The 57525-nt window shown below is 37.2% G+C and overlaps 1 non-coding gene across 1 annotated transcript; it reads left to right on the top strand.

Moving 5' to 3' along the window:
• The first annotated feature begins 22912 nt into the window (after positions 1-22912).
• Positions 22913-23019, top strand: LOC141670180 (small nucleolar RNA R71). Its single transcript, XR_012554422.1, has one exon. It is a non-coding gene; the product is annotated as a small nucleolar RNA R71 (small nucleolar RNA).
• Positions 23020-57525: the final 34506 nt, after the last annotated feature.

Below are 57525 nucleotides of genomic sequence, written 5' to 3'. Positions count from 1 at the left end.
TTAGAATCAGGATTCTGTAATCCCGACCCGGCGCGGCCGCGATGGTAATTTGGGCGCGGGCTCGCGCTATCAGAGCGCGGGCGTGCTGACCTCCTGTATAAAAATCTGACTTCTTCTTTTTCCTTGCTGCTTTTAGCCGACTTTCCACATGCTTTTATTCCAACAACACCTTAACACCAAATTAGCACCAAAATGATGCTAATTCACCTGATTACCTAAATAACGGCTGAAATGCAAAAATACTAGAAAACACATTAAAACACCAACAACTTGAGTACAAATGCATCAATTCAAAGCTTAATAGAGCATTATAAAGTGTCATAAATGCCACTCAATAGATATGATTGAGCACCTTCAAAGGATGTTTGAAGGATAGGCTTTTCAGAAAGATTTGACAATAAGAAGGCACCATACTTTTGCATTAATGGGAGAATGATATCCGGTTGGACCACATTTTCTAAAGATGATAGGTATATGTACCTTGATATTTTGGGATTCAAGAATGGTCTAGAGACTCAGCTTAATTTGATTAAACAATCTTTGAACAACTTCTATTTTCAGTTTGTTAAGAACAAAATGAATGAGATACACGGAACACTCACTGAGTTGTTAGGCATGTTTAGAACTGCTGAAAATAACACGATAAAGACATGAATTACGTCCATATTGATGGTGTACACATGGAATGCAAATGGTAAAGGAAAGTGGATAGGAAAGGTGAAGCTTTGATCTTATTCGGTGCCAACCCAAAGGGCTTTTGAAGCCTGATAGTGGTGTTGCTAAAGGAGATGATTGTCACTTCTGTGAAAACAACTGGATGATTGGAAGTTAAATTATCGAGATTTTTTGGAAGATCTATAGAAGGAGACCAGCAATGGTCAAGCTTCAGATATCGGGTTAGAATTGGAGGAAACGTTGTTGCTCTAGTTGAAGGAACTCGATACCTAATTTTTCCTATAAGGCAAGATTGAGAACTTGATAAATTGTTATTACGTTCCTGCCTTCAGCGGATACATTAAATCAATTTCTTGACAGGACAAGAAAGGTTTTCATTTTAATTAAATAAACAATAGTTGTTCATTCTATTTTATTGATAAGGCTTATAATATTGCACAATTAGTTAACAATTTATATGTTCTACGATGACTCAAATCAAACATTACCTTTAGCATTGTCGTTAAGACATATTAATGAGAAATGAATTACTGAGTTACATATAGATGGATACTTGGATAAGTTTGATTTTGAATCATGCCAAAAATGCAAACTTTGTCTCATTGGCAAAATGACTAAAACTTCTTCTACCTGATCAGGTGAAAGAGCCACCGAACAATTAGGACTTATGCATAATGATGTATGTGGTCGCATGCGTATGATGGAAAGGGTTGGCTTATACTACTTCATAACATTTATTGATAATTTCAGTTGATATGGATATGTGGTTCTTATGAAGAACAAATCCGATCCTTTTGAAATGTTCAAAGAATATAAGGCCGAAGTAGAAAAGCAAAGAAGGGAAAAGTATAAAAGTTTAATGATCAGATCGTGAAGGAGAATACTTGAGCCTCAAATTCAAGAGTTTCTTGAAGGAGTGTGATATTGTATCACAACTTACTCTTTCCGAAACACCTTAAGGGAATATAGATTCTGAGAGGAGAAATCATACCTTGTTGGACATAGTGCGATCGATGATAAGTCAAGCAGATCTTTCATTCAGTTTCTAGAGTTATGCTCTAGAAACGGCTGCATATACACTTAACCAAGTTCCGGCTAAAGAGGTTCAATATGATCCATATGAGATATAGACTGATAAACGTCATAGCATGTCATTTATGAAATTTGGGGATGTGAAGCGTTTGTAAAATATTTAGCGTATGACAAGCTTGGACAAAAATTGGATAGATGTTATTTTGTGGGATACCCAAGTGAGACTAGGGTATAGTTTTTATAATCCTTCTGAGAACAAAGTGTTCGTTGCTCGGGCCGCTGTATTTCTTGAGGGAGAACAACTTTCTAAGAAAATCAGTGGGAGGACAAGACATCTCGATGAAGATCGAGAACCACATGATAACATTGAACCAGAGTTGGAATAAGATCAGGATGTACATCAAAATGTTGAAAGTAATCATGTTCAGGAAACACAGGTTATTCGTAGATCTAGTAGGATTCACCATGAGTCCGGGATAAATTATGAATTTCTTTTGACTCAAAATGGTGATGTGATGCTTATGGATGATGATAAGCCTTTCACCTACCAAGATGCTATGAACAGTCCAGACTCCAATAGATGGATGGAGGCCATGAAATACGAGATGGAATCCATGTATCAAAAAAAAGTATTGACTTTAGTTGATCCACTCAAAGGGGTAAAACCTATAGGGTGCAAGTGGGTTTTCAAGAAGAAAACTGACATGGATGGTAAAGTACAGACCTATAAGGTGTGACTAGTGGAAAAAGGTTTCAAACAAATTCTTGGTATAGACTATGATGAGACTTTTTCACTAGTTGCTATGATCAAGTCCATCAGTATTTTGTTAGCAATAGTTGCTTACTTTGACTATAAGATTTGGCAAATGGATGTCAAAACCACTTTCTTATATGGGAGCCTTGAAGAGGATATATATATGATACAACCTGAGGGTTTTGTCGATCCAAAGTTTGCTAAGATGGTTTGTAAGTTGCTTCTATCTATTTATAGATTGAAGCAAGCCTCAAGGAGAACGGATATTCATTTTGATGAAATGGTCAAAGAGTTTGGCTTTATTCAAAACGAAGATGAACCATGTGTTTGCAAGAAGATTAGTGAGAGCCATGTGACATTTCTAGTATTATATGTAGATGACATATAACAAATATTAAATGGCATACCTTCTCAACAGGCTATTAAGACTTGGTTGAGAAATATTTTCTCGATGAAAGACTTAGGCGATGCTACATATATATTAGGGATCAAGATCTATAAATATAGATTGAAGAGATTAATCGACCTAGTTAGAGTACAGGCATTGATAAAGTATTGCATAATTTTATGATGCAAGAGACAAAGAAAATATATATTTCGATGTCTCATGGGATAGTGATCTCAAAAGATAATTGCCCCCTAAATCATTAGATGATAAGGGCCGTTTGAGAAAGTTCCAGATGGGTCAGGAATTGGATCTATAATGTGTACAATGATATGTATTTATCCTAATGTTTCGTATGCTTTGAGCATAACGAGCAGATACAAGTCTAATCCAGGTGAGGGTCACTGGATAGTTTTCAAGAATATTCATAAGTACTTAAAGAGGACTAAGGATTTATTTTTCGTGTATAGAAAAGATAGGGAACTAGTTGTAAAGGGTTACACTGATGCTAGTTTCTGAACCTAATTTTTGGACAGATAAGGATGATTATGTGTTTATATCTATTTTGTGTTTGTCTAAATATAAGTGATGTTAGCTGGAATAGTTCACAGCAAGAATATTGATAATTCTATAATGGAAGCCGAATATATTGATGCTTTCATAATAGCCAAAGAGACTGTTTAGGCATGTCCTTAAGCGATATCACCTTATATATGAGATTAATGATCAATGAGATATAAATGTAAAGTGCATAGTAATGATAATGTTACAGACCCACTGTTAGATACATAAGGGATTGGCTCTAGTGCAAGCGGGAGATTGTTAGTGTTTGTGCCCTAAAGACAACGCTATGATGTTTTAGTTTAGGACATTTGGATTATTAATATTTATGTTCTATCGATTATTCCTTTTATAATTTATTAATTCTTAACTTACTGCGATATAAATGTTAAATTAATAAATGTCTTTGGAATATGATATGAATTCTATATCTCTCATTACGTGACTTAAAAATAAGATTATGAGAATAGTATCAATATTCTTAAAGGTCCCTAGTCGAGTATTATTATTAAGGGACAATAATATGCATTAAGACTGGTGTGTTTGTTGATTGATGAACACATCTCATTGATCATAAGTATAGTGATACTAAAGTCAAAAACACAGGCAGATGTAAATGTATATGGTGCTCGACAGACCTAATGTAAGATTTTACATGTATCTTCTGTCATAAGTAATTCTCACTGTGATAATGATGTACTGGTCCTTAGACTTGAAATCATTATATTTTTATACGAGAATTAATGTACTTTGATTAAAAGTTTCCTTTGACCGGGTGATGATAAAAGTGTATTTCGGGTATATTATGAATCATATGAGAAATATGAATGATCTAGAAAGGATTTAACTCTTCTAGTTTTAGGAGTGATATTATTGGCCTCTTGTGTGAGCTAGACTATGAAATATGTGGCCACGCTCAAATGTTGATTTGATATGATAGTCTACTCATTGATCAAGGAAACCTGGATTAAATATTGACGAGGATGATACATTATATGCCTCTAGTTTAATCTATAATATGTGATTAAATGGATTATATTAATTGTATGTTATTCACGGAAGGTTAGATCGATCACCGATTGAATTATTATTCAATGGGTAACAATGATGTATTACTAGATTCCACTCATTGTTTACCATTTTAAATTAGATTTAAAATTCCCTGCCAATGTAATAATAACCTGTAGGGTCGCACACAAAGAATGCTTGAAGGATTATTTAATTTAAATTAGATTTAAATTATAATAAAGTAATTCGAATTATTTATAATATTAATTAAGTATGACTTAATTAATTAGATAAATAATGATATTCGAATTTACTAATATAAATTATGAAATTTAGTTGTTAAAAAATTAGGTGTGACTTAATTATTATACAAATAGGAATTTTGAATTAATAATAATTCCTAATTAGTTAAGAGTTATAATTCTTTTTTCTACTCTCTATATAATATGCCTTGTGGCTGATTTTTAAGAGAAGACTTTTACTAAAACCCTAGCCAACAAGGGAGAAGATGGAGAGAACAAGAAGAAACGAGTTTGTGCTAGTACACATCCAATCCCTGAGTTCAAGAATTCGTGTGGATACCGACAGAGCGTATATCGCGAGAGCAGGATGCATGGTGATTGAAAAATCTTTGTATCTCCATTATTCAACCAATTTGTAAAGCTTCTTAAGGTAAATAATCCAACCTACGAATTAAATATCTATTTTTTCCTGGATCCCACGGTAGGTTTCAAAAATTCTTATTTTTTCACGTTTTTAATTATTGTTTCTGTTGCGTTTATGTGCTCGAAACCCTTCAGTTTGTCCATCTTTCTGAAAGCGATTCTTTTGATTCCCATTTCAAGGCTTAAACTTCTAGAACTTCTGATTTCCTACATTCCTTCCAAACTTTCCTCTAAACTTGGAACTTCCTTGATCTTGTTCTGAATCCTCAAACTTCCTCTTCTTTCCTTCATTTTCCCTTTTTGTTGCTTCCCTTTCTCCTTCCACAATCATTGCTTTCTGCACTACAGCAGCATATGTCCTTATCTCAAGAAGAGCCACTTGACTACGAATCCATGGCTTAAGTCCTTGTTGAAATATTTTAGCTTTATCAGCTTCTGTATTCACGTACTATGGCACAAACCTTGCTAACTCCGAAAACTTCACTTCGTACTCCACTACAGTCATATTCTCTTGCTTTAAAACCAAAAACCTCATCTCTAACTGGTCTTGCATATAACACGGTAAATACTTATCCAGAAATAGTTCCGTAAACTTCTTCCAAGAAATAGCTTCTCCTTCTTCTTGCAATGCTTTGGTAGATTCCCACCAAGCTAGCCTCATCCTTCAAGTAATAACTTGCATATTTCGTCCTCTTCTCGTCCTTAACTTCTGCTAACTCAAAGCCTTTCTCCATTTCTCCTAACCAGGACTGAGCTTTAATCGGATCGGGAAAACCTACATATTTTGGGGGTTGAACGGATTGAAAGTGTTTGAAGTTTCCGATTCTCGAGGCTGGGGGTTGTTGTAGGAGTTGAAAAATGTCGGTTCATCACATGGGTGTCTTAGTTTTGATCTTGGTTTTGGGGTTGCGTTTCTTCTTCAGGGTGATTTGATGAAGTGACCATTTTATGAACCTGATGAGCAGTTATTTAGCAATATGATAGCATGACATATATGATAATAATGATTCTTTTAGGAATAGTTTTACGGGTTTTAAATTTTACCCATTTGCTTATACAATCCTATTACTACATAATTCGCTCACCAGTTAGGGTTCTCACATGACATAAGATTTATTATTATAAAGGTGTTGAATACGATTTCTTGGTAAACATGTCATACAAATCAAAGAACAATGATAAGGAAATGGAGGTGCATAAATAGAGAATTCAGGTACAACAAGTTCTGAATACAAGGTAGAATAATATGGCAGGGCTAAAAAAGGAAAAACTGGAAAATATCTCCCTATCTTTCCCTAACTTCTACCTAGCTACTACTTATACATCCAACACTAAGTTCTAAATCAAAATACAACATAAAGGGATCCTGGCATCTGACCAAGTATCCCAAAGCCTACTGGCGTTGAAAAGAAACAACAACAACAACTACTACTACTATTACTACGTGATGTACCAGATGTCCTGTCTGATCTCCCAATCATAACTACATATGGCGATCAAGAACCTCCTTCAACACAGAAAGCATCCAGCACACTATCTTATGAATTCTACGGTCCTCGACATCAGTATCACTGCAAGAAGGTCCCTCCTCCAACCTTCTACGGGAAACCTGCTCCACCATCTCAATACGAACACGTCACTCGGGCTCTGGCACCAACATCCGTAGCCTAGACTCTCGGGACAACCTATCTACTAAAGATCTCAACTTCGGTATACAAGTAAACACAAGTCACGGTCTCGAGCCAAATCATCACCAAAATGGGTAGGTACAAGCACAACATGAACTCTATCAGGAGCCGGGGACTCAGGCTTTGGAGCTGGGGAATCTGCTCTAACCACTGGGGAATCAAGTACTGGTATCAGGGGAGAAACAGACATAGGGGTCCAGACGGATTCTCGTAAGTATCTGAACTAATGTACTGGGGCTCCACAGGTGATCCCAGTAACAAACTATCCTCAAAATCAACATCACTACCACTATCAGGGTCCTGAGATAAAATATAAAATAACAACCAAGAAACAACATTAGGGTTAAATAAAACCTCCAACTGACTCGACGCCCTAACTATAATTACCACCTTAACCTATTCACTTTACTTAGATTATACCTAATTATAGTACCCCGCATTTTTTTTGGTATATTATTTGGTGTAATAATTTAGTAAATATTTGATTAATAGATTTTATAATTCAAATTTATGGATAATTTTTTATTTAGATAATTGGCTGTTAAAAATTTGAATTTGTAAGCAATATTTTAGTTGCTTAAATTTTGAATATGAGTCAAACCACTAAGTATGTGATAAGAGAAAAACAGATTTGAGTGTTTAAAAAAAACTAAAGAAGAATGTGGAGAAAATTGTGGACAATAGTTTTATAGTTTGTTGAGCTACTTATTATATAAACAAAGTCACCCTCTTAGTGCTTTCACACAAAACTCAACTTTGAGCTACAGCTAACAAAATGGAAAAATAGTATTATTATATACCTTATGAGTGAGATAGAAGTGTTGGTGTATAAGAAAGGAAGCTTTGGACCTACATGCAAGAAGGTCAGAGAAGAGCTAACTGGAGTGTCCCTGTTAAATATTGGGTTATTAAAGATTAAGAGGAGGAGAAAGAGGTTTTTGGGTTATTAAAGATTAAGAGGGGGAGAAAGAGAATTACAAGGAAGCTAGATTAAGATCTGCCAAAACTTGCAAAACTTTAGAGAAGTGTACATCTTGTGGAGGTTTAGTTAAATTTAATCACTACGTAATTTAGGATGATTATTATTTATATTATATTCTAATATTTTATTTTCAGGTTTATAACTATTTGTACACATTTTTACATACTTATATCAAGCTCTAAATTTGTTATCAAATTATTATATTATTTGTTTATGTGTTTATATATTGTGTTAGGTTACTGTTTAATGCATGTTTAATTGATATAATTGATTAATTAATTGTTATTTGTACTGGCTATAAGGTGTTTGTTTATTTAGTAGTGGTCTAATTAGTCATGTTACCTGTTGTTTTTGTTTTTAATTTTTATGTCATTAAGTTGGTTAAGAAATTATATGATTCTCAGATTTTTACATTTTATTAATTGGATGATATGGTACATTTTAATATTGTTAGTGTCTGGCTAGTTTTGTTAGTTATTATTTACTAGTTATGTGTGTGAGTCGTTCAAAATAATTATCATTTTATGTTATGCTAGTTTGTTAATATGTAAAAAAATTGTAAAATAAAATTTATTTTCACAACATTTAGTTTATTGAGGTTTATTAAAATTGATAAATTATGTATTTGGGAGACTAATGATATATAAATATTTTATTTTACAGGACATATGTAGTCAAAGTATTTTATTTTTTAATTTGAGTAATTAAAAATTGGTTGTTTGTTTATCTAAAACTAGCATAATAACCCGTGCGAAGCATGAATTATTTTCTAGAGTTTTTTTATGCATCATGTAATTATAATGTTTATAGAGCAATTCCAACAATATCCTTATATAGGCTCTTAGAGTCAAATTTTGAAAAAATGAAGATAAAATTTCTCTTCAACAAGCTCTATGTCCCCCTCTATAACATGAGCTTCGAATGCTTCCTCACTTTTAGGAGTGAATATCCCCTCAACTATTATTATATTATATTTTTCTTACCTGTTATTTTATATTTAATGAATGAATATGAACAGGGTAGTAAGTGTACGTTTAAAATGAAACGATTAAATTTAATATGTAGAATGCCGTTAGTATGTTAAAAAATAAAAATATAAAGATTAACATATATGTTGAATACAGAGTTGATCAAAATCTTGAATTTTATTTAAATAAACAATATGTACTGCTCTATATCATTACTGAGTTCACTACTAACTTACAATTAACTTACTCAATTTAAAAAGATAAAAATGCATAACTGAAGTCAGAATGACTTGCAATCATAATATACAATAATGTAAAATTTACATTATTGTTAATATTAAAGTTGATTTTAGTGAAAAATATTAGTTTTTGAAATTTAACGTATATATGTATGGGAAAATGTTAGTTTTTTATTTACACTACTGTTAACAAAGTAATATTAAGTTATATGTATGTGTGTGTATGTTAGCATGTAAATTATTGTATGTTACATCTCCTAGTAAATTACTATGGTTTCAATTATTTATATGCTAAATATCTGATTTATGTACATGTATAATCATTATTAACATCTAGTAAGATAATTGATCACTTAAATAACATACATTTATAATTATTCAAAAATTAAAATTATGGAATAAATAAATTGATATAATTTATATATGGTATTCATATTATCACTAACAAACAATCCATGTTTATTTTTTATGCAACCGGGTATCAATCATGGTTGTAACATAAAAATGAATTATATATTTTTAAGACTTATTATTGATATTCATGATTTTTTTTTCAAGAATTCGAAAGAAAAAAATATATTTAAATCATTATTTAAACCATTTTTAAGTTTCTTTCATTACGACTCTAATATTTCTTCATATAATAATTTGATAACATTTCATACTATTCTTCTAAAATTAAAAAATTTCAGTTCGATAAAGTTTTTTAAATATCAGTTGAACTGGTTAATTCCATCAAATTATTGAAGAATATATGTTTTTCCTTAAATAATAAAAAATGCATTGAATCAAATGCTATAATATAGTATATATATAACTTTTATTTGAATAATTCAAAATATTAAAATAAGCTCAATTTGACCGCTCTTGTGTTTCGTGACTCAATCTGCCTTAACAAGATGCCTACGTACCTTGCTGATTGCCAAGGATCAAGTCAAAAAATGTAGTTCTGATTTGTGGGGTGAGACCCCTTATATACATGTTGGGAGTCCTTGAATTGGACTTGGTGTACGAGACTATGAATCACGACCAGGGTTTCGACCTGGATCCTAGTCGAACCCATGACCTGGATCTTGGTCGAAGTTTTGGTCCCCTTTTTTACTTCTGTTCGAAAATTTTCGAGCTTGATCCACAACCAAGATTTCGACCTGAATCCTGGTCTTTTTGATAGGTGCTTTTCTGGCTTTTGTTTGAAAGAATTAGAACAGAATTCATGACCTCAAATTTGACCTCATTCCCGACCTATGATCTTTATTGGGCTTTTCCTAATCCAACTTGGATTGGGCCTGTTATTGGGCTTATTTTTCCAGATCCTATTTGGAATTGGGCCTCGTTTGGGCCTTCACTTTTACAAATCCTCTTTGGATTTGGGCCTTGTTTTGGGCCTTCACTTTTCCAAATCCTTTTTGGATTTGGGCCTCGTTTTGGGCCTTCAATTTTCCAAATCCTTTTTGGATTTGGTCCTCGTTTTGGGCCTTCACTTTTCCAAATCCTCTTTGGATTTGGGCCTTGTTTTGGACCTTCATTTCTCCAAGTCTTGTTTGGATTTGAGACGGGCCTTAAGAATTATTGAAGATACTCTGGAAGGTTCCAGAACTTAAAAACTCCAAAGATATTAATAACTCCAAAGATATTCTGGAACATTCCAGAATATGGCTTTTTCCTTTGGGCCTTCAGCTTAATGGGCTTTTCTACCCTTTCATCTTCCCCTTTACGCCTATATAAAGGAGTAACTAGGGTCACTCATTTCTCACTTTCTCATTTCTGAATTCTCTTTCTCTTTTCTTCTCTTAAGGATCTCAGAGAAATAACTGTAGGTCGGAGTTTTTGAGCTCCAAAGACTTTATTTAGCAAGCCACCCCCTTTTTGTGCCTTTACTTCAGGTAAATACCTTTCTCTCTTCTTTTATTGTGCTCGTTTTTGCATAGTTTTTGTTTAAAATTGTCTTCTTTTGCGCCCTTTTTCAAATGGCTGACAAGAAAATGACCCGTTTGGCCAAAATAAACGTGGTCAGGAAATCCAACGAGTTTCCCATTCGATCGAGGTACACCTCCTTGATCGACATGATCAATACTCGAGGGGATGAGTACCCGTCCGACACGCACCTGGACGCGCATGATCACGTTTGCATTTTTTGGGATGCAAAGGAGTTGGATAAGATGAAAACTTTTTTCAAGATCGAGGAGCCCTTCAAGTTGGTTCTCGCGGGTTCGGCCGACAGGGCTTGCCAATGGAAGAAAGACACTCTATGCGTCTTCAGGGTACTTTGAGGGCAGGTATCAGACTCCCCTTTCATCCATTTATCCCTGTTTTTTTAGCTGATGTGGGCATCAGCCCTTGCCAACTCTCTCCAAACTCTTGGAGGTTGATTCTTTGCTATTTGTCATAATGCGCCAAGCACAACCTTCCTACTTCGGTTGCAGTGTTCAGAAAATTTTTTCAGTTCAAGAACAACCCCGACAAGAATCCGGGGTGGGTTTCTTTAAACCAGCGCCCCACTGTGCCCCACCTAGTGAATGTGAAGTCCATCCCTAACAATAACTTGGGGTGGAAGAAGGAGTTTCCCTACGTCCTGTGGGAGGGCGGCGACTGGGGCACCCTCTTCCGTTCGTCTTTTGGGCTAGCTGTGGATGGGAGCCCGAATGATATAGTTTTATCCGAGGAGGAGACCAGGGCCTTCAACCTCCTAACTCAAGATAATGGGACTTCCCACTCTTGGGATCTTATCAGGGAGACCGTTCTTGTGGAACGTGGCCTTTCTCCCGTTTCTAAAAAAGGTATGTTTTCTTCCCTTCTCAAGTTGTCTTCATTTTTTCCACTTTTTACTTTACTAATTTCTCAATCCTCTTCACTTATTCGTTACAGTTGCTAAGAAAATTGAAGAGGCTACCAAGCCTAAAGACCTGGAAATGACCAGGATGAAACACGCCGGGAAGGTCTTTAAGGATCTGCTCCTTGGGGATCGCTTCCTAGAGTTCCTTCTCCAGCTGAAGGAAGGAGACAAGGAAGGTCCTAGCCAACCTTTGCATACAAAACAAAAACCAGGGGCTTTCTTCCAACCTGCCTGGGGAATCCGGGGAAAGGATTCGATCGTTGGTAACACAACACTTGCCAGGGAATGGTCTATGCATTCTATTTCCCCTGTAGATTATCACGACCTTGTCCTTCAACAGGACTTGGAGGCTACCGAGCTTTTCGGAGCTCAGGCCTTGGCGACGATACGTTTATTTTCTTTTGGTATTCATAGCTTGCTGTCGTAATTTTTGTTGTTTCTCATTTTTTCTTCATCTCTTGTAGGCGTATGTCCATTTTTAAGGGGCGCTTCACCAAGCCAAGGCTTGGAAAGTTGGCCTAGAAGACACCAACAAGAAGCTGGAGGAGGCTAACCAGCGAATAGAGGCTCTTCAAGCCCAACTTGCCTCTTCAACTTCCAATCTTGAAACAGCCCGGGCTGAGATTGTTATCCTTAAGGCTCAGAAGGACAAGGCCTTTGATGGCTGGATGGATACACAAGAATTCAAAGATTTAATGGTAGAGCATGATACCCTTTCTTCATCCGGTCAGCTATAAAGAAGGCTGGGACGCTGCTGTTGAGGCTATCCGGGACGAGTTTCCTGAGATTCTTGAACAATCTTCCTTCCCTTGCCCTGTAAATGTCCCAACACTTGGGGGCGTTGCCGACAACCTTGCTGATCTTATTAAGGAGGGCACTTCAGTGTCCCCAGTTAGAGCATCATCAGGAAGCTAGGGCCAAGGCCAGAAGAGGAAGGAGCCTGAATCCAGCTCTGAAGAGGAGGGATATTCTTCTGAGGAAGAGGCCGAGCCAATTATAAAGAAGGCCAGGGTGGAAGAGTCTCCAAAACCAGCATCCCCTAAGGCATCCAAGGTGTCTGAGGGTAGTTCCGAGGAGACCTCTGTGGAAACCTCTGAAGAAACTTCCGAGGGACCGACTCAGGAGACGTCCGGGGAGACTTCAAACAGTGGCTCTGAAGAATCTGAGCCTTCTAAGGCCTAACTTCTTTGTATACTTTTCTTTTCTTCAGACATTTTTTTAATTTTGTAATCGACTTTGGATGTTTTGATATGTTTTGTCTAAGTATTTCATAGTTTTTCCGAACTCAAATTCATGATTTGGTTTTGCCCTCATAATATAACAATTTAGCAGGCTAAATCAAACCGAATACTTTTCATTATAACTTGGTATTCTCGATACCCTACATGAGATGGGTTCAACCCTGATGAAACCTAAACATATCTTATATCAAATATATAAAAATCCTAAGCCAGCAAAGCTTCAAGGTGCTTTTAAACCTACTTGTCATTCCGACAAAAGTGAGAATCATGCTTTAACTATTTTAGATATAGTAAGCCTTCAGGTTTTGGGCATGCCAAGTTCTCGGGACTTCAAAACCATCCATAGTCTCAAGCTTGTAGGTTCCCTTACCCTGGACGCTCTTGACCTTGTACGGCCCTTCCCAATTTGGGGCAAGTTTCCCTTTCTGCCCTACACTAGAAGCTTCCACCTTCCTCAGGACTAAGTCACCTTGTTTGAAGAACCTTTCTTTAACCCTTAGGTTGTAGTAGAATGAAGCTTTTTTCTGATATTCCACTATCTTTGCATGTGCCTCATCTCACACTTCATCAATTAGATCCAGGGCTAATCTTTGCCCTTCCTCATTTTCCTCAGCATTGAAAGCTTGAATCCTGAGGGAGGAATGTGATATCTCTATAAGAACAACTGCTTCTGCCCCATATGCTAACATGAAGGGAGTTGCTCCAGTCGTGACTCTACAGGTAGTCTTATAAGCCCATAGTATTGGGAGTATTTCATCCACCCAGTTATTCCTCGACTTCTCGATCCTCTTTTTTAGTCCATCCATGATTATTCTATTTGCCACTTCCGCTTGCCCATTGGCTTGCAGGTGAGCCACAGAGGTAAATCGTAACTCAATCTCATTCTCCCCGCAATACTTCTTGAATTCATCATTGTTGAACTGTGTTCCATTGTCAGTGACTAGGATGCGGGGAATTCCATACCGACACATGATATTTTCCCACAGGAATTGTGCAACCTGCTTAGGTTGTGATCTTGGTCAAAGGCTTGGCTTCAATCCACTTAGTAAAATAATCAATGGCTACAATCAGGAACTTCCTTTGTGCTGTGGCCATGGGGAAAGGCCCAAGTATATCCATTCCCCACATAGCAAAAGGGATGGGTGAGTTGATGGAGGTCAGCATCTTGGGGGGTTGTTTGACGACAGGTGCATGCTTCTGAAAGTGGTCACACTTCTTCACATACTCTTTGGCATCAGCCATCATTTTTGGCCAATAGAAGCCTAAACAGGTTATCTTATGAGCTAGTGCTCTGCCCCCCAAGTGTTGCCCACAGATACCTTCATGCACTTCTTCACGAGCCAAGCGTGCCTCATATATCAAAGAGTATCTTAGTGCTCGAACAGCCAACTTCCGTGCTTCAGTAGCATCATTTGGCAACCAACTGGTTTGAATATGAGTCTTAATGGGATCTATCCATGACATCCTTGGACCTATAGGAGCTAGAAGCTTAACATCAATGCTCCGTGTCTTCAGAACATGGAAGTATATACTTCCTGAACTTTCCTCTATCTCAGATGAAGCAAACTTTGATAAGGCATCTGCCTCAGCATTTTCCTCCCTTGGAATATGCTCAACATGGCATTCATCGAATTGGGTCATCACAGCCCTTACTAGGCGGACATACTTAGCCATTGTATCATCCCTTGCCTCAAACTCTCCCTTCACCTGGGATATGACCAACTTCGAGTCTCCACAGACCTTCAAGTTCTTGACTCTCAGTGTCCCTGCTAGGCCGAGGCCAGCTATCAAAGCTTCATATTCTGCCTCATTATTTGTGGTCGGGAAGTCTAACTTCATGGCATACTCAATCAAGAACCCATCAGGGCTTTGTAAGACCAAACTTGCTCCACTTGAATTAGGACCCAATATTCCTTCTCCTTATCATCCTTTTCTTTGTCCCCCTTATCAATTTCCTTGTCTTGAGGTAAGGTATCTTCTTGACCCCCGACTTCTTGGTTGGGTATGGTACATTCCACCACGAAGTCAGCCAATACCTGGGCTTTTATTACCATTCGTGGCTTATACTTAATTTTGAATTCTCCCATCTCTATTTCCCACTTGATCAACCTCCCACTAGCTTGGGACTATGAATGATATTTCTCAGGGGTTGGTTTGTTAGCACCTCAATCTTATGAGCCTGGAAGTAAGGACACAACTTTTTCGAAGCCATTACCAAGGCTAAAGCAAACTTTTCAATAGTTGAATAATTCAACTCAGCTCCATGCAGAATTTTGCTGACATAGTACACGGGTTTCTGGATTTTCAGTTCCTCCTTAACCAGCACAGCGCTCAAGGCACTTTCTGAAATGGCCAAGTACAAGTACAAGACTTCATTCAAAGTTGGCTTGGCCAACAACGGGGCCTAGGCCATATATTTCTTTAATTCCTCGAATGCCTTCTGGCTTTCCTCACTCCATACAAAATCTTTAACCTTCTTTAAGGACTTGAAGAACGACAAGCACTTGTCCCCAGATTTGGATATGAATCGTCCCAACGTAACAACCCTTCCAGTGAGCTTTTGAACATCTTTGATAGTTTTTGGTGGATCCATATCTTGGATTGCCTTTATTTTGTCGGGATTGGCCTCGATTCCTCTCTTGGAGACCATCAATCCCAAAAATTTTCCAGACCCTACTCCAAAAGCACACTTCGCAGGATTTAACATCATCTTGTGATATCTCAGGACCTCAAAAGCTTCCCTCAAATGGGTTATATGGTCAGTCTTCACTAGACTCTTGACTAACATGTCATCAACATAAACTTCCATGGTCTTGCCAATAAGATCCTTAAAAATCTTTTTTACCAACCTTTGATAGGTGGCTCCTGCATTCTTGAGACCAAACGCCATAAAAAGATAACAAATAACACCAAAGTCAGTAAGGAATGATACCTTTGGGATGTCGTCCTTATGTATCTTGATCTGATTGTATCCATTGAATCCATCCATGAAGCTCAGCATCTCATGTCCAGCAGTAGCATCTATTAATGTATCTATCCTTGGTAATGGGAAATAATCCTTAGGGCATGCGTCATTCAAATCAGTGAAATCTACACACATCCGCCACTTTCCAATTTCCTTCTTTACCATTACAGGGTTCGCTAACCATTCTGGAAATTGTATCTCCTCAATGAAACCAGCCTCGAAGAGCTTCTCTACTTCTTGTTTTATAGCTTCTTGCCTCTCCGGAGCAAAACTTCTTTGCTTTTATTTCACTGTCTTCCAATTTGGATCCACATTCAGTTTGTGAGTAATTAGTTCCGGGTCTATGCCTGGCATACCAGTTTCCGACCATGCAAACATATCACTATTTTCTTGTAAAAACCTCACCAACTTCCCTCTAAGGGGCTCCTCTAGTGTTGCTCCAATGAAAGTCACTTTCTTAGGATCCTCGGGATCTAAAGGAATCAGAACCAAGTCTTCTGTTGGCTTCCCCCTTTTCTCATCATTCTCTTGGATATCCAGATCTTCAATAGGCAGAACCTGCCCCCCAACTCCATCTGCCCTCAGTGAGGCCACATAACAACTTCTAGCCATTTTTTGATCTCCTCTCTCTTATCCAATCCCATTCTGGGTGGGAAACTTCATAACTGAATGGTAGGAAGAAGGGACTGCCTTGAAGGCATGTATCCCTGTTCTCCCCATGATAGCATTATAAGTTGAACTAGCCTTTACCACCACAAAATCCAACATCTGTATTGCTTGCCTTGGTTCCTGACCTATGGTTGTTGGCAACTTGATTATCCCTTCCACGGGGCACACTACTCCCGCAAATCCATATATCAGCATATCGGTCGGGGTTAGTTGAGAATTATTATAACCCATCCTTAAAAAGGTGTCATGGAGCAAGATATCCACCGAAGCACCATTATCCACGAGGACTCTCTTGACCGGGCTATTTCCTATTATCGGTGTTATGACCAGCGGGTCGTCATGAGGAAATTTCACACCCTCTAGGTCAGAATCATCAAAATGCAATGTTATTTCTGTCTTGGCCCTCTTCAGGGCTTCTCCAACAATATGCATAACCTCTCTAGTATTTGCTTTCCTGGAGTTCCTGGATAATCCAGCAGCAGTTGGTCCTCCAAAGATTGTGTTTATCTCAGGCCCTCGAGGTCGTGGTCCTCCAAAGACTGTGTTTATCACTGGCCCTCTAGGTTGGAGATTCCACCCCTGATCATCTTGGTCCCTCCTACGATCTTCAAAGTTCTTTCTTCCATTGTTATTCCTATCCCCTCCTTCTCCAGTGTATTTATTAAACCTTCCTTTTGCGAATAAAGAACTCAATTTAATCTTTTAGTTGTCTACACTCATCGGTGTCATGGCCAACATCCTTGTGAAATCTACAATACTTGCTCTTATCTAGCTTGGTAGGATCAGCCTTCAAGGGTTTAGACCAACGAATATCTCGATCTTTCTCGATTTTCATCAAGATCTGGCTTCTAGGAGCATTCAGCTTAGCATATTCAGTGAACTTTTGTCCAGGTCCTCCCTTCTTAGGGGTTGAATCAGGATTTTGCTCAGTTCTAGGATACTTGTCCTTAGCAATATATTCCAGATCAGTTTTCCGCTTCTTGCCTCCAGTGGGCTCGTTACTTACTACTGTCTTCCTCATGCTCTCCTCCACCTTGATGTACTTCCCGGCCCTATCTTGGAGCTGCAACATGCTTTCAGGGGGGGCGCTTAGCCAAGGACATCTTGAAGAACTTATCCCTAGTTCCTTGTTGCAGTGCTATCATGGCTACCTTGTCATCAAGGTCCGGGACTTTTAAAGCCTCCTTTGTGAAACGATTCAGGTAGTCTCTCAAGGATTCCTTTGCTCCCTGCACAATGCTCATGAGGGATGCTGAACTTTTCTCATGCACTCTCCCGCTGATGAACTGATTAATAAAAGTTTGACTTAATTCTCTGAAGGATCTAATAGAGTTCGGGGTCAAACGACTATACCATCTTTGAGTCATACCCGACAGGGATTGAGGAAATGACCTACACTTAATAGTGTCATTCACGGGCTGCAACAATAGTGCATTGGAAAATGTATTGACATGATTATCGGGATCTCTTGTGCCATCATAAGCATTGATAGTGGGCATCTTGAACTTCCTTGAGATATGGGCATTCATTATCTCTTCATTGAATGGTGGGGTAGGATCATCGGGATCTCCAAGGGGAAGAAGATTGCTTGGATCAGCCCTTGGGACAACATCCCTTCTCTGTATTGGACCATCCAGGTCTATGATAGGAGGATGATTCATCCCCCTTGGAGGTAGTGGGGGTCTGGTGTTCTGGTGCGCCTCCAAGTCGCGCTTCAGCCTTTGAATCTCAGCCTCCTGAGCCCTGATCCTTTCCTGCACTTTTTGGGAATTCATCCCTTGGGTGCTCCTAGGACGTTGGCGACCATCAACCATCAGCTCTTTGCCAGCACGCCTCCTTCTTGGGGCCACTTCATCATCTGAAGATTCAGAGTCTCTCTCAGTGTAAGGACCAGAAAATTCCTGATCCTCAGGGATAGGAGCCAAACCTCGTATATAGGGGGTGATCGCCCTCGTGCTTCACTCCATCCAGCATGTCCACTTTTTCCAACCTCGGGGTAAAGGGGCATCCCATAAGGGGGATTAGTGGTCACAATAGTTGAACACTCATACCCAACGGGCCGATAGTTCACAGGTGTATATAGCTGGTGAAGTTGGGGATTCGTCCCTTGAGAAGTCAGCGGCCTTGAGGTTGAGGTTCAGTTGCCCCTACCTGGGCTCCTCCTTGGGTGGCAGCATAGGTTGAATGCGGAGGAACCTTCACGGTTGACAAAATTGTCTGGGTTGTCCCCGCGGGTGTTTCTCCTTCAAGGGCGCTGCTTGTTCTCCGTGTTCTCGCCATGGTTACTTGTTGTGCGCTTCCCACAGATGGCGCCAAATATTATGGATCAAAAACTAAGATATATAATTACTGTATTTATTACTAGGGAACGTGAGCTTCGAGGCTCGATTTGACTGCTCTTGTATTTCGTGACTCAATCTGCCTTAACAAGATGCCTACGTACCTTGCTGATTGCCAAGGATCAAGTCAAAAAATGTAGTTCTGATTTGTGGGGTGAGACCCCTTATATAGATGTTGGGAGTCCTTGAATTGGACTTGGTGTAGGAGACTTGGTAGTCAAGTCTCAGAATTAGAAGTAGGAAACTGATTCCTTATCCTTCTAGGTCCCTTGGAGGCTAATCTACAAGGATTCATGTCCTTATCGGGACTCTTCTCAATAGCTGATTTTTTTTCCTTATTAATTAATTACGAAATTAATTAATATTCAGGGTTTTGGGCCTTCTTTGTTTCATCAGGCCTGATCTGGTCCATCAGGCCCGATCAACGTGTTAACCTTTTTGGTCTGAATGTCATACATCTTTTTATTGGGCCTTGTAGCCCAAATTATGTGTAATTAATGCAATATTTAACTATGTAATCAAGATTTTTTTATTCCCTATCAAATTCAAAATATTTGTACAATATTATCTTCATCAATGAATTTTCCTGATCTAAAATAATTCTTTTTTAAAAAGTTAGTTTTTTTAAAGTGAAAAATGAAAAATAAATCGATTTAATATATCATCATAGTTTTAACAAATCTAGTGAGATCTCATTTCAAATTTCAAATATTCTTAAAATTGGGACAAATTCCAATAATAATGTGTTATCAGTGAAGTTAGTAATTTTAATATAAATAATCAATTGAATTGATCCTATAAAGACCTCAAACACATTAATTTATATTAACATAAGATATTAAAAAATTTCCCATTATTGGTATGATATTCTCGCCGAGCTTGTAATTTAAATTTACTAAACGTAGAATGTGACATTGTTTTTTGGCCAGATCATGTAGTCAAAGTTCGAGTATTTTTTGAACAATGAGCCAAGTTCTAAAATGCATTGACTCATTATAATTCGAACTTATCTAAATATGTAATACCAATATAGATTATTTATATATAAGTGATTTTATTTTCAATATTTTTTAAAAATTATATATGTACATTTTATTACTTTTTCTAATAAAAAATGTGTTAAAAGTATATGAGATATATTTTCAAACTAAAAAATGATTAATAAATAATATAATAATTCATTTATGTACTATACCTAATTTTATATCTGGAATTCCATTCTTTAAAATTAACTGTACAAATATTCAACTAACTATCCTTTTTTTTTGTGGAATTCAAATAAGTATATTTAAAGTTAAATAAAATATTTATTTAGCACACTTACATATTATGTGTATGATAAAAAGCACATGTGACAATATGGTATAGTGGTAAGAAGTTCTATAGTTGAATGAAATAACTTGATTTCGATTCCTACGAACCACATTTTTATATAAATATTAAAAACAGGGGTAATTTAGTCTTTTCAATGAGACTTTTTAATCTCATGAAATTATACCCTTGTTCTCCTATTATATATAGAAGAGATTATAAACTCTTCACATTTGTTAATCATATTATGTTATTATATTTTCCTCATGCATAACATATTTGTTACTTTGGTCTCATTGTTTTTATAACCAATATGTTATTAATTATAATATCTAATGCTTGGGCATAATAATTTAAATTTTGTAAGTACTGTGTAGTATTAATGTGCCAGAGGTGGATTTGATAAATCTTTTTATTATGTTAATAAACAGAGAGCATACATGTTATATTTATTATTATCATTTTCTTAAATTGTTGTTACACTATAATGTCTTAAATTAATGTATAATTTATATTTGTCTACTTTTATAAAGTTATCTACTTAAAGATTTCTACATCATTTTTATAAATTAATACAATATCTTTTATATTTTATAAACCAGCTTGTATATTATTTAGATTATTTGTTATTTATATATTTATATTATATAGTGATCATCTGTGTTAAATGTGGCAACTGTATTAAATATTATAATTTTGTTAGCTTACTTTTTAGTGGTTTTAGGATTTTAGAGTTTGGCATTTATAAGTTATATTTCTGTCGATATTATAGATTGATTTGAAGTTTGATTTGGACTTGTGGGAGCATTATTGAATATTTTAGACTCATTCTAGTTATGAGTATCCTCCATTCTCTCTTCATTTAAAATATATTTTTTTCCTCTGCACTTATTATCCTATCATATATATCTTATGATATTTTATTTTGTTAAGTTGTACATCTTGTATATGTACACTTGTTAATTTTTGCTTTGCCATCTTTGATCCATGATGTTGCTTAAACACTTTTGATCCATGTTGCCTATCTGTATACTTCATTTGTCACATGTAGCTTTTATTTTCAATACTATTGGAACACTTTGTAATCTTTTTTATGGGCTCTTAAACTTATTTGTGTGGGTAAATCACAGACGAGACATATGGAGTTTTTGCAGTCTTTCGTGCTCTCGGAACTGACTCGTATCAGTGCTGTGAGTATACGAGCATGTCTCTTGGGTATGATGCATGATTAAGATTATAATCATTTTGTTTGTTTGGGGAAATATTTCATATATTTCATTTTATCCTTCTTGTGGATAACCGGAGAAGGAACTGTTTTCTATGTGCTTTGCTTGGTGTTTACTAGCGAGCAGAGGTTTTATAAGATGCCCTTATTAGTACCCACCTTACTTGTTCTCAGCCATTTCTTTGATTTTTCGTATTAGTTTATTTCCTTGAATCTAAATATTTACTGTCATATTACTCATCTTCTTGCTAATTATTAATATCAAAAATATTCATTTGTTTTACATTTTAATGACATATTCGAACTGGGCATTTGGCTCACTAGTATTTATTTCTTTCCACAGGTAATCAAAGATAAAGCCGGGGTATGATGAGTGCTGCCCAAATTTTATCTTCTTTATCTAGTTTAAAATAAAGTCAAGGACATGTTTTATTTCATATTATTTTGGATCTTATTATAGAACTTTATTTTGGAGATTTTGACAATCTGTTAGTTTAATAAATTATGTTTAGTTTGTTTTTGCCTCCATTAATAAATAAGGCTTAGCTTGTGTAGCATCTACTTGTTTAAGTGGGGTGTTACAATGTTGGTATCAAAGCCGACTCTCGAAAGCTTGATGTGTCAATGTTAGGTCCAACATTATCATAGAAGGGGGGTTGAATACGATAATCACTAAATTAAAAAATTCTTTCGAATCTTTTGCGGATATAAAATTTAGTGCTCGGTCAGTGGTTACGTGTTCTTGAGAGGAATAGTGTTTGGAACAATAAAACGAGGAACACAAGATATTCGGGGAAATATATATTCGTATATAAATCCTCAAGGGGTGTTGCTACACTCCGGTAAATGAATTAACCGACTACAATCTAAAAACAAAAAAGTTCCTAACTTCTACAAATATTTACAAATCAAATCATATACAATGATCTAGCTTTTGTTTGTACTATGATTTAATTACCGGGTAACGTTTAAAATGTCCTTAAGAATATACAAGAGTTAAACCGGGCATTATAACGTTACTCCAGTGAGAAGTTAAACGGATAAACAAAAAACTTGAAATTCTCTGTAAATTCTTTGCTTCCATTCTTCACCTCTTTTGGGAGAGGAGATGAACATAACCAATTCAATCTGAAGTGCTGAATCTGATTTGCTGCTTGTGTAGACTTTTTATCAATAATGTGTGGCTGAGGAGAGAGAGAGATCGGGGAATATTCCTTGTAACCTGCGACCTTATTATTTCCAACCTGAGACTAACAAACTAACTGGAGACTAAGCTTGTTTGATTCTTATTAATACAACCTGCGACCAAATGTACACAAAACAAAAAACAAACAAACAAAACAAAACATAATAAACAAACACTCAACTCAATCTACCATGGTGTGGGCACTTCCTTAGCATCTCCTTATATCGATCCCAAGCCTCACACAGAGATTCTTCAGTTTGTTGAGCAAACTGAGTAAGAGCATTTCTGATTGCGGCAGTCTTCGCCATGGGGAAGAATTTAGTGAGAAACTTTTGAGCGAGATCTTCCCAAGTTGTGATGGATCCTGCTGGTAGAGAGTGCAACTAACACTTAGCTTTGTTCCTCAGAGAGAATGGGAAGAGTCGTAGCTTGATAGCATCTTCAGTCGCATCATTGAACTTGAAAGTGTCGCAGATTTCGATGAAATCCCGGATGTGCATGTTGTGGTCTTCGGTAGGAGAACCCCCAAACTGAACTGAGTTCTGTATCATCTGGATCGTGTTTGACTTGATCTCAAAAGTGTTAGCCCTGATGGCTGGTCTAATGATGCTAGACTGAATGTCATTAATCTTAGGCTTAGAATAGTCCATCAAATCCTTCAGATTTTCCGCTTGATCACCCATAACTACTACAATTGGCTCTTTAACTTTTTCTTCTTCTTCTTCTTCTACCTTCTTTTCTTCCTCAAAAACTTCCCTACGAACTACCACAAGTTCATCCTCAGCTTTATCCAGTGTTCTCTTACGAGTATGCGAACACGTATGCATACACCCTCGCTAGATCACCTGAAATAAAACAAGAAAACAAATAAGTAACACTGTCCGAGTCAATGAACTTGAACGACCACTGATGGAAAGCACATAAATTAATAATTAACACCGCAGTCCCCAGCAGCGGCGCCAAAAACTTGTTAGTCACTAAACACGCGCTAATAATACACGCAAGTATACGCGTTCGCAAGTAGTATAAGATATAAATCAAATTCGATCCCATAGAGACTGTATTGGTTAACTATTCAACTCATGCACTTAAGCAACAATGTATGGTTATTATTCAATGCTAAGACGATAACAAAGTGAAATTATTTATTACTAAGAATTAAACTAATTATTGTAACTATGAGAATAAGATAGACTGAGTTAATATATATGACAAACATGGGATTCTAACTTCATTAAGTACTTCATTCAATAGCCTTATTGTTCTTAACCTTAGCTTGCAATGGTGATGACACTAATCAGATAACACGAAAATGATAAACGCCAACTTTTGTTGCACGAGTACCATTCTACCAGACATCCACAAAAGTGATAAAAGTTGAATAGGCACTAATTATATTGAGATCCTATATGTCTATACAATTTGACAACATAACAGTTTAAGCACAAGTTATCTATCTTGATTACATAGGGCAAGTAAGATGGTTAAAATTACCTATGAATCATGCATAACAATACATGAACCTATGCTAGCATGGAAAGTTCTAAATCCTTAAATTTACTTTCACTTCATTAAGAATTAACAAACTATCTTATAAGTTCGCGACGCTCACAAGACGAATACGCACAACTGTAACACCCCCAGATCCGGGGTCAGGGATCCGGGTCGTCACAGTCTTTCTTTCCACAATTATCACTTAACTTAATTAATAATAAACAACCTCAAGCTCTGCCCCCACACTAACACACACCACCACACGTCATAGTCTCAGAGATGAAATTGAAATAAGTACAAGTCCTTGAATCCACAATTAAAAGTTATTACAACCCAAAATGATTACTTGATAAATTTACAGTTAATTGCCATTATCTGCCACAAGTTATAGTTATACAATATTTGGTTCCCAAAAGTAGAATGTCTGATCTAAAGGTAGATCTACCTCTACAGCTATAGCAGCTACGATCTCAACGGGAAGGCGCGGGCGCTTCCCACGCGCTTGCGCTGGGTCTGCTGGAGCCTGGCCATCTTTCCTAACTGTTGTTGTGTGATGAAGAAATGAAGCAAGAGTGAGCATTACAGCTCGCAAGATAATATATAGTGATAACAATAATACAAGTATCTAAATGGATACTTACTAGAATCCTTTATCATGTGTAAGGTAATTACTTACTGGATATAGGTTTAAAAGAAGATGAAATTACCAATTACTTCACTATACTTATACCATTTTTAGAAATCTACTTGAACTACTACTGTTCAAAGTATAATAAGATTCAAGAGGTCATCCCATAGATGAGACCATAAATTAAAACTTGAATATATTCAATCTTTGAAATATTTTTAAAAGAAATAAAGTTACGAGATACTTCAATCAATGGAAACACCAATAAAACTGTTTGACCCTGTCAATGCTTCGACAACCACCTATTCGTAGCCTTTCGATCGAAATGCTACGGGTAGTGTTGCTGAATTATCCAACTAGATGATGAACTCATTACGGGAGTTTGTCGCGCCAGGAACACCACTTACGATGATCAGTCGTAGTAGTACAACCCCACCATTTTCTACATGTAGGGGAGAACCTGTCGGATTTACTTGTCAACCGAACACTGGACTCCTAAGGAATGGACCGCCTTAGCGGAACTTCCAGGCCATTTGGGCCAATATAGTAAGGCTGGGCCGGCGCTACTCGACCACTTACGCCACTCCTAGTTCAGATGAAATCCATGACTCTGAAACGTAAAGCTCGTCCCCACTTTCCCCAAGTTGAAACTTGTTGATACGGCTCCACTAAGAAGTCGTATCTAGTTGGAAAGGAAAACTCACCGATATTTCCCAGGCGATGCCTGTTAATGGATTAACTTGTTCCAAGAATTTCACTTCCTGAGTATTGGGTAAGTAATCAAAAACTCTTTTATCAAGACAACAACCTTGTTGCGAATATAAAACACACCACAGAGCCGGATCCCTCAGGTTTTGAGCGAGTATTTAAATCCCCTTCGAAAGGAGGATCTTAAATATAAAAATGAGTTTTGGGATCCGCTCTAACTTTTAAAAATCATTTTGAAGGCTCACGAAACATTTTTAAGAATGTTCGGAGTGATGCTGATTTAGTAAAATAAATCAGTCCCAATATATTAGAAAATATCTGAATATTATTATTTAAATAATATTCCCATAAAGAATAATCTTTACAAAAATAATTGAAGTAGAAGTTGTAAAACTTATTCTTGAAATGAGTATTAAATAACCAAAGATAAGTTTGATTATCGACACCTTATTCTTTAATAAAATAAAGAATAAATCTCAGCAAATAATCAGAGTCATAGATCCTCAAATGAATATTCAAATAATATTCAATAAATAAAATAAGCTGGGTCATAAGCCCTCGAATGAATATTCGAAATAATTTTCATTAAATAAAATAAAGTTTTCGAATAAACCTTATTCGATTAATAGTTTTGAAAACTATAACCATATATATATAAATATATATATATATAAAATCTACTCGGGATCCTCGACTCCCGGTTTTAGAAAATGTTTTCACCTTTGGGTCCCTATACTAAGAGTATATGCAAATTACCGTTATTCTCTAGCATAGGTATTATCAACTGAACCAACAGATGTATATTTCAAGAATATGAAACAGGCATGCATATATACCATATCACATGCTACAATATATCGCAAGAATTTTCTAAATAACCATTATGCATCTATCACAAGATAATGCATGTACAAATGTATACATCACAACAACAGTATAACGGATAGAAAACTTGTCTGAGCGACTGGGGGTTACGAATGGCTCGGGACGAGTCTGGTAACCTATAAACAACAAGTAAGTTGGAATTAAACCAAAGTCACTTGTAAATCTATACTCTAACCAACTTAGACTCTAACGCTCGTTTTGCGCTTACTGATTCTCTTAAGTCACTCGAGTACCCTCGGCTCCACCATTTTTAATAAATTACCCATTACGAGTTTTAAGGCGATTCCTTTGCGAGTGTCTTACCAACTTCCTAACACACTTAACATAATTGATTCATACACTAATTAACCCTTTTTAGGTCTTTAACCTATGTTTTGAAGTAAGGCGAGGGGTAATGTTTCGTTCGCGAAACGTCGTTACTTAAAACGGCCGTTTCTCCTAAACCGTACATCGGAATCAAACGAACCACATATCAAAACGAAGCTCGTAACACGAACTATCTAAACATGGCAATGGTCAAAACCTAGAAAAGTACCCCCATTTGTTTTCTATTTGATTCCGGGACGGAATCCTTTTAAGGAGGGGATACTGTCATAACCCCCAAAATTTTCAACTTTTTGTAACCCTTGTGAATAGTGTTTTTGCTGAATGAGAAAACTTTTCATGCCACACTATGTAGGGGTTCTGTTATGGATATTCTGAGATTTTATTAGTACTCTATATGGTATATAAGTGTATGTAAAGATCGTCAGAATCCAATTCCGAACACTTTGATTTTTCCCGGAAATCCACTAGATACGGAAAGAATTGAGTATAAGGTAACAGGATAAAAATGATTTAAATTAAAGGATTATAAGAGAGGATCATAAAAGAAATATAATATATTGAGAAAGGTTAAGGGAACCTAATTAATAAGATCCCGGGTATGATCTCTCAAACGATAAACGAAAACGAAAATTAAGCGAACCGTATAACAGATCAGCGGTCAATAGGCAAACAATTAGGAAGTTAATCAAAGGGATTAGAGAGGATGTTGTCACCCAACCAATGAGAAGAGGACAAAGAGGGGAGGATGACATCATGAGCATGACATAAGCATGACATAAGGGAAGGAGATGTGGTTGAATTAGAACCACACAAAGTTCAAGGTTAATAAGGTAATTAACTAAAACAAAAACAAAACTACATCCACCAAGCCAAACAAATCATTTTCATCAAAACAAAAAATTCTATTTCTCATCACCAAGAACATTGCTCTCGGCTTTTTGCATTTTCAAAGGAAAGAATTTTCAAAATCCAAGATTCAAGCTTCCTAAATTGGTAAGATAATTCCCTAGTATTCCTTATGCATAGTTATGGCTATATTATGAGTTTAAGCCACCAATTCATTCTCTATCTTCTCAAAGAAATTAATGAAGAAGACAATGAATAGTGATTTCAAGGTTTTTAACTTGATTTTTCTTGTTTTTCCTTTAAGATCCAAGCATCCCTAAGACTCCTCAAGGCTTCTTAAGGCTTCCTAGCTACTCACACCACTTCAAGGAAGGTATATCATCTCCAAACCCTAGCTTTACTATGTATATTAGGATGATTTTGGTTGTTATTGTATTAGAGTAGCTTAATGATGGTTGGTTTAGAGTTGGGTTGGAATGGTGGAGATTGGAATGTTGAAATCTTATGATTTGGTTAAAGAATGTAGTATAGTTTAAATTCAAGTTTAAGAATAAGTATAAATTGTTAATGTTAAGTTTTGGGGCTGTTATGATGTAGTTTGGATGGAGTTTTGATTGGGTTGTAAATTGGGCTTGAATTGTGGTTGTTTTGAATTGGTTTAAATTTGGGAAATCGCGTAAACATAGCCGTCGTAATGTCCGATTTACTTTAGACTGCTTTTGTTCATAACATTAGGACCCGAGAACCCCCTGCTAGATTTTGACCATTGCCAGTTTTAGATAGTTCATGTTACGAGCTTCGTTTTGGTATATAGTTCGTTTGATTCCAATGTACGGTTTAGGAGAAACGACCATTTTAAGTAACGGCGTTTCGCGAACGAAACTTTCCCCCGCCTTACTTTGAAACATAGGTTAAAGACCAAAAAGGGTTAACTAGTGTATAAATCAATTATGTTAAGTGTGTTAGGCAGTTGGTAAGACACTCGCGAAGGAATCGCCTTAAAACTCGTAATGGGTAATTTATTAAAAATGGTGGAGCCGAGGGTACTCGAGTGACTTAAGAGAATCAGTAAGCGCAAAATGAGCGTTAGAGTCTAAGTTGGTTAGAGTATAGATTTACAAGTGACTTTGGTTTAATTCCAACTTACTTGTTGTTTATAGGTTACCAGACTCGTCCCGAGCCATTCGTAACCCCCAGTCGCTCAGGCAAGTTTTCTATCCGTTATACTGTTGTTGTGATGTATACATTTGTACATGCATTATCTTGTGATAGATGCATAATGGTTATTTAGCAAATTCTTGCGATATATTGTAGCATGTGATATGGTATATATGCATTCCTGTTTCATATTCTTGAAATATATATCTGTTGGTTAAGTTGATAAAACCTATACTAGAGAATAACGGTAATTTGCATATACCCTTAGTATAGGGACCCAAAGGTGAAAACATTTTCTAAAACCAGGAGTCGAGGATCCCGAGTAGATTTTATATATATATATATATATATATATATTTATATATATATATGGTTATAGTTTTCAAAACTATTAATCGAATAAGGTGTATTCGATAACTTTATATTATTTATTGAATATAATTTCGAATATTCATTCGAGGGCTTATGACTCAGCTTATTTATTTATTGAATATTATTTCGAATATTCATTCGAGGGCTTATGACTCAGCTTATTTATTTATTTAATATTATTTTGAATATTCATTTGAGGATCTATGACTCCGATTATTTGTTGAGATATATTCTTTATTTTATTAAGGAATAAGGTGTCGATAATCAAACTCACTTTTGATTATTCAAATAAAGATAGTACCTTCGTATAAGTATATCTTTGGTTATTTAATATTCATTTCAAGTATAAGTTTTACAACTTCTACTTCAAATATTTTTATAAAGATTATTCTTCATGGGAATATTATTTAAATAATAATATTCAGATATTTTCTAATATATTGGGACTGATTTATTTTACTAAATCAGCATCACTCCGAACATTCTTAAAAATGTTTCGCGAGCCTTCAAAATGATTTTTAAAAGTTAGAGCGGATCCCAAAATTCATTTTTATATTTCAGATCCTCCTTTCAAAGGGGATTTAAATACTCGCTCAAAACCTGAGGGATCCGGCTCTGTGGTGTGTTTTATATTCACAACAAGGTTGCTGTCTTGATAAAAGAGTTTTTGATTACTTACCCAATAATCGGGAAGTAAAATTCTTGGAACAAGTTAATCCATTAACAGGCATCGCCTGGGAAATATCGGTGAGCTTTCCTTTCCAACTAGATACGACTTCTTATTGGAGCCGTATCAACAAGTTTCTACTTGGGGAAAGTGGGGACGAGCTTTATGTTTCAGAGTCATGGATTTCATCTGAACTAGGAGTGGCGTAAGTGGTCGGGTAGCGCCGGCCCAGCCTTATTATATTGGCCCAAATGGCCTGAAAGTTCCGCTAAGGCGGTCCATTCCTTAGGAGTTCAGTGTTCGGTTGACAAGTAAATCCGCCAGGTTCTCCTCTACATGTAGAAAATGGTGGGGTTGTACTACTACGACTGATCATCGTAAGTGGTCTTCCTGGCGCGGCAAACTCCCGTAATGAGTTCATCATCCAGTTGGATAATTCTGCAACACTACCCGTAGCATTTCGATCGAAAGGCTACGAATGGGTGGTTGCCGAAGCATTGACAGGGTCAAACTGTTTTATTGGTGTTTTCATTGAATGAAGTATCTCGTAACTTCATTTCTTTTAAAAATATTTCAAAGATTGAATATATTCAAGTTTTAATTTATGGTCTCATCTATGGGATGACCTCTTGAATCTTATTATACATTGAACAGTAGTAGTTCAAGTAGATCTCTAAAAATGGTATAAGTATAGTGAAGTAATTGGTAACTTCATCTTCTTTTAAACTTATATCCAGTAAGTAATTACCTTACACATGATAAAGGATTCTAGTAAGTATCCATTTAGATACTTGTATTATTGTTATCACTATATATTATCTTGTGAGCTGTAATGCTCACTCTTGCTTCATTTCTTCATCACACAACAACAGTTAGGAAAGATGGCCAGGCTCCAACACACCCAGCGCAAGCGCGTGGGAAGCGCCCCGCGCCTTCCCGTGGAGATCGTAGCTGCTATAGCTGCAGAGGTAGATCTACCTTTAGATCAGACATTCTACTTTTGGGAACCAAATATTATATAACTATAACTTGTGGCAGATAATGGCAATTAACTGTAAATTTATCAAGTAATCATTTTGGGTTGTAATAACTTTTAATTGTGAATTCAAGGACTTGTACTTATTTCAATTTCATCTCTGAGACTATGAAGTGTGGTGGTGTGTGTTAGTGTGGGGTCACAGTTTGAGGTTGTTTATTATTAATTAAGTTAAGTGATAATTGTGGAAAGAAAGACCGTGACGACTCGGATCCCTGACCCCGGATCTGGGGGTGTTACAGAAATGGTATCAGAGCTAAGCGTTATAAACCTCAGAGATGATGCGACGATATAATAACAAACTCACAAAGATAATAAGGACTCTTGCCAAGTTCATGGTCGGACTACTTAAAGTAGCGCTGACAGTTAAAACCCTTACGGGAACCCTTATAAGTATCATGATAGTAACTTAGCTCGTTTAATGTGTAGGCGCCTGAGATAAAGGACCCTGAGATGTTCGAGCGTGAGCATGATGAGGCACTGCTAGATGTCGAGGATCAGGAGGAGCCTGAGATGGAGGAGGATGAGGAGGACCCCTCATAGGAGTCAGAGACGGAGGTCATTGCTATTTCAGATGAGGAGGACCCCTCAAAGGAGTTAGAGACAGAGGTCATTGCTATTTCAGATGAGGAGGACCCGGATGAGGTCCCGGTAGCTGAGGAGTGTGTCGGACCTATGGTAGTGTACGCTGGTACCCCTTTACCCACACTTCCGGTGGTCAGAGCTCCTACCCCTCCACCACTATCTTGGATACCCTATGAGGACAGCTCAGAGACTCATACTTCCGAGCCTAGGCAGACTGAGGAGGCACCCCCAGCGGCTCCGGATTCACCACCTCTCGACCCTGCCCACAGGCAGTCTTTGTTAGCCCACGGCTATGTTCAGGATGTACTGAGGACCTGAGTGGCTGTTGCTGAGGCCCGGCTGGATGAGGCCAGGAGGGAGTTGGATGCGGAGAGGGCGGGTAGGCGTACCCGAGCTTATGAGACTAAGGTTGCTATACCCCGATCCTTGAGGAGAGAGCTGACGGGGATAGAGCTCACGTCCCGAGCGAGACTCAGATCTCTCCAGGGGGACAGGGATGGTAGGATCTCCAGGCGGCAGGCCGACTATATCTTCCGTCGTGCGATGGAAAGGATATGGGAGCTGACCCGCTCCGGTGCGTGATTCGGGATTGACGATGGGATAGTCTAGTTGTCTAGTTAGTCGAGGCCTTAGTAAGAGCCAATTTTCCGGGATAGTTGACTTGTATATAGCATCCCTTTTTTTGACTAGACATATAGACTTTTGTGTATCACTTTTGGGACAGATGGCTATAGCACTGTTGTACTTTTGACCAAATCAAACTATGTATTTCTCGCATTATGTATATATTTGTTTCCTTTCAGTTCAGTTCCTTAGTGACGAGATCACTGTTTTTATCATTATTAGTACTGCACTTCTTATTAGAACTGTCATAATGTAATAGAATTGCGAGATACATTCTCCCTATTATAGAATTGTGCAAGACACAATGTTGTGTATAATTGTGACCTAACGTTGAATTTTCCAATAATAAATTTTTTTTATTAGTATCATGCCGCCAAGAAAGATTGGAACTAGGGCGAACCCTGGATCTGAGGACCAGGGGAGCCATAACCAGGATGATAGGAACCAGGAACACAGTGAAGAGGAAGATGAGGATTATGTGGAACAGGATGACTCCCTGTATAAAGAGGAAGAGGAAACATATGATGTTGAGGGATTTGAGATAGAGGCTGAAGAAGGAGAAACTGAGGTTGAGCAACCAATACCAAACCCAGGCATAGATCCCATGGGCCAGTTCATGCAACTACTAAGGCAGAACTTGGAACGTCAACCCAACCCACCCCCTCAAGGAAATAACAATGTTGTGGAAAACTCTTTCAGGGCTTTTAAGTCCCTTAAGCCCCCTGAGTTCCACGGATCAGCCGACCCAGTTGAGCCAAGAGCATGGTTAAAAGAAATGGAGAAATCCTTTGAGATTTTGAGTACTGATGAGGCACAGAAGTCTGTATTTGCTACCTACCTTCTGAAAGGAGAGGCCAACTACTGGTGGGAGACCAAGAAAAACATGGAGACAAATGCTATTATAACCTGGGAGAGATTCAGTCAGTTGTTTCTGGGAAAGTATTTCCCGAGGTTTATGGAAAACCAGATGGAGCTCAAGTTCTTGGAGCTAAAGCAGAATAACTTATCTGTAGCAGAGTACGAAGCGAAATTTACTGAGTTATCAAGGTTTGTGCCGGAGTTTGTGAGCACCGAGGAAAAGAAAGCTAGGAGGTTTCAGCAGGGACTGAAACCGTGGATCCAGAATAGGGTGGCAATCCTTGAGCTTACAGATTATGCCACTCTGGTGCAAAAGGCAACAATTGTAGAAGCCGGAAGTGAACAGATGCAGAAGAAAAGAGAGAAGAAGGGAATAAAGAGGAAAAGTATGAGCATGGGTGGAGGTTCCGCAGGAAGGAGCTTCCCAACTAGATTTAATCGAGGGGCAGTGTTCCTACCGGGAAAGAACACTGGGTTTAAGCGGATAATGAGCGTGAATGTGAGCCAGAGCGGCCAGAAGTCAAGAATGTCCTATTCCAACCAGTCTCGACCCCCATTGTCAGTCTGTAACACTTGTGGAAGAATGCATTCTGGGGAATGTAAGGAAAAGCCAGTAACCTGCTTTAAGTGTGGGCAAGTGGGCCACTATGCTCACAAATGCCCTTCGTCAGCCCCTGCCGTCATTCCAACCACCACTTGTCATCAGTGTGGACGCCCGGGTCATTGGAAGAGGGAATGCCCAATGAACAAACCAGCAGCTTCAGGAGCCAGCAGGGCTGCCTCCAATAAGCCACCTACTGCGAGGACTTTCAATATGACAGTCCAGGATGCTATGAAAGATTCAGATGTGATAGCAGGTACCCTTTCTCTAAATTCAGTCAGTGCAAACGTTTTATTTGATTCGGGAGCAACTAAATCTTTTATATCAAAGGACCTTGCGCGTAAGTTAAGACTTAAGGCTGAACCCTTGATAGCACCCTTACAAGTAGAAATAGCCAATCATGAAATTATTCCTGTTAACCAGATTCACCCAGCCTGTGAGATAGGCATAGGGGAACAATCTTTTAGTGTTGATCTGGTCCCTTTTAAATTAGGGGAGTTTGATGTAATTTTGGGAATGGACTGGTTATCTAGTAATGATGCTCAGATAGACTGTAAAGGGAAGAAAGTTAAGTTAAATATCCCAGGAAAGAAAGAAGTTATATTTAGAGGAAAGAGGCAGACGCAGAAATTTTTGACTATGGCCCAGGCCAGAAGGATGCTACGAAAAGGAAATGAGGCCTACCTAGCCTATGTGGTGGACACGTAGAAGGAGGTGCCCAACTTACAAGATATTCCGGTAGTCAACGAATTTGAAGACGTATTCCCACAAGACATTCCGAGATTACCACCCGATAGAGTGATTGAATTTGCTATTGAGTTGGCCCCAGGGACGGCGCCAGTTTCAACAGCACCTTACCGATTAGCCCCGTTAGAAATGAAGGAATTAGCTATCCAATTGCAGGAACTCTTGGATAAGGGTATGATAAGACCCAGTGTGTCCCCGTGGGGAGCACCAGTTTTATTTGTTAAGAAGAAAGATGGGAGCATGAGGCTGTGCATCGACTATCGAGAGTTAAACAAGCTAACCATAAAGAACAGGTACCCATTACCTAGAATAGACGATCTGTTCGACCAGCTAAAGGATGCTGTGTATTTTTCCAAAATTGACCTGAGAACTGGATATCACCAACTAAAGATTAAACCCGAAGATATTTCCAAGACAGCGTTCCGTACCAGGTTTGGGCATTATGAATTCTTGGTAATGTCCTTTGGATTAACCAACACCCCAGCGGCTTTCATGGACTTAATGAACAGAGTATTTAAGAAGTACTTGGACAAGTGTGTGATAGTTTTTATCGATGATATTTTGATCTACTCAAGGACTGTGGCAGAACATGCAGAGCATTTGAGGATAGCTCTAGGAATACTCAGAGAGGAACAGTTATATGCCAAATTCTCAAAGTGTGAATTCTGGCGAAATGAAGTACAGTTTTTAGGACATGTGATCAATAAAGAAGGAGTATTGGTCGACCCCTCCAAGATAGAGGCGGTCTCAAATTGGGAAAGGCCAACCACACCCACAGAGGTAAGGAGTTTCATAGGATTGGTCGGCTACTATCGTAGATTTGTACAGGACTTTGCGAAGATCGCAACCCCTTTGACACGACTTACTCGTAAGACAGAGAAGTTTGAATGGACGGAGAAATACGAGAACAGTTTTCAGGAATTAAAGAAAAGGTTGGTAACGGCCCCGGTGTTGGCATTTCCGGACGGAAAAGGAGATTTTGTGATATATAGTGACGCGTCGCACAAAGGATTAGGGTGTGTGCTTATGCAGCACGGTAAAGTGATTGCGTATGCATCGAGACAACTGAAGGAATACGAGATTAGATATCCTACCCATGATCTTGAGATAGCGGCAATAGTTTTTGCCTTAAAAATTTGGAGGCACTACTTGTATGGAGAGAAGTGCGAGATTTTTACAGACCATAAGAGCCTCAAGTACATATTTACGCAGAAAGAGCTCAACATGCGCCAGAGGAGATGGTTAGAACTAATCAAGGACTATGATTGTGAGATTCTCTATCATCCGGGGAAAGCCAATGTGGTGGCTGACGCCCTTAGTAGAAAGGAAAGACTCAGAATGATAACGACTTCGGAAGAATTGATAATGGATTTTGAGAGAATAGAAATAGAAGTAAAGGTAACCGGAACCGGAACTGAAAAGATTTTTGAGATCTCAATGCAGCCAGAATTATTGGAAAAGATCAGATTGTGCCAAGAGAAAATAATGAATGAGGGCAGAGAGTCAATGACTGGAGAAGAGATCCATACGGAGAAAGATGATAAAGGGATGATGAGGTACTCTTACCGGATTTGGGTTCCAAAAGTTCAAGAGCTTAAAGATGAGATTTTGGATGAAAGCCATAGTTCAAGGTATTCCATTCACCCGGGAAGCACCAAGATGTATAGGGATTTGAAGGAGTATTACTGGTGGCCCAACATGAAGAGGAATGTAGCAGAATGGGTGAGCAAATGTTTGACTTGCCAAAGAGTAAAGGCAGAGCACCAGAGACCCAGTGGACTTTTACGACCCCTGGAGATTCCCGAATGGAAATGGGAACAGATAGCGATGGATTTTATTGTAGGCTTGCCAAGGACGAAAGCCAACCATGACGCCATATGGGTAATTATAGACCCACTGACAAAGTCAGTTCATTTCATCCCTATCAATGAGAGATACACAGTCGATAGACTGGTGGACATTTACCTTAAGGAAATAGTGATGCGACATGGAGTCCCAGCATCCATTGTCTCAGACCGAGACCCCAGATTCAACTCCAGGTTTTGGAGGAGCTTTCAAGAATGTGCGGGGACCAAGTTAAATATGAGTACCGCGTACCATCCCCAGACGGATGGGCAGAGTGAAAGGACCATCCAGACACTAGAGGATATGTTGAGAGTCTGTGCAATAGACTTTAAAGGAAGTTGGGATGATCACTTGCTGTTGATCGAGTTTTCTTATAACAATAGCTTTCATACTAGCATCGGAATGCCGCCTTATGAAGCCCTGTACGGAAGAAGGTGTCGATCCCCCTTATACTGGGATGAAGTAGGGGAGCGGAAGATGCTCAGACCCGAAGTGGTCCAAAGGACCAAAGACATAGTGGATCTTATCAGAGGGCGGCTTGTAGCAGCCCAAGACAGACAGAAGAAATATGCAGACCTAGCCCGAAAGGACAAGGAATATGAAGTAGGGGACTTAGTACTGCTGAAGGTATCCCCTTGGAAGGGGTTAATGAGATTTGGAAAGAAAGGAAAACTAAGCCCAAGATACATTGGACCTTTTGAGATATTAAGACGGATTGGAAAGTTAACTTATGAGCTAGCCTTACCCCCTAACTTGCAACAAGTTCATAATGTGTTCCATGTGTCAATGCTAAGGAAGTATCATCGGGATGCCAGGCATAGTGGAGTACGAGTAGGTGGATATGCAACCAGATCTGACGTACGTGGAGAAGCCAGTAAGGATTATAGATAAGAAGGAGCAGGTGCTTCGGAACAAAGTGATCAAGCTAGTCAGAGTGCTATGGCAGAATCATAATGTGGAAGAATCAACTTGGGAACTAGAGAGCGCAATGCTAGAAAAGTACCCCCATTTGTTTTCTATTTGATTCCGGGACGGAATCCTTTTAAGGAGGGGATACTGTAATAACCCCCAAAATTTTCAACTTTTTGTAACCCTTGTACATAATGTTTTTGCTGAATGAGAAAACTTTTCATGCCACACTATGTAGGGGTTCTGTTATGGATATTCTAAGATTTTATTAGTACTCTATATGGTATATAAGTGTATGTAAATCCAATTCCGAACACTTTGATTTTTCCCGGAAATCAACTAGATACGGAAAGAAATGAGTATAAGGTAACAGGATAAAAAGGATTTAAATTAAAGGATTATAGGAGAGGATCATAAAAGGAATATAATATATTGAGAAAGGTTAAGGGAACCTAAGTAATAAGATCCCGGGTATGATACCTCAAACGATAAACGAAAATGAAAGTTAAGCGAACCGTATAACAGATCAGCGGTCAATAGGCAAACAATTAGGAAGTAAATGAAAGGGATTAGAGAGGATGATGTCACCCAACCAATGAGAAGAGGACAAAGAGGGGAGGATGACATCTTGAGCATGACATAAGCATGACATAAGGGAAGGAGATGTGGTTGAATTAGAACCACACAAAGTTCAAGGTTAATAAGGAAATTAACTAAAACAGAAACAAAACTACATCCACCAAGCCAAACAAATCATTTTCATCAAAACAAAAAATTCTATTTCTCATCACCAAGAACATTGCTCTCGGCTTTTTGCATTTTCTAAGGAAAGTATTTTCAAAATCCAAGATTCAAGCTTCCTAAATTGGTAAGATAATTCCCTAGTATTCCTTATGCATAGTTATGGCTATATTATGAGTTTAAGCCACCAATTCATTCTCTATCTTCTCCAAGAAATTAATGAAGAAGACAATGAATAGTGATTTCAAGGTTTTTAACTTGATTTTTCTTGTTTTTCCTTTAAGATCCAAGCATCCCTAAGACTCCTCAAGGCTTCTTAAGGCTTCCTAGCTACTCACACCACTTCAAGGAAGGTATATCATCTCCAAACCCTAGATTTACTCTGTATATTAGGATGATTTTGGTTGTTATGGTTTTAGAGTAGCTTAATGATGGTTGGTTTAGAGTTGGGTTGGAATGGTGGAGATTGGAATGTTGAATCTTATGATTTGGTTAAAAAATGTAATATAGTTTAAATTCAAGTTTAAGAATAAGTATAAATTGTTGATGTTAAGTGTAGGGGCTGTTATGATGTAGTTTGGATAGAGTTTTGATAGGGTTGTGAATTGGGGTTGAATTGTGGTTGTTTTGAATTGGTTTAAATTTGGGAAATCGCGTAAACATAGCCGTCGTAATGTCCGATTTACTTTAGAATGCTTTTGTTCATAACATTAGGACCCGAGAACCCCCTGCTAGATTTTGACCATTGCCATGTTTAGATAGTTCATGTTACGAGCTTCGTTTTGGTATGTAGTTCGTTTGATTCCGATGTACTGTTTAGGAGAAACGACCGTTTTAAGTAACGGCGTTTCGCGAACGAAACCTTTCCCCTCGCCTTACTTTGAAACATAGGTTAAAGACCAAAAAGGGTTAATTAGTGTATGAATCAATTATGTTAAGTGTGTTAGGCAGTTGGGAAGACACTCGCGAAGGAATCGCCTTAAAACTCGTAATGGGTAATTTATTAAAAATGGTGGAGCCGAGGGTACTCGAGTGACTTAAGAGAATCAGTAAGCGCAAAACGAGCGTTAGAGTCTAAGTTGGTTAGAGTATAGATTTACAAGTGACTTTGGTTTAATTCCAACTTACTTGTTGTTTATAGGTTACCAGACTCGTCCCGAGCCATTCGTAACCCCCAGTCGCTCAGGCAAGTTTTCTATCCGTTATACTGTTGTTGTGATGTATACATTTGTACATGCATTATCTTGTGATAGATGCATAATGGTTATTTAGCAAATTCTTGCGATATATTGTAGCATGTGATATGGTATATATGCATGCCTCTTTCATATTCTTGAAATATATATCTGTTGGTTCAGTTGATAATACATATGCTAGAGAATAGCGGTAATTTGCATATACCCTTAGTATAGGGACCCAAAGGTGAAAATATTTTCTAAAACTGGGAGTCGAGGATCCCGAGTAGATTTTATATATATATATATATTTATTTATATATATGATTATAGTTTTCAAAACTATTAATCGAATAAGGTTTATTCGATAACTTTATATTATTTATTGAATATTATTTTGAATATTCATTCGAGGGCTTATGACTCAGCTTATTTATTTATTGAATATTATTTCGAATATTCATTCGAGGGCTTGTGACTCAGCTTATTTATTTATTAAATATTATTTTGAATATTCATTTGAGGATCTATGACTCCGATTATTTGCTGAGATATATTCTTTATTTTATTAAGGAATAAGGTGTCGATAATCAAACTCACTTTTGATTATTCAAATAAAGATAGTACCTTCGTATAAGTATATTTTTGGTTTTTAATATTAATTTCAAGTATAAGTTTTACAACTTCTACTTCAATTATTTTTATAAGATTATTCTTTATGGGAATATTATTCAAATAATAATATTCAGATATTTTCTAATATATTGGGACTGATTTATTTTACTAAATCAGCATCACTCCGAACATTCTTAAAAATGTTTCGCGAGCCTTCAAAATGATTTTTAAAAGTTAGAGCGGATCCCAAAACTCATTTTTATATTTAAAATCCTCCTTTCGAAGGGGATTTAAATACTCGCTCAAAACCTGAGGGATCCGGCTCTGTGGTGTGTTTTATATTCGCAACAAGGTTGCTGTCTTGATAAAAGAGTTTTTGATTACTTACCCAATACTCGGGAAGTAAAATTCTTGGAACAAGTTAATCCATTAACAGGCATCGCCTGGGAAAATATCTGTGAGTTTTCCTTTCCAACTAGATACGACTTCTTAATGGAGCCGTATCAACAAGTTTCTACTTGGGGAAAGTGGGGACGAGCTTTACGTTTCAGAGTCATGGATTTCATCTGAACTAGGAGTGGCGTAAGTGGTCGAGTAGCGCCGGCCCAGCCTTATTATATTGGCCCAAATGGCCTGGAAGTTCCGCTAAGACGGTCCATTCCTTAGGAGTTCAGTGTTCGGTTGACAAGTAAATCCGACAGGTTCTCCATTACATGTAGAAAATGGTGGGGTTATACTATTACGACTGATCATCGTAAGTGGTCTTCCTGGCGCGGAAAACTCCCGTAATGAGTTCATCATCCAGTTGGATAATTCTGCAACACTACCCGTAGCATTTCGATCGAAAGGCTACGAATGGGTGGTTGCCGAAGCATTGACAGGGTCAAACAGTTTTATTGGTGTTTCCATTGAATGAAGTATCTCGTAACTTCATTTCTTTTAAAAATATTTCAAAGATTGAATATATTCAAGTTTTAATTTATGGTCTCATCTATGGGATGACCTCTTGAATCTTATTATACTTTGAACAGTAGTAGTTCAAGTAGATCTCTAAAAATGGTATAAGTATAGTGAAGTAATTGGTAACTTCATCTTCTTTTAAACTTATATCCAGTAAGTAATTACCTTACACATGATAAAGGATTCTAGTAAGTATCCATTTAGATACTTGTATTACTGTTATCACTATATATTATCTTGCGAGCTATAATGCTCACTCTTGCTTCATTTCTTCATCACACAACAACAGTTAGGAAAGATGGCCAGGCTCCAGCAGACCCAGCGCAAGCGCGTGGGAAGCACCCCGCGCCTTCCCGTTGAGATCGTAGCTGCTATAGCTGCAGAGGTAGATCTACCTTTAGATCAGACATTCTACTTTTGGGAACCAAATATTGTATAACTATAACTTGTGGCAGATAATGGCAATTAACTGTAAATTTATCAAGTAATCATTTTGGGTTGTAATAACTTTTAATTGTGGATTCAAGGACTTGTACTTATTTCAATTTCATCTCTGAGACTATGACGTGTGGTGGTGTGTGTTAGTGTGGGGTCACAGCTTGAGGTTGTTTATTATTAATTAAGTTAAGTGATAATTGTGGAAAGAAAGACCGTAACGACCCGGATCCCTGACCCCGGATCTGGGGGTGTTACATCATCCATCTCAGGCTCCTCCTGATCCTCGGCATCTAGCAGTGCCTCATCATGCTCACGCTCGAACATCTCAGGGTCCTTTATCTCAGGCGCCTACACATTAAACGAGCTAAGTTACTATCATGATACTTATAAGGGTTCCCGTAAGGGTTTTAACTGTCAGCGCTACTTTAAGTAGTCCGACCATGAACTTGGCAAGAGTTCGTATTATCTTTGTGAGTTTGTTATTATATCGTCGCATCATCTCTGAGGTTTATAACGCTTAGCTCTGATACCATTTCTGTAACACCCCCAGATCCGGGGTCAGGGATCCGGGTCGTCACGGTCTTTCTTTCCACAATTATCACTTAACTTAATTAATAATAAACAACCTCAAGCTGTGACCCCACACTAACACACACCACCACACGTCATAGTCTCAGAGATGAAATTGAAATAAGTACAAGTCCTTGAATCCACAATTAAAAGTTATTACAACCCAAAATGATTACTTGATAAATTACAGTTAATTGCCATTATCTGCCACAAGTTATAGTTATACAATATTTGGTTCCCAAAAGTAGAATGTCTGATCTAAAGGTAGATCTACCTCTGCAGCTATAGCAGCTACGATCTCAACGGGAAGGCGCGGGGCGCTTCCCACGCGCTTGCGCTGGGTCTGCTGGAGCCTGGCCATCTTTCCTAACTGTTGTTGTGTGATGAAGAAATGAAGCAAGAGTGAGCATTACAGCTCGCAAGATAATATATAGTGATAACAATAATACAAGTATCTAAATGGATACTTACTAGAATCCTTTATCATGTGTAAGGTAATTACTTACTGGATATAAGTTTAAAAGAAGATAAAGTTACCAATTACTTCACTATACTTATACCATTTTTAGAAATCTACTTGAACTACTACTGTTCAAAGTATAATAAGATTCAAGAGGTCATCCCATAGATGAGACCATAAATTAAAACTTGAATATATTCAATCTTTGAAATATTTTTAAAAGAAATGAAGTTACGAGATACTTCATTCAATGGAAACACCAATAAAACTGTTTGACCCTGTCAATGCTTCGGCAACCACCCATTCGTAGCCTTTCGATCGAAATGCTACGGGTAGTGTTGCAGAATTATCCAACTGGATGATGAACTCATTACGGGAGTTTGCCGCGCCAGGAAGACCACTTACGATGATCAGTCGTAGTAGTACAACCCCACCATTTTCTACATATAGAGGAGAACCTGTCAGATTTACTTGTCAACCGAACACTGGACTCCTAATGAATGGACCGCCTTAGCCGAATTTCCAGGCCATTTGGGCCAATATAATAAGGCTGGGCCGGCGCTACTCGACCACTTATGCCACTCCTAGTTCAGATGAAATCCATGACTCTGAAACGTAAAGCTCGTCCCCACTTTCCCCAAGTAGAAACTTGTTGATACGGCTCCACTAAGAAGTCGTATCTAGTTGGAAAGGAAAACTCACCGATATTTCCCAGGCGATGCCTGTTAATGGATTAACTTGTTCCAAGAATTTTACTTCCTGAGTATTGGGTAAGTAATCAAAAACTCTTTTATCAAGACAGCAACCTTGTTGCGAATATAAAACACACCACAGAGCCGGATCCCTCAGGTTTTGAGCGAGTATTTAAATCCCCTTCGAAAGGAGGATCTTAAATATAAAAATGAGTTTTGGGATCCGCTCTAACTTTTAAAAATCATTTTGAAGGCTCGCGAAACATTTTTAAGAATGTTCGGAGTGATGCTGATTTAGTAAAATAAATCAGTCCCAATATATTAGAAAATATCTGAATATTATTATTTAAATAATATTCCCATAAAGAATAATCTTTATAAAAATAATTGAAGTAGAAGTTGTAAAACTTATACTTGAAATGAGTATTAAATAACCAAAGATAAGTTTGATTATCGACACCTTATTCTTTAATAAAATAAAGAATAAATCTCAGCAAATAATCGGAGTCATAGATCCTCAAATGAATATTCAAATAATATTCAATAAATAAAATAAGCTGAGTCATAAGCCCGCGAATGAATATTCGAAATAATTTTCATTAAATAAAATAAAGTTATCGAATAAACCTTATTCGATTAATAGTTTTGAAAACTATAACCATATATATATATATAAATATATATATATATATATAATCTACTCGGGATCCTCGACTCCCGGTTTTAGAAAATGTTTTCACCTTTGGGTCCCTATACTAAGGGTATATGTAAATTACCGCTATTCTCTAGCAGAGGTATTATCAACTGAACCAACAGATATATATTTCAAGAATATGAAACAGGCATGCATATATACCATATCACATGCTACAATATATCGCAAGAATTTGCTAAATAACCATTATGCATCTATCACAAGATAATGCATGTACAAATGTATATATCACAACAACAGTATAACGGATAGAAAACTTGCCTGAGCGACTGGGGATTACAAATGGCTCGGGACGAGTCTGGTAACCTATAAACAACAAGTAAGTTGGAATTAAACCAAAGTCACTTGTAAATCTATACTCTAACCAACTTAGACTCTAACGCTCGTTTTGCGCTTACTGATTCTCTTAAGTCACTCGAGTACCCTCGGCTCCACCATTTTTAATAAATTATCCATTACGAGTTTTAAGGCGATTCCTTCGCGAGTGTCTTACCAACTGCCTAACACACTTAACATAATTGATTCATACACTAATTAACCCTTTTTAGGTCTTTAACCTATGTTTCAAAGTAAGGCGAGGGGTAATGTTTCATTCGCGAAATATCGTTACTTAAAACGGCCGTTTCTCCTAAACTGTACATCGGAATCAAACGAACCACATATCAAAACGAAGCTCGTAACACGAACTATCTAAACATGGCAATGGTCAAAACCTAGCAGGGAGTTCTCGGTTCCTAATGTTATGTACAAAAGAAGTCTAAAGTAAATCGGACATTACGACGACTATGTTTACGCGATTTCCCAATTTTATACCATTCCAATTCAATCATCAAACAACCCCAATCCATTCATACAATCAAAGTCCATCCATATAACATTTCAACAGCCCCAATCAACTCATTATTAACACTTATACTTGTTCCTAAAACTTGAATTTAAACTATACAAAATCCTTTAACCAAACCATAAGATTTCAACATCTCATTCACCACCATTCTAACCCAACTCTAAACCAACCATCATTTAGCTACTCTATTATCATAACAACCAAAATCATCCTAATATACCAAGTAAAGCTAGGGTTTGGAGATGATATACCTTCCTTGAAGTGGTGTGAGTAGCTAGGAAGCCTTAAGAAGCCTTGAGGAGTCTTAGGGATGCTTGGATCTTAAAGGAAAAACAAGAAAAATCAAGTTAAAAACCTTGAAATCACTATTCATTATCTTCTTCATTAATTTCTTGGAGAAGATTGAGAATGAATTAGAGGCTTAAACTCATAAGATAGCCATAACTATGCATAAGGAATACTAGAGAATTATCTTACCAATTTAGGAAGCCTGGATCTTGGATTTTTGAAATTCTTCTCTTTGAAAACTAGGAAAAGCCGAGAGCAAACCCTTGGTGAAGAGAAATAGAATTTTCTTTTGTTTTGATGAAATGATTTGTTTGGCTTGGTGGATGTAGTTTCGTTTTTGTTTTAGTTAATTACCTTTATAACCTTAAACTTTGTGTGGTTTTAATTTAACCACATCTCCTTCCCTTATGTCATGCTTATGTCATGCTCATGATGTCATCCTCCCCTCTTTGTCCTCTTCTCATTGGTTGGGTGACATCATCCTCTCTAATCCCTTTGATTAACTTCCTAATTGTTTGCCTAATGACCGTTGATCTGTTATACGGTTCGCTTAACTTTAGTTTTCGTTTATCGTTTGAGGGATCATACCCGGGATCTTATTACTTAGGTTCCCTTAACCTTTCTCAATATATTATATTCCTTTTATGATCCTCTCTTATAATCCTTTAATTTAAATCCTTTTTATCCTGTTACCTTATACTCAATTCTTTCCGTATCTAGTGGATTTCCGGGAAAAATCAAAGTGTTCGGAATTGGATTCTGACGATCTTTACATACACTTATATACCATATAGAGTACTAATAAAATCTCAGAATATCCATAACAGAACCCCTACATAGTGTGGCATGAAAAGTTTTCTCATTCAGCAAAAACACTATTCACAAGGGTTACAAAAAGTTCAAAATTTTGGGGGTTATTACAACAACCATAACTAGGATATCATACAATCACCACACACTAAGGTATCGAAATAATTTAACTAAGGAAATCCATAAATAAATCCGCTAGAACCCCACAATAACGATTAACCCATAATCGAACTCATTGCCAACGTGGGTTCCAATGGAAACATGATATAGCAAACGTAGTCTTTATACGAATAAATAAACCAAAGTACAAACAAGAATAAAGGTTCAACAAAACAAGAAACAAGCATCCAAATTACAACTCAAAACAAAGATTCACAAGAATAAATTAGATCATCTTCGCCTTTGTTGAATTGTGCCCAAAAGGTTTCTTGTTGTCTTCTCCTTGCTTGATTGTCTTGATATCTCTGAATATCCCTTAAAAAATGACCTAAGTTATGTTATATAGCAGGCCATGCATCCTAGGAGTCCAGCACTTCGAATTATAAAAGAATCAGGATTTGTTTATCCCGACCCAACGCGATCGCGCGCTTCACCCGCGCAGGCGCGCTGACTTCCTGTTCCCCCGGCGCGGCCGCGCGCAACACCGGCGCGACCGCGCGCAACACCAGCGCGGGTGCGCCTACCTTCTGCCAAAAATCATTTTTTCCTTCTTCTTTATTCCTTGAAGCTTTTAGCCAATCTTTCAAGATTTTATTCCCGCACATCTTAAACACCATATTAGCATCAAAATAATGCTAATTGACCTGATTCCCAAAGTAAAGCCTGAAATGCAAAAATACTCAAAAACACGTTAAAACAAAAATAACTTGAGTACAAATACACCAACTCAAAGCTTATCAGAGCATAAATAAGTGTCATAAATTCCACTTAATAGTGGGCTAGTCATTACCCAAGTTGGCTATATTTGGGATAGTAGGCTTCGGCTTATTTCAGACTCGGAACTGGGACTTGACCCGATTTTTGAAAAAGGCTCAGGAGTTGACCCTGGTTGTTACACTAATAGTCTAACTGAACTCTATTTGAGTCGAACACTCTCGTAATATTCAATTACCCAAAATACCCTTTTATCCTAACTTGTCTCAAGGACTAAATCCTGTTGTTCAGACACCAAATTGTGACGCCCTCAAACTTGGGGTTAGGAATGAGGACCCACAACACCAATAAACTAAAACAATAACAGCAGAAATATTATAAACCCCATAGCTAAAGGATCTAAATAGGATAAAGTATGAGACAAGATTACAACTACCAACCAGAATAATATTATTACAACCCTTAATATAATTAAAACTAAATTATTCGATTCTGACTTGAAATCAACAGATAACCTAAAAATATCTGATTCAGCTACTACACTTCCCTCCAATTCTTGTCGCTTTCTCACACATCATCTTCCTGATCTGGCAACTAAATACCTCGACATGGTAGGGACCTCCTGGAACGCTCTTACGAGCGATGTGCCTAAGTCTGAAAATCTTCCTGCTTAACTGCCACTGTTAGATCATACAAATAAATGAGCAAAGAAGCTCATCAAGTAACTATATACATAGTTCTAATATCAGTATAACAACAATATATGATGCATTCTATTCCCAATAAACTAGGTGGCAACATTATATCAACTTTCTGGACAAAGGGTTTCAAAAGAGTGTTTTAGGGCTTTCAATATTCAGGTCTGTATAATCAACATTTTTCAAGATCATTCGATAGGGTTCTCAGAAAAGTTTACCCTCTAAGAGGAAATCATACCAGGATTTGAACATAAATATATGAAAGTAATGTGGCAGGGTTCTCGAATAAATTTCTTTGAACTTCAAGGAAGATTCAATTCAAACTATTCAAATTCAAATCAAAAGATAAGCATTACGCCTGTTGCAACATTTATAAAACTTTTACTCTCGTTATCTAACAACAAAGAACCCTTGATTGGAATATCAATATTTAAAAAAAATATGGTGATCAGCCCGTACTGAACTCCATCTGGTCATTAAGGTACCTATGGCATTATTCCAGCCTTATATTGGAATAGCCCTGCTAGTTTCTTACGTGACTGGACTAGTCCCACCAGCCTCTTATATCTCTATCTAATCCTTTAGGAATTCATTTTGGAAAACCTTTATATTGGAATACAAGGAAGTTTGGCTAAAATCATTTTAACATTACCGATATGTGAAATCGTTTGGACTCATTCAAGTCAAAAGTCATTCTTAGGTTCAATTCAAGAATTAAAAAGAAATAAGCGAATTGGAAATTAAGGTATCGTAAGTGAGGAAGTGATCAATCGGCAAGTAAGAAATTATCAAGGCTGTTATCAGGATAGTTCAAAGAACGATATATAATTATGGCACATGATTGATCTCATAGGAATCTAGGTTAACAAGGTATAAAGTATGAAAGGTTTAAAACGTCGCTAGGGTCAATGATTACAAATATATCAAAATATTACAACATGGTATAAGTTATTGCAATAAGGGATGGATATCATGGTTTATCACAAGGATCAATAGCAACATTACAAAAATTCTTTACTCTATTCGTGCATAACGTCAACAATCTCTCTATAATCCATTCATAATAGAAGGCATAGTTACTTGCCTAAAAAAGCTTTCCTATTTTACGGAGTTCGAGTTACTGCCACCTAAGATCTCTTTTCCTTTTCTAGCCTGAATGCTTCCGCTCTCCAAATCTACAATACAAAACGAACCCTAATTAGAAACCTTATCAAATTCCTGATGTTTCTCATAACGCCTAGCTTTCTACCTCAATCGCACACTCGCTTATCTTATGGATATATATAATACATAACACATAATAGGTTACACCTTTATACGCTTTGTATCATCAATTAACTCGATACTTTACACATAGCAAGTAATCACATATTCACGTAATCTGACACTAAATCCTATTAAATCATATCAACTATATTCCTTATACATATCTATTTACTATCTTCTCGAAAATCGGGCATGACATCTTCGTATCTACGCCTACCCTTATCATACCAACCAGTCTATAACAATCAATTATAGTCGAATATTCATAATCACTTTTAATATTTGTTATTCCCTAACAATACAACAAGAATTACAGAAGGGGGGTTGAATGTAATTCTGGCTTCTTTTTGAGATTTTTAAAACTGTTCTAACTCAATAATATATAAGTGTTCGATTTGTAAAGTGCGGAATGAAATAATTATATTAATCAAAACACAAGTAATAAAAACACAAGTCTTTAAAACTTTCTGGTGGATTTGAATGTATCCACCAGATATATATATATATATATATATATATATATATATATATATATATATATATATATCGAGAGAACACTGTGAAGCTTGAATAGCTCACAGCTGCTTTTACAAGTGAACAAACAAACTACAGAGAAATTCTTAACAGTTACAGCCTTTTCTATTTCTCTTCTAAAATGTGTTTGCTTAGTTATTTGTTCTGCTAGCTACACTTGGTTTATATATCACCAAGTTTACATGGTAATAACCAGATAATAGAACAAAACCTATCAACTCTAACTCCATGCTGCTTCACTACTCTATTCCAGCATCTTTGAAAATCTTCATAACTTGCATGGAAATGGTAATGCTTCTTTGTTCTCATTTTCCTGCTAAACAGGCTGCCACATTTCTTTTGCAAACATCCAACCCATGTGACTATGTTGTCACTGGCAATAGATATTTGAATTGATCATCCGTCGGGTACTTTCTTGACATCCGTCGAGTAGCTTTGTTGCTCATCCGTCGGGTAGCTTTGTTGATCATCTGTCGGGTAGCTATTTGACACTTGACTCCATTTCACTTATGCAGAATTACAAGATATCTTATATTTACAATTAATCAACCTATCATGCATATCTACTAGTAGTCAACATGACTCATATACTACTACAGAATCTACACAAAGTTGTTTGCAGAAATGTGCTGCTATACTTATTCTTACATAAGCTACTCACTCGATGGATATCAAATCATCATCCTTCGGGACTATATTGAATCATCCGTCGGGACTGTATTTGATCATCCGTCGAGTGCTACAAAATACACTAAGTTAAATCCACTAATATGTTTTGTTTAAATTAACATCAAGTTCACAACATATTCCTAACAATCTCCCCCAATTTATGTCTACTGGAATTGTAGCCATAAATTTAGAGAAACTTGATGATAACAAAACACTCTAAGAATACAAGTTGAAAATAGTAGATAAAACTGATAAGTGCTGCAATTTACTGAAAATTGAACAATACAAAGTACACAAAGAAATTACTCACAATAATTATCAAGGTGCTCCTCTAGTCTGAGCAGATAAATTTATTTCCTTAATTGTCTGGATTTCTTCCCAAGCCTTCTGTTGTTTTCTTCTATCTGGTTTTGGAGTTGTCTGTGGAATTCAAGTTCATCAGCTTCTGAGCGATTTAGCATTCCCTGCATTTCCAAAAGAGTCTTATTGCTAGAGATACTCAATTGGTCCTCCAATCTGAAGAATCTTCTAACTCCTTTTTAATCCCTGAATTTCATCAACCAATAGGGCCTCAGATGCACTCTCTTTCCTGTGAAGGGAATTGATAGAGTTTTTGGTAGTGCATATTTGGTTCTATTACTCCTCAGTTCCTTAATCTTCTTTAGAACTAATATTCTTACTGTCACATTGTACCCAAAGTTCTTTTTGAATAAAGAGTAGACCTTTATCAAAATAGACTGGCTTTCTAGAAGGATCCTGTGAAGTGGCCATATGATCACTTTTCCTCCCTTGTATTTAAACACCAATCTTTCAGGAAGATGTCTGTGAGCATCAATTCCTCTAACTTCATCCAATTCATCTAAGTAAAGGTTTATGTCAGAAAACTCCTTGATGTCACGGATGTACAACATGTCTCCCTTGTTGACTATAGATTTAGCTTTGATTGGGATCTTGGATTTGAGAATCACATGCTTCACTTTCTTGTTTGCTCTTGTCTTTGTCTTCTTTATCTTTTTGAAGATAGGAAAATTTAGCTTAGGAATTGGTAAACTATCCCAGTCTACTAGCTCATCCTTAGGAATTATGGGCTCACCATGAATGTTCCTTGTTGGATCAACCACCTTGAATTCTTCAAATACCACTGAGGGTTTGATGTCTGAGTTGTAGTTGTAGGCTTTTTAGGAATTTGGTCTTCCTTTTCCTCATTAATAAAGTCCAATTTTCTCTTGGAATGGAGCTTGTATCTAAATTTTCTTTTCTGTTGTAGTTCCTGTTGCATTTTCTGATCTTGAGGTTCAACAATCACAGATTATTGTGCAAAGATCTCAGTTGAAGTCTTCACAACCTGAATTTGGCTAAAATAGCAGCTTGCTCCTTCTTTTGTTTGATCTTCTTAGCATCTATGGCAGCTTGCTTCTTTTCTTGCCTTATTCTCTCTTTCTCTTCCTTTTTGGCTTCTACAAACTGAGGGTGTCCAGCCACCACACATATCTCTTTACCATTTCTGTAGATCTTTTCAATTCTCTTTTTAAGTGTTGAATCTGCTGGATCCATGTAAAATGCAATTGACCTAGCCAACAGCTTCTTCTCATCTGGCCTAGGTGTCTCATACATAGTATCCATAGGATTTTTGTCTGGAAACTTTGGATAGTTTCTTTTAGGCTTCACGATGAAATTTGCTTTAGGAGATTTGATGCATGAAGTTTGACCCTTTTCCAGATAGTTCATGTTTATGCCGTTTACAGAGATTTTCATGACTTGAGAGTGATGACTGAAGATTTTATCTGGTTTCTGAATTGGCCCAAACTTTTGTTGTATATTTGCATCTATCTTTCTCCATTTTTCTTTTAGTTCCTTCTCTATAGCTGTAACATCAAGCATCTTAGGATTTGACTTTGACTCAAGCTTTTAAGCTGCTATTTGAATTAGATTAATGCTATCCAACACTGGTGGCTTTGGGAAAGCAATTGTTGGCACAATCACTTTGCTGACTTGTATGTTTAGTTGTAGTTCCCCCTTACTTGAGCCTTTCTCCCCCTCCTCTTTACTTGTGCTTTTCTCCCCCTTTTTCTTATCATTAAGTAGAGTGGATGATGAAGATTGTGCAGCCACTAGTTGTTGTAGCAATTGAGTTTGCTGAGCTTGATGTAGATGTATAGCTGTTAAAGAAGCTTCCATTGCAGTCATTCTGGTATCCAAGGAATCTATCTTTGTGGCAAGATTAGAATTCTTCCTGAGTTGTCTCTTAATATCAAGCATTGTAGCCTCTGGAAGTTTAGAATCCAATCTTTCAGAAATGTCCTTTTTCATTTGATCAATTTCACCTTTGATAGAAGTGACATCCTGAGTGTTTTAAAAACCTTGGATTTGTTGTAATTGAAGAGAAGCAAGGTGTGCTTGTAGGAGCTTTTTGGTGCTAGAATTTGTTGTGGATTGAAGAGCAGATTTTGTCTGGCTGATGAGTTGAATGAGGGTTGTCTTGAAATAATGTTCATCACATTGCTTTGAAAATGCCCAAGATGGCAGTCCAGATCTGGAGCTAGGGCCTACTCCTCCCCCTATGTCCAGTGACTCTCCTTCACTAGCATCACCCTCATCACCAAAGAATTCAGCTTACCCACCAGTTTCATAATCTATGTCATCACCATCTGTAGAGGGCATAGCTATGATGACATCTTTTGCTCTTTGCATGGATTCAGTAGTGTGCACCAGATTCAATATCCTTTATGTATTTTTATTGCCCTGTCCAGCCAAAAGTTGATATGCTGGAACAGGATGAGTAATTGTCTCTGCATCTAAAGAGGTGGATTCTATAACAGCTTGACTATGCTGAAAGAGTTCCTCAATATTTGCTTCATTGACATTCATTGACTCACTAACAATGATGTCCACCCTTATTTCTCCTGTACCTTCCTTTCTCTCATTTTCTCTCTGTTTTTGCTTCAAGGGCTCCCCTTGGCTTCCCACCCTCACACCCTCACCTTCACCATCTAAGGTGAGACTCCTCTCACTCACTTTTGCCAGTCCTGAAGAAATGGACTGCATTGGTTCACTCTTTTCCTCTCATTTTTCCTGGGAGCAACCCAGACTCTCACTCAATTCACTCCCTTCCCTCAGTCCTAAGAGTGATTGTACTACTACTAAGTCTTCTGCACTTGTAAGACTTGAAGAAATTTGAAGTTGTGCAGAGACACCCGTTGGATGATGAATATCCATCAGGTTAGTAGTATGGCTATCCGACGGATGACTGATGTTAGGCTTATCCGTCAAGATACAATCACTACTCGATGGATGATGAATATCCACCGAGATAGTAGAAATGAAAGAGTTTGGAGTGGAGACTATTGTAGACTCTGTGCAGATTGATGAAAATTTTGGCACAGATGTCTCAACAGTCTCAAAAAGGAATGGTAAATGAGCCAACAAATCATCTAAAAGATGATACTCACTTACTTGGATTTTTGGCTTCTCCAAGAGAGTTAAAGATGGAGAATTTGGAAGTGATGTATTGATAATGTCAACATCTAGTGAGTGTGTGGGAGAATTTGGTGTATCAGGTGCTTCAATTATGAGAGATTTTGGATGTGACTCTACATTTATTGGAGCCACATCAACCTGACTTTGAGAAGGTACAGTGACTGGGTCTTTAGCACCAGTTTGCACTAAGCGTGTGCCCTGTATATCCCTAAGGGTTTTTGGTTTCTTCTTTCTGATATAGATTTGGGGTGAGCTTGTGTCCCTTACCCTCTTGGCATGTGCTCTTGGCTGAGAGCTTTGTTCAATGGTCACATCCTTTTGGGAGGATGCAACTAGTAATGAGCTTAAATCCTTTTCAAGTACTGCAGTTTGTTGAGAAACTACAGTGTGGCTAGGTTCGGAAACAATCACCTCTCCAAGCTTATTCTTAGGGCTTCTTTGATCTTCACCTTGTCCCTCACGTTTCTTACCCTCCTCACACTCCCCTCTTTAGGTTTAGTATATTTTACAACTGATTTCCTTTGAAAGAAATCAGAGGGGGCTTTCTTAGCTTTGGATTTTGGAATTTTTGTTTTGGCAGCTTGGGTAGGCATCTGTTTGGTCATTGGCATAGATGCCATGGCTACACTAGAAGGCAAAGAAATGTGTGAGATTGGAAGAGTAGAGACAGTAGAAATTACCTCACTTACCTGAGGTCCCTCCATTACTGTAAAATAGAATAAGGGCACCTCCTTGTGATGATTTGCTCTATTTAAATCTGTAATAATCCTTCTTTCTTGAACCCAACAATTCTGCTTGTTGGTTGGGTTCTTAATCACAATATTCTCAATAAGATGGTTAGAAAGCATCATAAAGAATCTAGCATAATAGACACTTTTACCTCTCTTATTAAGTTCTCCTAACTTAAATCCTAACTCAAACAAAACCAAGTCACTAAAATTGAAATACTTACAAGTAACTAGCATGTAAAGCATGTTGAGCATGGATATATTGATAGAATCAAAATTGCTAATCTTACCGGAAAACACTCTAGTTACCACATCACACAGATAACTCCATTCTTTCCTAAGACCCAACCTTCTAATTTCACTTAACTTAGAGGTAGTGAGTGCATAGCCCATAGAGTTAAGCATGTTAACGATGCCAGTTTCTGTGTGTGAAGCAGTTTCAATATTATCAGGAATCCTAAAGCATGCTTTGACAATATCACTATTTATGCAAAACTGCTTACTTTTAGAGTGAAAGTGATGGTCTTGTCTGTTGAGTTGTACACTGCAGTTGTCCACATCTCCTCTACGATCTCACAGTAAATGGTGGGTGATTCCAGCAAGGCATAGTTCAGTTTGCAGTTCTTCACAAAATCCATCATTTTGTGATAGTCACCAGACTGTTGAATCTCCTTGTTTACTAAAGCTAAGAAGTTGTTTTTCTCATAGATGTAACTGGTTTGAGACATGATTTTCACTACAGGTGCCATTGCTAAAGGTTTGAAAGTTTGCAGGGAGAGAGTTTGCTTTTGAGAAGAAAGAAATTAGAGCAATTGAATCTTGAGAATGATAAAAGAAAAGAATGAAAAATAATTTAGCTTTTATACTATCTCAGAGATAAAATGACAAAAATGATAAAGTAAAATAAAGGATCAATAAAAATTGCCCAAAATAGCCGTGTAAAAATGAATAAACTGTAAAAATTCTGTCACTTATCCGTTGTGTCATGCTTACAAACTGTAAGTATACTCGATGGATAATATTTAAAGAATTAACGGCTAGGATTGAGACAATTCGACGGATGAAGATAAAACAGTTATCCGTCGAGTTATAAAATATTCCAAAAAAATAATTGATTTTTATTGACAAATTGTATTCTGACGGATGATCAAACTCGATGGATAATGATCATCCGTCGGGATGTAAATTTTGACTTAGCCAAAATTTCATCCAAAACAGAAAAATCAATTAAATTTCTGGCTACATTGCAACTTGCAAAAATATCTGAAATGATTTAAGAAAAATTAAGCATACCTAACTCACTTACCAACCTTGAAAAGATGGATTCATCAAGTGGCTTGGTAAATATATCTGCAAGCTGCTTTTCACTTAGAATAAAATACAGTTCCACAGTACCATTCATCACATGTTCCCTTATGAAGTGGTACTTGATGTCTATGTGCTTTGTTCTTGAATGTTGTACTGGATTTTCAGTGATGGCAACTGCACTTGTGTTATCAGAGAAAATAGGAATCCTATCCACTTGTAGACCATAGTCCAACAATTGGTTTTTCATCCATAAAATCTGTGCACAGCAACTACCAGCAGCAATATATTCAGCTTCAGCTGTAGAAGTAGAAACTGAATTTTGCTTTTTACTGAACCAGGACACAAGTTTGTTCCCTAGAAATGGATAGGTTCCTGTTGTACTTTTTCTGTCTATTTTACAACCTGCATAATCTGCATCTGAATAACCAGTTAGATCAAAACCAGAATCTCTAGGGTACCAAATACCAAGTTTTGGTGTTCCCTTGAGATATCTGAAAATTCTCTTAATAGATACTAAATGAGATTCTCTGGGATCAGCCTGAAATCTAGCACAAAAACAAGTAGTGAACATTATATCTGGCCTACTAGCTGTTAAGTACAGAAGTGAGCCAACCATGCCCCTATAGCTTAAAATATCCACATATTTTTCAGTAGTGTTTAATTCAAACTTAGTTGCAGTGGCCATGGGAGTTTTTACAGATGTGTAATCCATTAGTTCAAACTTCTTTAAAAGATCATGAATATATTTAGTTTGACTAATAAATATTCCATCACTAACTTTCTTAACTTGCAAACCAAGAAAGTAAGTTAGTTCTCCCATCATGCTCATTTCATACTTACTTTGCATCAATTTGGCAAACTTTTTGCAAACTTTTTCATCTGTAGAGCCAAATATAATATCATCTACATAAAATTTAAATAATTATACTAGAGCTATTAACATTTCTAAAGAATAAAGTTTTATCAACAGTACCTCTTGTGAAGTGATTTTCCAAAAGAAACTTTGATAAAGTGTCATACCAGGCTCTAGGTGCTTGCTTCCGTCCATAAAGTGCTTTCAAAAGGTAGTAAACATGATTTGGGAAGTTTGGATCTTCAAAACCAGGAGGCTGACTAACATAGACTTCCTCCTCTAAATCTCCATTCAGAAATGCACTTTTGACATCCATTTGATAGACCTTGAAATTGGCATGAGCTGCATAGGCTAAGAAGATTCTGATGGCTTTAAGTCTTGCAACAGGAGCAAAAGTTCCATCAAAATCTATTTCTTCTTGTTGACAATAGCCCTTACCAACCAATCTAGCTTTGTTCCTTACTACTATGCTATTTTCATCCATCTTGTTTCTGAATACCCATTTGGTATCAATTGGATTCTTTTCTTTAGGCTTGGGTACCAACTTCCATACTTTATTCCCTTCAAATTGGTTTAGCTCCTCCTACATAGCTAAAATCCAATCAGGATCTAATAAAGCTTCTTCTATCTTCTTTGGTTCTTTCTTAGATAAAAGATGCTATATAGACATTCTTCTTGAGTTGCTCTCCTAATTTGAACTCTAGAAGACACATCACCAATGATGAGCTCAAAGAGGTGATCTTTTGTCCATTTTCTTTGTTGAGGTAGATTAGCTCTAGATGAAGAGGCCTCATTATTGTCTTAATGTGTGACTAAGTTTTGATTATTAGAAACTCCCCCTGAGTTTATGAATCTTTGACTTGAGAAAGGGGAATCTTCTGTTAGTGATCTATTCTGACTTTCAGCACTATCAAAAGTCATGAGATATGTGGTGTGAGGAGTAGTGAGACTACTGTAAAAGAATAGAGAGATTAAGTTTTATTTGCTATATGTTTGCAGATGCTCATAGTACTAAAGGAACATATGCTGAACAACAGTTTGTTGACTCTCAGGAAAACTCTGATGTACCAAAGGCTATTAATCTCCCTGCAAGTCTAAGTACTGATACTTTCTTGCAGTCCCTACATTCTACTATTCCACCACATGAGATAATCCTTGTTTTGTTGAAAAACAATCCATTTATTCTACTTTTCCATCACCAGAAGAAATCCCTGTTGTTGCTGAAGATGTAGTAGCACAACAGTCCATTTATAAAGATTCATCCATTTCAGAATCATCACAACATTCTACAAGAACTGAGCTCCTGGAAGTTAATCTTGAAGCTCCAATTCATTTATCTACAATACTTGAAGACGTGGAGTTAATTGTTGAAGGTGTGGAAGCTTCTAAAGCTATTAGATTATATACTGCACCAATTTCTCATTCTATTCTGCATGCTGAAGCTAGTGATAAAGTTCAACAATTAGTGCAAGATCCAGCTGCTATTGAAGAATCTAATGATGGTAAAGAAACTCATGTATCTAATGCTATTTTAGATCTTGAGGATGATCTTTTCTTTCCTGAAGATATTCCCATGCATGTGAGACAACAGAAAATGAAAGAGTTGGATGCTAAGAAGAATTAGGATTATTCTGATAATCTCTGGAATGTTTATTGGAAAGATGATACATATCCTATTTTTAGAACACAAGCAGTTGACCATCTCGAAACAGCATAACAGAAGATTACAAATCCTGATGTGCTGAATCATCTGAAAGCATCAACTTTAGTTGTCAGATCCTTACACACAGCT

This window comes from Apium graveolens, chromosome 6 (genome assembly GCF_009905375.1).
Source record: "Apium graveolens cultivar Ventura chromosome 6, ASM990537v1, whole genome shotgun sequence".
Taxonomy (NCBI): domain Eukaryota; kingdom Viridiplantae; phylum Streptophyta; class Magnoliopsida; order Apiales; family Apiaceae; genus Apium; species Apium graveolens.
Note: the sequence above shows the minus strand (reverse complement) of the source record. Positions and strands in the feature narration are given on the sequence as shown.